Here is a 72,089-nt window from a genome sequence, read left to right as displayed (position 1 = left end):
TATGATTCACGATATTGAAGGGAATGATCATGTATCATTATTCTCATTTTCATTGACTAATATTAAATCTTAAATTATTATAGTGTGATTTTTGCGAGGATCTGTACCAAACAAAGAAAGAAAATATTGCGATTTGGATATTGCACTAGTCCATAATATGATTTCAATAAAATTGCAATTCATTTTGCAGCCCTAATAATTATGATAAATATAATGATATTAAAAAACGTTGAAAACCCATGCTCTTAATATACTTATTTTGAAGCATTTCATTGAACACCAGGCGATGATATCGTGGTTAAAACCGCCGGTCTTATCGGTGGATTAAATCCATCAATCAAGGTGAACCCATCCCTGCTCGCTGCTATTTGCAGGGACACAAATAAAAACGACGGGACACATGCACTGACCCCCCAGCAGATATACAAGGGTATGGTTTCCAGGCAAATATTCCCGAAATCTAAATTTAACCCCTGCGCTTCTATTTTCTCTTTAACAAGGGGAAACAAACTGCCATCAAGGAACATGATCGGCCCGGGCTTTTCAGATGGAAACAACGTGACGAGTCAAAGTAGCAGAAGAGGGGGGGAAAAATACTGGATCTCCAGTCTCTTTTTATCCAGTCAGCAACTCCACCCTTTGAGGTTTTAATTTTACCCCGAGCCACAGCCGATTGCGTTGTGTGGTCTTCAATTACAGAGGAAGAGCGAGTGGAAAGAAAGAAAGAAAGAAGACATACGATACAATGGAACCACAAGGGGAGAAACTGAGTGAGGCTGCCAACAATTCCGCTCCATTTCCCCACTCCTCATTCACTCAAAACATTCCTGCTCTTAAACAGCAGAAGTTAAGTTTAGGTTTCAGTTTGAGCTCTCCTCAGAAGTCCCCTCACCTCATGTTTTTATCTCCCTTTGCTTCTGTCTCTACTTGTTGAGAAGAAGATTTATTTATTCATCTTTTTTAGAAAAGATGCCTTTTTTGCTAGGGATGCACGATATATTGGCAATCACTCGGTATCTGCCGACGTTAGGGTTTATTTTTTATATATCGACCCGATTAGCATAACTGGTCCAATGTCAACAATAAATGGTTTTTTTTGGCCACAGAGTTTTTGAAGGAGCACAGGATTTACATGTTGAAGTGGAGACTTTAATGTCCGCGGTCTGGACGTTTTTCATGTTGGAAAAAAAACAGATGCGAGTGACGTATGCATTACTTGCAAGGTCGAAGTAATGTCGCCGTGTCAAATCCTGCAGCACCTCCAATTTGATCACTCATATGAAGAACCACCATCAAAAAGGTTCACAGACAGTATCAGGAGCAAGCTACTAGCAAGTAGGGCTGCACAATTAATCGCAATTGTATCGAAATCGCAATATGGACTAGTGCAAGATCCAAACCGCAGATTTGGCGCAATATTTGTTAAAAGGCAAAATATGTGTCAAACCATTCTGAATGAAGTATGGTGGTGCTGCTTAGACGTCCCAGCCTACAAATCCTATCCTACGGACTAAAGAAAAAAATCTTTGTTTGGTATAGATTGCAAAAATCACACTATAATCATAAGTAAGAGAATAATGATACCAAAATTATCATTCCCTCCAATATCGTGAATCCTATCGCAATATCAGTCAAAATAAATTGCAATTACATATTTTCACGGAGGGCTTGTATCATGTGGACGCGCCGACAGTTTTGCTGTCATTACTTAGAATTCCTCATGGGGGAGACAGAAACTACACACTATAGCTTCAATTATTTACATAAAATCTTTGAATTTCTGAATACTGTGTTTAATACACTATATCTTTCATTATTCTGACGTTTGATTTCAAAATTGTGCAACCCTTGAAGAAAGGAAGATCCCGCCACTCCCTTCTCTCGCTAAGCATCAAAATGTGTTGAAGAAACTAACATTTTCAGAGTATTTTCAGCGATGATTTTCCTTTTTTCAAGTCTAATGTGCTATTTCATAAGAATTGGTCCTTCTTAAAATAAAACAAAACTCACAGCATAAACGTGTTTGGGTCGGGTGTCCCATGCCGTCATGCTTATATATATATCGAGCAGCAGCCTATGTAGGGTAACCCGTGTGGTATACGTGCAGTTCAGTGTCCCAAATTCCCCCTAACGTAACCCCATTTGTACAGGTCCTCTCCCCTGACCAATCGGCTATCCTAACCTTAACCACTCAAGGTCAAATGCCTAACCCCAACCAATCGAGCTGCTTCGTAGGGCGGGTGTTGGTGTGGCCATAGTGGAATTTGGGACACTAAACTGCACGCATACCAACCTGTGTATGGGAAGTGGGCACGCGACAAGTCTTTAAGTCTGTCGCTCCATATACTGTTTACAGTTTTTAAAGCCTGAGGAGATTTATTGAGACCGTTCACCCTCTTCATGCAATAACAGTGTGGAGCCTCCAGCAGGTCATTCGGTGTGACCCCCTAGTCTGTACTGCTTTAAGCACCGAGATGCCTTGTTGTTACCGGGTGGACTGTCTTGTTTATGACAAGGCCACGGCAGCATTGTGATGAATAGTTCTGCAGAGAAGTTAATCCTCAGTTCCTCCGGCAGCAGCCCTGAGCCTTTAACACCTCGGAGAGCTGAGGATTCTGGACGGCTGCTCTGTAAACCGTCTGCGTGAAGGTCAACACCAATGGACACCAGCGCAATCCCGGTTTAAAAGGAGCATTAACATTTCTGTTATATTCTAATACAGTACAGACAGGAAACTCGTGTGGAACGAGAGTATGTGCAGAGATGATACGGAGGATCTACGCTTGAGGAACTTTCTGTCTGGAGCATTTATTCAGAGACAAACGGAAACCTACACTGTACATTTACTACCACTTAACAAGTAAACTGCTGAGGTTTCACACCTGTAATTTTAGTTCGGATCAAACTGAAAAGTCAGAAAGTCCGGACCAAATGAGATATGTGTGAAAACGCCCTAAGACTTTGGAAAAGCTAGAACAGATAATAAAAGAATCTCAAAAAGTTTAAAGACTAAACTTGCTAAAGAAGTCCACTGGGGTCAAACAAGAAATCAGTTACACTTTACTTGAAGGTATCTACATAAGAGTGACATGACACTGTCATGAACGTGTCATAAACATTAAAAACAAGTTATAAACGTTTATGACATAACATTTTTAGTAAGTGTTATTCAGTTTTTGTCATGACAAGTTATGGTTAGAGTTAGGGTTCATGTCATGACAGTGTCATGTGTTCATGACAGTGTCATGTCACTCTTATGTCGATAACTCTTATGCCTTCAAGTAAAGTGTTACCCAAGAATCATTAGATGTGAGAAAAGTCATTTAGTTAGTTTTGATGCTCGCATTGATTTTACATTCATTCAGCTTAGGTGGTGCCCAAAACGTCTTGGGCGCTACGCCTAAGCCTTATAGTGGTAGAAAAACCCTGGTGCCGCCATTTTCAAAATTTTCATGCTACAATTATTGGGGTCAAAGAAATTATGGTAAATGGTATGATCACAATATTAATCAAACTGTCTGGAATACTACCATTAGAGCTGACGTAGAGCTACAGCTCACACTATTTTTGCCTCAAAACATAGCCTACACAAACTGAAAAGTGAACCATATATTTTTGGACCAAACATCGAATATACAAAACACCATAAACAAAAGCAGGTCGGTTGTTAAAAAGTTTAAACCACTGGGGAGTCAACGCAGAGGACTCGGCCAAAATAACACCAAAAAACTAAGTTTAGACTGGTCCAACTTTTGCTGCAACGCAATGCAATATCAGGGGTTTTCCTGCATAGAGGAATTTTTGGCAACCCCTCCAAAGAGGTTTTAGCCAGCCCCAAAGTAAAAACACCAGCACCAAATGATAAGTATTGAGAATAAAAATTCTATTAAAATCCTCTCTAAATGTGTTTAAGAGCAATTTACCTTTAGCTCACCCAGTAAGAGCGTTCGCCCCATGTTGGCTGAGTCCTGCAGTGGCGCAGGGTTTGGATCCGACCTGCTGCTCTTTGCTGCGTGTCGTCCTCCATCTCTTTCCCCCTTTCATATATATCCACTTTCAAATAAAGGGAAAAAGCCCCAAAAAAATATCTTAACAACAAAAAAAAAAAGAGCAATTTACCAAAACGTTGAATAAGCAGAACATAGACTTGAATATGAGAGCTAATCTCAGTTTTATCTCCAGAGTCGGGCTGTAACAGACTCTCCTGGTGATTTATTTAAATATTAATATTATTTTATTATTTTTTTTGTCAGAAATAACAGGAAAATGCATAGATTCATTGCCTTTACTGGACGCAGACTGATCATGCTTAGGGTCATGCGTAGTCCCACAGCAGCAGTAGTTTGCAGCAGTATCACAGTAGAGTTTGCTGATGAGCAGTGCAACATCAGGCAAAAAAGTGTGCCAATAATTGTCAGCTTTATTAAAAATAATAGTTTTTGCCATCACATACATACTGCACAAAAAAGATACGATAGGCAAAGCACAGCAGAGATTTCCCCACAAAACTACAATCAGAAGCCCACAAATTAAAACCCAGAAACTGATTTGATACGCAGCAGGTAAAAACATGCCAGCTATAACTATATACCTGCAAAAAAAATGAGTAGGCCTAGGGATACATGGATGTGAGTTTGTCAAAATCAGAAGCTCAGCATGAAGAAAAGTAAACCAAGCTGTAATATAATAAGATGGAATATGACAAGTTCACAAAAAAACTAATTATAACAATTAAATCGCAAGGTCATGTTGACATCCATACAGCCAATGAGCAACATGCACTGATGAAAGTTGTAGGTGAATCAACACAAAATCCAAAAAACATTTAAGCCAACAATATACAAAATACTCAAACATGAGCATTTTAATTTCAGCACTAGGAATGCAAAAGCATTCTAATAAAAGCATAAATCCTAATAAATGTGCCAAACAGCAGACACACATTACACCAGCTCAGCCACAGCAATACAATCTGATCATACTGCAAACACCACACCTAGGCAGCAGCATTAAGAGCAGAGCTGTATAGTAACGAAGTAGAACTACTTCACTACTCTACTTAAGTACTAAAAGGCTGTATCTGTACTCTACTGGAGTATTATTTTTTTTCTCCTACTTCCACTTTTACTTGAGTACATATTTTCGATGAGTTTAATACTTTTACTCCGATAGATTTTTTATGTGCTGCATCGTTACTCGTTACTGTTGTGAATTCCTCACGCCACGGAGACTGTGGAGGTTAGTGTGTGTACGTTAGTTACGTACGCTAATTACGTAAGAAATCCCCGAGATCGCGTCGTGTTTCTTTTCATTACGGTTACCCGTTCAGAAGTCAGAGACGATGTAAGTTTGTACTCTTACTATTTAGCTATTGTTGCAGCAGATGAAACTATTCCTGAGTTGTTTGAGTCTGCAGTGAGTCCTGAATGTTAACCGTTTGACCCTGTGAAGTGAAGCTGCTAGCTTATCTGTACTTTGCTAGCTTGCTAACGTTCCTGTTCATCACACACGTTACTAGCTAGTGTGTGATAACTTTTTTGGGGGGCTTTAATCGTTACTGTGCTGGAGAGGATGTTTATTTTACTTGCACAGTGTGATAATTGTACATTTTATTTCAGTATTTGTTAATATTTGTTATTTTTAATATAATTAATATTTGTTAATTCCTTTGGCTACAGCCTTGGCTAAACATTTGACATAATATAAACAATATGATATTCAAACTTTTGACTGCTTTCTTGAATAACTAAATAACACAATACTTGTACTTTTACTTTCAGTACTTGAGTAGTATATTTTAAAATAAACTACTTGCAATACTTAAGTACAAAAAATGTTGAATACTTTAGTACTTCTACTTAAGTGTTGTGCTTAAAGAGCACTTCTACTTCTACTCAAGTCACTTTTTTGATAGAGCACTTGTACTTTTACTCAAGTATGGGTCTCTAGTACTTTATACACCTCTGATTAAGAGCAGAAATAATGAGCCAGTATAGGTGTTAAACACACCTGCAGACACTCAGAACATTAGTCAGTCTCACACACATACTGAAGAGTGTGAAGGGCCAAGACTTCAACACAGACATATCAGGATAAGCAGCAAATCCTTACTTAGCTGAAGTGAAGAGTCGTAGCTAGCATCCACAGCTCCATCAGGTAAACATCCTCATCCTAGGCCGACAGGTGTTGCGACCAAGGGCCGATGAAGAGTATCGGCAGACGGGCTGAGTCGCTGACTGGCGGCGGCAAGGGGCTCTGAACTCGATTAATACCTACATAAAGTCGTCAAACTGATAGCGAGTTTATTAGCTTCTTTATAGAGGGTTTTCACGGCGCGTCATCAGACCCGAAGTCGCCATGTTGGAGGCACTCCGCATCACAACAAAGCACAGGCACTGAAATAGATCCCGAACGGCGTTAAGGAAAATGGTTAATTATTGCCCTGTTTTAGGTTGTACCAATAGGTCAGACCGAGAAAAACATTTGGAATATTATCGACTTCCAAAAGTTATTAAAAACCAGGGAGAGGAATGCCAGACGTTACCAGAGGAAAGGAGGCGCTTGTGGTTGACAAAGGTCAACCAGGATCTACAAGGGAAAACTCTGTCTTGTCCGGTCTTTGAATTGAAAAAAAAAAAACTGAAGGATATGCAACTGAAGGAAGAATCACCGGGTCGCCATGGATCCAAGAAGAGGGAGCCAACTTGTAGGGATCTGCACCGCCAGTAAACTGTAATTTCTCAAAATATCGCGCCTTTTCTTGTGGTCCAAGTCCTTCCATGCCTTTGCATCTTGGACGCGTTTTGATGAGCTTTTCTGCTGTTTAGACATAAAGTATTAAAGTATCCAAAGTGCACAATACTCCATTACTCCATTCAGTTGTTTACACCGAGTGCCTCCAATATGGCCGTGCATCCAGGTTACCACCCAGAACGTCAGTGACGTCGGTGAAAACCCTCTATTAAATGCGCCGCCACCTGGACCAACAACTGCAGCAGCATGACGCTAGCCTTTCACACAGGTGGGCGGGGCACGAGCAGTTTAAATTCCAAAGGGTGCGTTTGATTCAAGTTGCGGGGAGTACAGCAAGATGTCACCATGTGAGATTATAACAGCCAATTTAACATGTCTCCATGAATAAGCCTCCTGGCTTCACTTCATTTGATGATACATTTTTTTTTCTCTATTAATCGATTAGTTTAGTATTCAAGCTATGAAATATGAAGAAACATATCCTATGTAAAATACACAATGTCCGCAGTGAAAGGTGACATCTTCAATTTTTCTTGAAAATGACTGAAACAGTGTTGATCATCAGCATAGTTGCTGATTCATTTTCTCTCAATCAACTCATCAATGAATCTGCTAGTCAAGTGGAGACTAGGCCTACGTTTTCTCTTACGGCGACGAGGTAGAAAATAGCCTGTAATAAAATATTGTTAATATAATATATAAAAACTGCCTCATAAAATCGGTATATGTATCCTTATTCTTCATTGGAGTGACACCCAGCTAACAACAATGATAACAGAGCTTAGTACTGAGATATTTGACATTAAATTCATCCATGTAGTGGCCGGGTTAGCTCAGCTGGTAGAGCAGGCGCACGTATATGGAGGTGTATACCTCGACGCAGAAGGGCCAGGGTTTGAGTCCGACCTGAGACGATTTCCTGCATGTCATCCCCCTCTCTCTCCCCTTTCATATCTATCTGTTCTTTCCATTAAAGGCTGAAATGCCACACACAAAAATCGCTGTGTCAAAAATGTAAACACACATTCTTTAGTCATTGGAAACCAGTACAAGAAAAGTAAAGGGAGTTTATGTGTTGCCCCCACTGCACTTTCAGACAGCTGCAGCATCCTGCTACACACTGAATGCTATTTGCCATGCATGAACAACTGAGACTGACAACGAAGAGAGGGGGGAGGATAACAGAGGGTGAACCTGGTATGTGTGTGTGTGTGTGTGTGTGTGTGTGTGTGTGTGTGTGTGTGTGCGTGCCCTACTCTCTCTATGTGAGGTGGGTTGCGCCAGAGGTAAGATTGCCACGCGATGGTTAATAACAGCTGAACCTGTCAGTGCCAATTGCCCAAACAAAAGCCAGAGGGGTGGATCCGAGGGATGTGGTCTTTTGCAGGGGGGTGGGGGGGCTTTGGCAGCCATGCACATCACGTAGGCATAACAGGGTCACCTATGGCCACTCGGGACCGGACAGACTGGCCTGAACACATCTGAGCAGACCCACAGGAGCTTAGAGGACGAGTTTAGGAATCAGATAGCTGTGGTATCTCAGACCTGGGCGTGTATGTAGAAGATTAAACCACATTTTCTACACCAGAAGAATTGATTGCCTTTTTTTAACAGCTGATAATGAGAGAGAGAGAGAGAGAGAGAGAGGAGAGAGAGAGAGAGAGAGGAGTGACATTAATACATTTTAATAATGTAATCTTGTACTGTCTGTCTGTTCTTGTTTACTGATGCTTTCCAGGAATCCAATTATTTTTAATCAATCTTAATTAATTTCCTTGTTCCACAGAAACAGGTAGCGTTTTCTTGTGAGGTTTGGTTGGATGTTGCATCACTGTCATTTGGAATAAGAGTGAAAACAAAGTCGATTTTTTTTCTGCAATCTGCGTGGTTCTGAATTCCCCTTAGAATCAGTTTTCTCTGTCTTTTTTGTCAACAAAACAGCAGAATATCCAGATTTGTTTCCATTTCAGTCCATTTCCAATATTTCAATGTGGTTCGTGGCTACTTGTAAATGTTTTATCTTCATCCCATTTTATATTATTTAAATTAAAAGTCCTATTAATTGTCTCTGTGGTTTAAAGTTGCTGTATAAACTTGCCTTGCCTTTCAATTGGTCTGAATGTTACGATGTGAGCTGTTGAGTAGCACAGAACTTTTTTGCATTTCATTCTTCAAGTTTAATCCTCAAAACCTTGATAAATACAGCTCCTGTGCCACAAACTGGACCATTGGGCCAAACCGATTCAGTTCACAGCCCCCGAGAGGTGCAGCAGCCCTGTCTTCTAAAAAATGACCCGGGCACCTGGTCAGTTTACTCCTCGACGGCATGTCATTATTCTTCTCTCTCCTCTTGAAGTCTAAGCTGTCCTATCCAAATAAAGGCCTAAAATGCCCCCAAAAGAATCTTAAAAAATAGAAAAATTACGTTCCCATACAACCAAACTGTTCGTGTGAAACTAAACATCAACGTTGACTTGTTTACGTAACCTACTTTACTTACGTATGTGCGCAACTTAAATAAACGCATTCTCATGAAGTGACTCGTTCACTCGGATGATATCGTACGAAAACTTATGCACAACAATTCGTATGATATCCTACGAAACTATGGCAACCACCGACCGGTCACTCGACAGCCTGTCACATGACGACCCGTCACATGACAGTTACATGTAGTGGTCTTTACAGTTATATCAAAGATCCTCTATACTCAATTTCAAGCAGCGCCAATGGTATGGAACCATAGACAGTATCTAATGGACCAACAGATCCCGTTGCTCTGGACGGAGACCAGTGAAGGATATTAGAAGCACTTTTCCGGTGAGCAGTGAGCGTTACTGCGCAGCCTCCAACTGAGAGAGACGACGTAGATATGACGTGAGCAACGTGTCTGAAAGTTGTAAGTCTTCTGGTAGCTGTGCCAAGAGAAATCTCAATCATTCCCAATCTAGCAGAGACGGAGAGCGTAGGTATATGTAAGGAGATAACATAGGCACAGGCTAATTATTGATCACTAAAATGCTAGTTAACATTAGTAATTAAACTTAAACAGCTAATGTAAGTCAAAACTGCCTGCGAGCTTCTCCTGTACTGTAAGACAGAAAGTCGCGTGGTTATGACACAATCGTTAGCCTATTTTTACAAAAGTGTCTACTACGGAGCCATAACGTGAGACACAAGGTAATGGAGCCTTTTATACATTGTCGTGTTTCTTTAGAAATAAACAATGAACAAATAGAGTCTTTAAACGCTTCAGATGTAAAGTTATTCACTGTCAAAGTGACAATAAAATGAATGGCAGTCAATGGAATGCTAACGGGAGGTGATGGCTTGTTAGCATCAAAATGACGCCATAGGAGCTACGCGTTGTGAGGAGAAGCTTACCCCCTTGTATGAAACGGTACACACTTCCTGTCTCCTAAAGGGGCGAGGCCTTGTTTGAACGTGTAGTGAACGTCATGAATGAAAAGTTATATTCAAATAATTTATTAATATGTTCTTTTGCTAACATTAGCTATTTACACAGCTTAAAGACACATTTAGCATCACAGAGATTAGTTGTGGCGTTCACAAACGTTAGCTGACGTTAGCTTCTCTGTGTTGCCAGATCTCGCGAGAGTTCGTTCCTGAGACAGAAACAGGTCTCAAACAAAGTTAATTTTCTCCTGATGTGTCCTGTTAGTGTCAGAATGTTCAGGAGATATGTGGTTTGTGAGGAATGGGTCCAATATATACTTTGGTGACTATGGGGCAAAAGAATTGCTCATAATCTGTGTTCACGTTCACTTCCCCCGTTGGAATCAATACACTCAGGACCTGCCACTCTTCTAAAGAAGCGTGGCCATGGCAGAGCCCACATGACACATACAGGAAACTACTCTGAGTTGGGGCGTCTCGGTTCTAAACCGACTCTGGTTGTATTTAGCTGAGAAAGTGTCACTGTGAGCCGGGTACAGAGAGAACTGTAAATAGTGTTCCCGGGACACGAACAGGTGTTTCCTGGGTGAAAGTCTTGGGCCTCCTGCACACTGCCTGCGTGGCGTGAGCGTGTCAGCTGCGTGGCGTGTCCGTTTTTATTTCGGCTCCCATGTTAACAGCTTAGAGCGTGCACACTGCCTGCGTGACATGCACGTCTCAGGCGCAGCTCGAGCCGTGCCGAAAACGCGTGCATGCTAGAAATAGAACCGACGCCTATTTTTCACGCGACACACAAGCATGTTGGAAACGTTTCCAGGCAAAATAGAATACGAAAAGATTTTCGTTTATATGTCATTTTGACACAAATACATATTAATAAATTACATTTTGATGTTTGAAAGTCTCTAGGTTTTGACATAAATGCAGATATGAATGTAAGTTAAAAAAAAAAAAAATAATATAATTCTTTTCAGGCATTTTAAGCCTTTATTTCTATAGGACAGATGAAGACATGAAAGGAGAGAGAGAGGGGGAATGACATGCAGCAAAGGGCCACAGGTCGGAATTGAACCCGCAGCCGCTGCGTCGAGGAGTAAACCTCTATATAGGTGCGCCTGCTCTACCAGCTGAGCTAACCTGGCCACATAATTATTGATTTTCAAATATTGCACCTGTCAATACAGAACGAAATATTCTGTAGCCTATTTTGCCGTCAATACTGCCGACGTTGTCTTTGCTGTAATAAAAAAAATATTGACAAAATAAAGTTGAAGAACACGTGTTCATTCGTGTCAGACACGTTTCTGGTGTGCAAAGACATAGAAAACACCACGCAACAGAAACGCCACGCAGGCAGTGAGCAGGAGGCCTTATGTTTCCTTTAACTTCTTCCGGGACACGAAAGCCCTGTGTTTGAGGACCCACCCATCCCCCTAACCTCCTTCATACGTGGACCACAACACTCTCACACAGCAGCAGTCAACGTAGTGCATGCAGCAATCAATATGTGAAATACATGCAAATCACAGTACGCAACTTTTCGTGTCTATATGTACGAATGGTTCATGAGAACAGCCTGCTTAAATTACATACAAAGGTACTTATTTTCCAAATCACATACTTTTCTTTTTACTTTTAGTATGTTCTGCAGCTGCCCTTACAAAGTACGTACTGCTGCAAGTAGTATGCATACAATTGGGACATAATACTTCTTCATAACTTCTTAAAATTCTTCAACTTTGACCCACTTGCTACACAAAGGATTGTGGGTCAGAATTACCAGAAAAGCAGGCTAGCTTGTATACTGCAAAATCTAACCGGATGCGATCAGACATCCTGGTATTTTTGGCATAATGCGTTTGACATACGCTTCATTTTGAGAATGTGAGAATGCAGTTTCATTGTATGGGAACGTGATTGTTTTTAGGACACATAGTGTTCACAGAGCAGTACTTGTCCCGATCACAGGAGGGATGAAAACAACCAAACACTGATTAATCCGATTTTGATGAGCCTCATCAGATCACTGTCGAGCTGGGATGTGGAGGCTCAGGCACAGCATGGCGATGAGCCAGGAACAGGCTTTGTCAATGCTGCCGCGGCAGATTTGATTCAATAATTTCATAATGTGCAGTAATCTGATGTTCTCGTGAGTTAAGGGAGCTATCCATGCTGCACGTCAGCAGGGGCCCCATCGTGTGTGTGTGCAGGAATGTGCCTGCCAAAATGAAAAACATGAATTTTCCATTGCGGAGTTGGAGGACGCCTATAGGAGCCCGCTGTATAGATAGAGAGGCAGCCTTCTGGGGGGAGAAACTGTACTTTCCTGAGGGCACCGTATAGTTTCCACCTGTGTTTAGTGGCGGGCAGGTTCACATGTCAGGAGGTTTCTCAGTCTCCCTCCCTCTGTGGTTGTTTTGTGGCGTTGGGTAGCAGGAGCAGGAAGCATTTGTTGTGCACAGGATGCCCTCTTAAATGCACCGCTCCCACTCGGCTAATAACTTTAACACTTCGTCTTCCCTCTTGGCCATGCACACAAACGGGACTTGCTCACTTCCTCTTTGACAGTCACTTCCTCTGTGGTCAGCAGGCACGGCGTTCACTGTGTGTGGTCAGACTAGTCGAGTGAAGCAATGCTATTTTATGCAAGCTGTTTCTCTCCAGGGACAAGAAAGTTATGCATTTTCCAACTGGGTTCTGATTTTTTTTTTTTTCCATTTGATCCAATTGGTCCAAAGCATATTTTAATAACCGTGCGGGGTCTTGATTCCTTCCCCACATCCTGATTACTTTCGTACTACAGCTGCAAAGATTAATCGATTAGTTAACTATTTAAAGGTGCTCTAAGCGATGTCACACGTTTTTTAGTCTATAACATTTTTTGTCACATACAGCAAACATCTCACTATCTGCTAGCTGCCTGTCCCCTGAACACACTGTAAAAAAACATGCGGTCTCTGTAGACAGCCCAGGCTCCACAAATGCCAACAAAAACAAAGTGTGCCAACCTGCACCACCAAACATAACAAACAGTCTTCCAGCCAATAACCGACAAGAAGAATTAGGGGGTGGGGGTTGGGGGGTTAGTGCGCGGAAGGGAGGAGGAGGGGATGGGATGATGAGGAGGGAGGGGCGAGCTAGCCCGATTATTGATTAATTTGAGTCATTCTTTATGAAAAAAAATAAATGTTTCTTCTCTCCTCTGTGACAGTAAACTAAATATCTTTGAGTTGTGGACAAAATAAGACATTTGAGGACGTCGTCTTGGGCTTTTGGGAAGAATGATCGGCATTTCGCACCATTTTACAGACCAAACAACTAATCCATTAATCGAGAAAATAATCGACAATGATGAATGTTAGCTGCAGCACTATCTCGTACGATCCCTAATGAGGGAGATTACCTTCATAGAATCTCTGATTACTAATAATTATCAAAGGGTTTCTTTGGCCTAAAGTCTCTTTTAGTCTCTCTTTTTTTTAAATGTATGTAAAAAAAGAAGCATACTTTATTTTTCTGTGAAATTTTGCTGCATCTTCTTTGGTTTTATGTTGTATTTCATTTGTACTTCATGTTCATTAGTCTGTCTTTATTTTATTAGTATTGTATTTGTTTCTAAGATGTCATTATGTGTAGGAAAAGTTATCAGAATATGACATGCCTTCATGCACGTAATTGTTTTTGAATGAGCTGCAAAACGTTTATCAGCAGTTTCTTTCCACTTCTTTGTGTTCTTACTCTTTTACACTGCGTGGACAAAAATAATTCATAAAGGAAGGAATAACCGAACCAGGAAGCATGTCAGCTACTGCACGTGATTCCAACACAATATTCTGGGAATTCCCTCTCCTTCAAACTTCCCAAAAGACAGCAGTATTGCTACATAAATCTTAGTCCCGGTTATTTTAATTAAGAAAGGAACAAGTCATGTTACCGTTATCCCATTTTTCATTCATCAACACAGGATCTGATATCGTTGATTTGAATAAAAAAAGATGAATGAATGAGAAATCTGTGTGTGTGTGTGTCAGCGGGAGATGACTTGCATGTTGATGAGGAGAGGTCGGTGAGAAGGAAGTACCCCTCACCCCCCTCCCAGGTCCCATCCTCACACAGGCTGATTGATTCATCTCATTCCCACTTTCTACAGAGAGGAGCAGGAACAAACTGCATAAATACTTCTGGGATGGGGGGGAGGTGTGGTGTGTGTGTGTGTGTGTGTGTGTGTGGGGGGGGGGATTCACAGGATGTTGTTTGAGTTTTAGATCCTGTTTTCATCCCTTTTCCCAAGGAGGGATTCGAAACGCAGGTGCACCAGCAGCCCCCCACCCCTTCCCCTCTTCAGCCCACCCGCCCTTCTGCTGCCAAGCCCCGCCCTCTTCAGCTCTCTGAGATAAAGATAAAAAAGATAAGTAATATATAAATTTAAATAAAAAAAGATAAGTAATATGTACAATACAGTAATACATTCTAAATAGTGCAAATGTGAGGCAAAACCAAACAGTACAGAAACTAAAGATAAAGATTTTGAAATGTGCAAAATAAAGGAAGAGTTCTGAGTGTCTTCTTTTTATAAAGTGGCCGGTGCTGATCCTGAGGTTAAGAGTCCAGAGCTCTTCGTAGCAGAGGGGGGGGGTTAGAGGGGAGGGTGTTGAGCTTCCTGACAGCCTGGGGAATGAATCTGCTCTTCTCCTCACAAAGCCTTTTATTGTTGTACGGACCTTTTTGGCAGTGCTGATGTATTAGCAGCCTGAGGAGATGAAGGAGGACAGAGGGATCAGAGAGTTTCACGAGGACTTTTTGTTTTATGTAACACGTTCCTTCTCTTAACCCTTCTGTATCCCTTTAAGACAAGTTGCTGTGGTGACCTTTGTCCAACATCATGACGACCAAGTCCAAACAATGAGAATTTGAACCCTTTAAATACCAGTTTGTTTACATAATGCCAGTGTTTTTTATATGAACCCCCCACCCCCACAAAAATGGAATTATTTTCTGTATACTGAATACTAGAGATGTTCCGATACCGATACCATTATCGGAAAAGCCTCCAATGCTGCTTAAAATGCTGGTATGTATTGCCAGTATTGGAAGGTACTGGAGTTTACGCACCGGTCCGATACTCTACTTTTTTAAAGTCAATTTTCTTCTGGGCTAAATTACGTGGTATCGGATCGTGGTATATTTACGGTGTTTTACGTTGTTTGGTGTTTTAAGCCCCCAATTACGTCTTCCAAGCAGCGCTGCATGGAAGGCACTAGGGTTAGGCAAGGGTTAGGGATAGGGTTAAGGTTAAGGTTAGGGTTAGGTGCCTTGAAGTCGACAGTCGCAGCAATCATATCACATCCATACAGGGATAGCAGTATACAGCTGTTAAAACATTAAATATATGACACACTGGTGTCAGATCAGTACTCTGGTTTCAGATCAGTACTCGGTATCGGCCGATACGCAAGTTTAGGTATCTAAATTGGTATCGGGAAGCAAAAAAATGGTATCGGACCGTTTCTACTCAGGGAGAAACATTTTTATCACAGTCTTGGATATGTCAATGATGAGCAGCAACATTGATTTTGATGCATTGCATCAAACACTGCAGTGCTCCATAATATAACAGCAATCACCCGAGTTGGAAACCAGGAAAATAGCATGTATTTACCCCATAGTAGGGCTGCAACTAACAATTATTCTCACTGTCGATTAATCTGTCAATCATTTTCTCAATTAATGGATTAGTTGTTTGGTCTATAAATGGCGTAAAATGTGGATCAGTGTTTCCCAAAGCCCAAGATGACGTCCTCAAATGTCTTGTTTTGTCCACAACTCAAAGCAACCAATCCAAGGTTCCAAGAAAAAAGAAAATAACTTTGCAGCTCTACCCCAACAGGTAAAGAGAAAATGGCTGAATTTGGTGAAAAATAGTCAAAACTACAATTTTGAAGCCAGGGCTCTGGACTGAAAGCCTCATAGAAGGCATGATTCATTAGCCTGGATGCCAACTGAACTTAGCCCCACCCACATCATGAGGTCGGGAAATTGGGTCTGGACTTGATCCGTTGTGGAGCAACTATGCTCCAACCAGAGCTGTTCGGACCAATCAAATTGTCAGGGCGGGCTTTATACGATGATGGACAGATGATCAACAATAACGTAATCAACCACGTCACCAAAGAGCGCTTGGGTTGACTTTGTTTACAACAAAGATGGCTGCCGTTGGAGAATTGAGATGTGTAGATTCCGCCATCGCGTCTGTTATAGAAGATATCGACAGCACGTTCATTTTAAAAGAGGAACAGAGAACCTTGATCACGTATGTATACACATTGCCACACCCGTCTGCACGACACGGAAACTGCCGTCTCTGCCTTTGCTCTGTTGAAGCCTGCCTTTGACTTGCAGCTTCTGTGACGTCTGTATCCGTTGCTCTGATTGGTTGGAGGTCTATCCAATTGAGTGCATTTTCTTTCCTGGTTGGGTTGAAACACGCCCCATAATCACAGCCCAATGGAGCGGCATCAGACTCATATTCTGACTAGAATCTGAGTATGACAACGTCAGGCTAATGATTCATGCCAGGGGTCTTCAACGTTTTTTTTAGCCAAGGACCCTTTAACTATAAAGAGAGACGGAGCAGGGACTCCCTACTACATATATAAAATTGAGTTGCATATTATACCGAGCCTACAATAAGGTGTGGGGCGGCCTAAAGCCTTTATACATACCTTTCTGGTACATAGAATACTAAGCTATTAAAATAATAATTGTTGGCATTCAGGGTCTGAATGTCTGTATTTTGGATACACAGTGTATTATAAACTGAACTGAACTGAAACTTGAACTTCCAAAATCCGGTAAAAAACTCCCACCCTTGCCAAAATGTATGCCACATGCATTAACACAGCCAAGATGATCACAAAATGTCAAATTGAACCCTCCTGTTGTCCTCAGGTCAAATTTTGACCCATTTTCTAAAAGTTTCTATATCAGAAGTTTGGGTTTCTATCAACCAAAATGTCCAAAAAAATGCCGTGGATGGTTCCATACGACGCTCTTTACAAGTAAAAAATAAATGATCAGTTCACTACTTTCTTTGAATTTGGGTGTTTTATAAAATGTTATAGCATTTGAAAAAAAATTGATAAAAGAACATTGAAAAAAGTGACAAAAATGACAGAAAAAGCTTAAAAAACGTCAAAAAAGCACAGAAGAAAAGTGACAAAAACACTGTGAAAAGGGGGGGGGGAACGTGGAAAAAAGTAACAAAAACGACGAAAAAAGTGACAAAAATGGAGCGAGTTGCATAGTGGGCGGGAGGACAACACGAGGGTTAAAAGCTAAAAAATGTCCCTATTGATGCACAAGGGTTGAAAATATGTCCGTCATGGCATACAGTTTGGGCCTGAATGGCTTGCTGTAGTGCTCCGGAGTCTTTTCTGCTGCTGCGCTCTCTGAGAAGAAAGAGCGGGTCAAGTTAGGATTTGTTGAATGAGATTTAGAAGCTGTGGGGCTCCGGAGGTAAAACGTGCATTAAAGGCCCCACATGTCTGCAGGCGCTCTTTTTTATAAGTATAACAACATAAAAGATATTCTGTTGCTGGACATGACAGGATGTAATGGCTGCTTTTGGTTAAACATAAATGTCAAAGGTTTAATGAACACAAAAAAACTCCCCGCTCGTGCCCCGAGTCCAGCGCCGAAACCCAAATCTCACATCCCCCCCCCCCGAAAACAAAACTCCGGGGCTGCATTTCATTATAAATCCTTCTCCAGTTTTTAAGTGCACTGCTCAGAAGAGTTTCCATGAGATCATCAGCTGTCAGTATGGGAAGCCAGTTGCTTATATTCTGAAATTCAAACCAGGGCACGCAGCAGCAACATGGCAGCCGTGCAGCGAGGTATCTCCCGCTGGGAAAGATGTAGAAACGGTGGCACAAAAATTGCAACATGAATACTGTGTATGAATGTGAAGTCAAAGAGGCTCCCTGGAAAAAAAAAATATAAAGTGTGTTGAGATGGAGTCAAGAGGTTTTTTACCTTGAGGGGGGGAAAAAAAAGCTTAAAAAGGAAGTCACATTAGCAGGAAAACAACACATCCCGCAGTAAATGTTTATCGAATTAACAGGTGTGGCTGCTGTTAGTTTATAAAGGCACAATCTGTAATCCAAACATCAAACGCTGAGTGTGAAGTTAATTTTTTATCGATTTTACAGAGGTATGAAAGCAAAACCTTTTTTAAAGTCTGCTAATTGATATTTATGTTGCACTGAAATGAGTGGAAGATAACAGCTGCCTGGAAAGTCAGAAAAACACATTTAAAAATAAATAACTGTAGTAGACCATGCAGTTAAAAATGGTCAGCAAAAAAGTAAAGTATGTATATGATTTAGGTGAGCTAACACTTGCAAAAATCTGGTATGGTCCTTAAATATTTATTAAATCATCAAAACATTTTTTATAATTTTACAATTTTACATCTGAACCAATACGTTTTCTGAGTATTAAAAGGAACAAAAATTGTATTTAATTTCATAAATACAAAAAATAAATCGATACATGAATAGGTATCTGAAAATATCCTTTTTGCTTTATTTGTGATTTAAAATTTCCACTTCAGGATTTTGACTTTTTACATGATTTGTTAGAAATGTGTTTTCATTAAGAACTAAATTCAGGCTTAAAGGGTAACTACTAGGGCTGTCAAAATAACGTTAATTTTGATTAATTAATCTGAGAAAAAATAACGCGTTAAAAAAAATAACGCAGATTAATCCATTCCATATTGACATTTGACCCGGAGCCGTTCTAGCCACCATTGGACTGTAAAATGAAGGAGGGAGACGAGAATGTTCTGCCTGGATTATTAATTGGAACATTTACTTGTAAAAATCTTCTTCCTGCCAACCCTGGCTACCGAAATCTGGTGCCACTGATATGTCTGCTCTTCTCTCTGATGCTCTGAAACAGACGATACAGGCAACACAAACACCGCTGCACGTGACGCTAGTTAACCCTATACTCGACAGCAGCTAACGTTAGCCTACCGCTAGCTAGTTAACACTCTACTCAACAGCAGCTAACGTTGGCCTACCGCTAGCTAGTTAACACTCTACTCAACAGCAGCTAACGTTAGCCTACCGCTAGCTAGTTAACACTCTACTCAACAGCAGCTAACGTTGGCCTACCGCTAGCTAGTAGCTGGATTAAACACGGTTAAAATGCTGACAGCTAACGCTAAACGGTGTAAAGTTTGACTGTGTTTTACTGTAGAGGATTCAACACGGGATGTAACAATCTGCAGCTGCCGTCGGAGAAACAACACAGACGGTGCGTTCAATGAAACTGGTAAACTACAGCCTCGTGGTGCATTTGAAGTTATTGTAAATGTCCTTTTCCTATCTGGTGGTTGTTTTTGTCGTTCAACAGCAATTTACTAGTGAAATAAGTTATTGTTATTGTTATACATTATTATTAAATCATTTAATTTTGACCATATGGCCTTAGCAATAAACAAGCCGTTCTTTAATGTCACCAACTGTTGTTTAGTACCTTTTTTTTCTTTTCTTTTTTTACTTTCTTAAAAAGTATCGGTTCAGGCACTGTTAATTATGTATGCGATTAATTTCGATTAATTAATCACAGAGTATGTAATTAATTAGATTACATTTTTTAATCGATTGATAGCTCTAGTAACTACCTTTTTTTTTAACCTGGAAAAAATTCAGTATTGCACAATTATCAGCTGTGAATAAAATCATTATGACATACCCAGTTTGTGAGTTATTATGAGTTACTAAAGGCCCATTCACTCCCATCGGATTGATAACACAGCCCCTGTATGCAAACTCTGTCCGATGAAATCGACTCGTCAGACAGACCAACGGCGTTGGTTTATGGAAAAAAAAACATGAAAATGACAAAATTCTGCCTAACAGTGATGATATGCAACTCAAAGTGTTGTAACACAGTGCGTTTACATGCAGTTTAAAAAAAACGATTATATTCGGGTTAAAGGTGCTCTAAGCGATGTTGGGTGACGTCACTTCTTGTTGACGTTCAAAGTATTTTCAAACAAAACGAGGCTAGCTCGCCCCTCCTCCTCGTCCCGTCCCCTACCCCTCCCTTCTGTGCTGCCGTGCACTAACCCCCCCCAACCCCCACCCCCAAATTCTTCTTGTCGGTTATTGGCTGGAAGACTGTTTGTTATGGTTGGTGGTGCAGGTTGGCACACTTTGTTTTTGTTGGCATTTGTGGAGCCTGGGCTGTCTACAGAGACCGCGTTTTTTTTACAGTGTGTTCAGGGGACAGGCAGCTAGCAGATAGTGAGATGTTTGCTGTATGTGACAAAAAAATGTTATAGACTAAAAAAAAGTGTGACATCGCTTAGAGCACCTTAAAGGCAATACCCGATTTCTCAAACGCCATGTAAACACCTTACCCTGGTTAAAATCGGAGTTCTCATAACCCGGTTAACAGAGGTAGAACTCCTTCAGTAAGTAGTAGGATTCCTGCATGTATACACCTTAACTGGGGTATGATCAGGTTAAGCGTCTGCGCATGCTCCAACTGCCCCCTCCCCCACACCGCTGGAGTGGTTTTTGAACTGGACCAAAGCCCGTCTACGGAAAGCCGTTCCACTCCCTATTCAGCCCCATTGTACCTACTTTGGTTGCAGTTCCACCAGAGTTCCACTGGGGGTGATCACGGTCCAATGCTAAATGAATGGGACCCAATGGAGCTAGACGGCTACATTTGTCTCTTTCGCCTGATTGTCGTTGAGAAATCTCAGATTTGATTGTAGTTTTTACAAGATCAACATGGATTATAGGTCAAAAGTTGAATGAACGAGTACTTGTGTCCTTACAGGTTAAGTTGTTGTTGCCCATAACACGCTAGCATTCTGCTAATGAATGCTGATTGGTCAGTGAAGGACTGATTACGATCGGAGATCCCACTTGACGGCATCCGAAGCAGAGCCAGAATGTCAGAGTGAATATTTCGGCGTGGTCTTTAAAACATTAGCAAACCTTTTTCTAGCACGTGTATTAACAGGGAGAGTCTAACCTGTCAGCTGTGTTGTATTAACAGGGAGAGTCTAACCTGTCAGCTGTGTTGTATTAACAGGGAGAGTCTAACCTGTCAGCTGTGTTGTATTAACAGAGAGAGTCTAACCTGTCAGCTGTGTTGTATTAACAGGGAGAGTCTAACCTGTCAGCTGTGTTGTATTAACAGGGAGAGTCTAACCTGTCAGCTGTGTTGTATTAACAGGGAGAGTCTAACCTGTCAGCTGTGTTGTATTAACAGGGAGAGCCTAACCTGTCAGCTGTGTTGTATTAACAGAGAAAGTCTAACCTGTCAGCTGTGTTGTATTAACAGGGAGAGCCTAACCTGTCAGCTGTGTTGTATTAACAGGGAGAGTCTAACCTGTCAGCTGTGTTGTATTAACAGGGAGAGTCTAACCTGTCAGCTGTGTTGTATTAACAGGGAGAGCCTAACCTGTCAGCTGTGTTGTATTAACAGGGAGAGCCTAACCTGTCAGCTGTGTTGTATTAACAGGGAGAGCCTAACCTGTCAGCTGTGTTGTATTAACAGGGAGAGCCTAACCTGTCAGCTGTGTTGTATTAACAGGGAGAGTCTAACCTGTCAGCTGTATTGTATTAACAGGGAGAGTCTAACCTGTCAGCTGTGTTGTCGATGCCTCGAGAGAAAAGAGAGCTTGCCGTAAAGCGGTATCTCTGGCCGTATATGTGTATGACGTCATTGACATTTTAAAAGGCTTTTTATAACAAAAAAGCGACTTTAAAAAAAATCTAACACCCAGCAGTGTGTATTTTCTTAGCCTCCCCTTTGGAATGCAACATTCAAATTACTAGACAAAAAATGATATCCTGAGAAAAGTGGATTTTGAGGGGTATAGCTCCATAGAGTCCCATTCATTCTGCACTGGCCTGTGAACTATATGGAACTCTGGTGGAACTGCAACCAGCTCAGAAGCCGGAAGTAACGAGAGAGTGGAACTTCTTTCCATATTAGAAATTCTTTGACTGGACATAATCCGTCAGCCCTGTGAGTTGTAGTCGTTGCTGTGACACCATCCAACAAAACAGCGTTGCCTGAATCAGCGGCCCATCGGCAGTAAGGCTATGTTCACACTCTGTGTCTTTTTTGACAAGAAAAAGTTGACTAGGGTGCTTTTGTAGTGACAAAAAAAGCTGGCAGCGTTTTTATTCCAAAAAGCAGCCGAGAGCGTCTTTTGTTGCTATAACAACAGCTACTGCTACAAGTATCCTAGCTAGAGCGCTATGTGGAGCGGCGCTAACGTTAAAACTAAGCAGTGGAGCGAGCTAAAGAAAGAACAGAGAGAGAGAGATTGGTGCTACTAACGTTACATAAAACAAAGCAACATCCCTGTACAGAGAGCAGTCGGTCATATCATATAACTCGCTGTGCTCCGACTCCATTTTCTCTTGTTGTTATGAAAACGACAGGTCTGGCAACTCCGCTTGTCATTGGTCGGCTGTCCAAAAAACGCTTGACGTAGGGCGTTTTTTTCAGAAAAGTTGAACTTTGTTGATCTTCAAAAAGACGCTCCGAGCTGCAAAAAAGAAGTCGGCGGTGCCATTTAAAAAAGCGCTCACAACTTTGTTTACAACAACACAGTTTACTCCATGGGATTGTAATGTAAAACAGACGCTGGCAGCTTATAAAAAGACGGCAAGTGTGAACATAGCCTAAAGAGTCTGCAGTCCGTCTGTTTTACTCCCCGCCGAGGTGGAGTAAAAAAAAGTGGAAAAAAGTGGAGGAAACGAACAGCCCCCGCTGTGGTCCCCGCTGGTTAACGTCAGTTAGCTAATGCTAACAAAGTTAGCTTGCTAATTAAACCCGACACTGGTTAGATATAATGAGCCCAACAAGTTGTCAGTCATCTGTCTAGAGCACTGTTCTTTCCTACGCTGTGATGAGAGTGTGTTAATGAAACATTAAGTTTTTGCGTTTTACTTATTTAGTGGCGGTCGGTGTCATTTGGAAGGAAATATACGTTATACGTAGCAGAGCGTCATCTACTGTACCAGAGGGAGAGTTACTGCCGTTATTCTTCCCATTCTTTCCTGCTCACGTGTACAAGGAGAACTGGCATAACCCGGTTATTCACCTGTTTACTGCTGTGCATGTAAAGGCAGTGACACACCAACCCGATAATCGGCCGTCGGACAGTCTGGCGAGGTCAGTGACTCGAGTCTGTTCGGTGTGTTCCGTGCCGTCGTCTGTCCGCGGAGCTGTCAGCCTTCATTTTGGACGTGCGGACTTGTTGCGTCGGAGGGCGGGCAGTCAGACTCCATGACCAATCTGGTTGGTGGAGTGCTAACCTGGAAATGACGAGCGGGATGAGCGTGACTAAGCCGCTCAAAATCTGATGAAAATCTTTTAAACTGACCTTTGTCGATCTGAAATGAAGACAGATTCAGCAACCGCACGGCCTATTTCTCTCTTAAAATGTTTTTTGAAACACGTTTCGGTGAACTATGTTCGTAAAATATGAGATTGTATTCTGAACGAGCCACCATTATGCCCGGTTGAAAAATCCGGGAGCAGCCAGTCTCATGTGACGTGTTCGTCCAATCAGCTGCCGGTTTTCATTTTTTGGGCGACAATACAGATTAGCGCTGCCTGCTGTTATGGAGACATATTACACGCTCAAGTCAGCATTGCTGTTCTGAGGCACGTTTTGGACCTCAGAGAGCCGACTGATCAGTCCGACTGCCTTTTCTGCCAATGGTCGGCCGTCGGTTAGTGTGTCAGGGGCTTAAAAGCACTGAGTGAAACGGTAAACAAAGCTTGCCCCTGCTCACAGTAAGATAAAGGTTTGCCCAGAGCGCTGTGAAGTGAAAGAGGAAGCTCAAATGACGTCGGAGGATGATGGAGTAAACAGATAGCTGGAGCATAAAAAAGCAGCCATGCAGTTGTAGCCTAGAGTTGTTAAAAATAAGCAGAACAGCATTCCAGTGACACCGGATAGTGTTGGGCATTTGGAAAAAAGCTGGCTTCCCCAGACTCTGACCATAGCTTTGAGAGCGAGGGGAGTGTCCGGGTTCAGAGGGTGGGAAGTAGGCTGACGGACAATCCTCCTGTCCTAGTAAACAATAAACAAATATTGTATCAAAAGAGGAAAAAAAAAAAAGGTCCAAGGCTTCTTCTACTATTGTAAGGAGTTGTAATCATGGTGTCTACTAAAGGGGGGACACTGTGTCTTGAGGGCTACACCATGAAGAAGGCCATTGTGTGCCGCTACACGTGGGTTGCTGCCCATCTATTTTTTATGTACTAAGAATCTAGATGAAATAGATATTTAAATAAAGGCTTTTGAAAAAACATTTTCTAGAAGAGTGCCTTGGACCTTTTTTTTAAGACTTTTAAGATTTTTTGGGGGGATTTCAGCCTTCAATGGATAGATCAGCTGGATATGACAGTGGTGAGAGAGGGGGAAGACGTAGAAAATCGTCACAAGTCGGACTCGTATCCTGGACCTTCTGCGTCCAGGCATACACCTCTATATATGTGCGCTTGTTCTACCAACTGATCTAACCCACCACCCCATGTCTGGGTAAAAAAAAAAAAAAAAAGCTGCACACTGGTAGGAAGAGGGATTTCTAAACTGCACTTTCTGTCCTATAAGACCGTGACTTCTTCAAACTGTGGTATACCTTGAAACTGGTAAATGGTCCCATGCCTAGTGTGAAGTAGGCTGACGGACAATCCTCTAGTCCTAGTAAAACAATTCAATTTCAATTCAATTCAATAAAAATAAATGTATCATTTGTCCAGTTTTTTATTCTACTTTCTAAGAAAGCAGGATGGGGGCTTTCCTAACTGTAGGATGAACTTTGTTCCCCGAAGAATGAGAGATGGTCGTAAAAGGAAGGAAGGCGTTTGCGGTGCAGCACGGAGCCAAAAATATTCACCTCCAGACTTAAAAGTCTGAGCCTAAGAATTGACTTCAGGGAAGGAGGGATGTGCGTCAAAACCCACTGTATGTCAGAGCAGGTGGTGTGTGAGAAAAACGAGGAGTAACAGGTAGTTTGCTTTGCCCTGGGGGTCCAATCACCTCCCAGCACACTGTTTAGGCTTTCTTGGCTTTGTTTGGCTTTTCATCTCTCTCTCATCTTGCTTTTTGTTTGTCTGGGTGTGCAGGAGATTCTGTGTTTTTATTTTCTTTTTCTGCACGCAATATCCTCATACTGTACAGTACGTGCACGGAAGTTCAACGGGTCTAGTTCCCAGCCCTGAAGCACACCGCCGCACAGAGCTGCTGCGGCTACGTGACTTTTCTCTGGCTTCCAGAGGAGATTCCCGTCCCAGCCAGGCAACGAGGGCAATAAAAAGACAGGACAGACACAAAGAAAAAGAAAGAACACAGACAACAATTTGGTTAAATGCATATGTCTTGGTGACTTCTGTTCTAGTTCAGAGATCTGTCATCTTTAGACCCCCTACTACATATTGTATAAAATGACGTTGCTTATTATATTGAGCCAACAACAAAGTGTAGGGCAGCCTAAAGCCTTTATACATACAGTACCTTCTTAGTGCATAGAATACTAAGCTATTAAAATAATTGTTGGCATGATTTTATAAATCATGTTTTAATGTTAAACATACATTTAGCACAGTGAATCCTTTGGAATAACTGTATCTGTGGATCTTAATGACTACCTTACCTATGGGCCAATAAGCCTATCATCAATGTCTTTTTTTTTCATAAATAGGCTGATTTATATTTGCTAATAATTTGTTTGATTCATGTTAAGACATTTTAATTTTTGAAAAAAAAACGTTCCAAAGTTGCAAAGCAATTCCCTTCATTTTGCCAGATCATGGTCTAGTACCGAAAAGTCACCTACTAGTAAATACAATTTTAGGCACTGTGCGGGAGTTTCTTTGCAACTTTTGACTTACTTATCCCCCTCCGATGCACCTGCCTCACACTATAGATGTGCGAAGTATTTTTCTGTACTGAAAAAAATTTAATTAACAATAATTTGGTGGCACCCCTGCAGTAACTCTGAGGATGCCCTAGGGGCCCCAGACCCCCTGTTGAAGATCTCTGTTTTAAATGTCCAGTGTGCGGGAATTTCTCCCATCTAGCATTGAGATCATATATCAATCAACTCTCTCACACCACGCAGTTCAAAGTACGTGTTACAGCTACGGTAGCCTTCACGCTTCAAAAAGCCGGTCTCTTGCTCTTTACAACATCCTTTTTCTTTTTCTGGGCGAAGAAGAAGACTCCTGTTCCTGAAATTTGGATTTTGAATACGTGTGGTCCTCCATGTTTCCTTCTTCAAACTTGCAGCGGGCCGGGAAGCTACGATACCCGTTAGCAGCATTAGCAGCAGCTGTGAGTTTATCATGTGACAGAGAAAACGTGAAAGGTGGAGCAGTATGTCCTGTATGTCCCTTACCGACTAACGTATTTCAAGGTGGAGCATGAATATGGAGCGTCTACGCAAATGTAAAATGTCAAGCCAATAGGAATACTTGGAATTGATGGTGGTGGTAAATATTCATGAAAAAGGACAAGTTTGTGAACGGGCAACACAGATTTTGATAATGAACAACTAAACACGTTACACACTGGACCTTTAAAGCATCCTGAAACCTTTAGTCATTTTACCCTTTGGCCTCCCAAAATAAAAGACAAGCTGAAACAACAGAGCAGACACGGATCTTATTGTGTAAAAATACCTCTTTTTTTTTTATTGAATTTCCATCATTACAATTGCACATAATCAGTTTGAGCAATCTAAAATATTTATAGAAATTCATTGAGCTCTAAATGAACAGTCATCAGTCAGAGGCTTTAGAGATGTGTACATATACTGAGAACTTCACTTTCCATTGGGGCAAAGAGCTGTAGCCACGGTAACCCTCCCCGAAACCCACCCAATAGCAACGAAAGACCCTCTTCCACATACAGTAGCATCTCTGAATACGTCTTAATCTGAAAAACCCTCACCCCAAAAAAAAACAACAACACAACACCGCAACATCAGAAGTCACATACAGCTACGTGTGTACCAGCAGTTTACCACCTGCAACAGAGACACAGAAAGCTCCACGGGTCACAAGTCATGTCGTAGTATTCGACCCCGAGAACCCTCAAAGTGTTGTGCAATAGATGAGTAAAACAAAGCGTTCAAGAAACCTCAGCACAGTTCTCACACACACACACACACACACACACACACACACACACACACACGTTTGTGGCACTATTTTTGTGGGGACCCGTCACTGACATAATGCATTCCCTAACCCCTAACCCTAATCCCTAACCCTTCCCTAGCACCTTAACCATCACCACTAAATGCCTAACCTTAACCCTTACCTTCACCCTAACCAGAACCTCATTCTAACCCTAATCCTAAAACCAAGTCTTAACCCTCAGACAGACCTTTAAACTTGTGGGGTCCAGCATTTTGGCCCCACAAAGCTGTCGGGACCCCACAAGTATACTGGACTCCTGGTTTTTGGACCCCACAAATATAGTTAAACCCACACAAAGCGCACACACACACACACACACACACACACAGATAAAACCTGCAGAACACAAATCTGTAAAGGGCTGGAAGCGTTATGCACAGGCTTTTGGATTTTTTTTTATGCATCCGTTGACACGTTTTGAGGATGAGGAAGAAGGTGAGCAAAATTTCCTCCGATTCTCTCCAAGCTTTCAATCTCTATCAGAACTTCAAACACTTGAAAAAAGCGGCATCATGTTCCAGTAAAAGCCGCTCGCCTACTGGATATTCCCAACGCATCATCCAGAAATACATGCCTGTTGTCGGGCACTTAATTTAACTCAGAGGTTAAGAGGGGGGATTCATGATGGGATATGACAATAATCGCCCGAGAAAGACAGTTTCCACTCGGACGTCCTGCCCCTGTTAACCCCCAGCGGCAGAGGTTTACTCAGCAGGTGAACAAGAGCCACTAATAGACTCGCAGATGGGAATTCCCATATGCAAGCAGACATATATGGATGCGCACACAAAGCCTGACATGTTAGAGAAGCTGTGATGAAAATAAAAATCCCCCCAAAAAAAAAAAAAAAAAGACCTTTTCTTGATGCAGGTTTGGAGAAAGCTGATGACTGTTTTATCTGTGACTTGCTTCATTATTTCCCCTGAGAGGAACAGCAGGAAAAGGCCGGCGCTGCCGTCTGGCCAGTATACCGATCATGGGACACGCACGCACGCGCACACACACACACACACACACACAGCGTTTCACTATCTTTGTGGGGACCCGTCATTGACATAATGCATTCCCTAGCCCCTTACCCTAACCTTAACCATCCCAACTAAATGCCTAACCTTAACCCTTACCCTCACCCTAACCAGAACCTCATTCTAACCCTAATCCTAAAACCAAGTCTTAACCCTCAAACAGTCCTTTAACATTGTGGGGTCCAGTATTTTGGCCCCACAAAGCTGTCGGGACCCCACAAGTATACTGTATTCCCGGTTTTTTATTCCCACAAATATAGTTAAACAAGACCTCACACACACACACACACACACACACACACAGGAAAATGCCATGTACAGGGTGATTGGACTCAAATCTTTTCTCATTACATTACACTAAAGATGTAATATAAGTCAACTATGACCAGAAGTATCGGAGCTGTTTTTACTGAGCAGAAGAAATGAACAGCGAGTGTGGAGTCAGAAGGTTCTGAGTGCAGCTTTTGGGAAACTGAGCCTTACATATTTGAGTGACGATCTGACAAAAACAGCTCCGTGAATTATCTTTTCGGAAATGATTTAACAAAAGTAAACACACCCCCCCTTTAAAAAGTACATACCTTTAGACAACCATACATTCACTTCATACAATAATAATAATAATAGGTGGTTACTGTAAATTCTCAAATAATAGCCAGAATGTGGCCTATCAGTTGGTAAAGCCAGAAAAACTAAACTAATCCCTTTACTAAGAGCTCTGTAAAGTGTCCATACTTCATACTAATGTAAAATACATTATATTACCATGTTTTGGAAGTACTTTGTTGCAGTTGGTATAGAAGGCGTTAATGTACTTTATCATTTTGTACTAACAGAAACAAAAATCCAAATTATCAGATGTTAATTCAACATAAATCTCGCATTTGCCATACCTCTCCACAGTGCAGTGCTGTAGTATGGTCTGGCTACGCCACTTATCTATTCAGGGATAGGGGGAAAAAACACTCTGGGTTGTTTGTATTTCTTTAAACCAATCACAAGTGTTCTGGGCGGCACTACCTGGCACATATTCATCCCAGCTTCATGTTAAAGTTACCCAGTAGAGTTGTTGTCCACTAGTGGCGCTACTGAGCAACGGTTTTACAAGCAGGTCCCCATTTTGTTTTTATGTTCTACACGTGCAAGAGTGTGCATGCGCAGAGAAACGTTTCTATCCTACTGATCAACAGTTAGCGGTGAGAACGTGCCAAAAAGCCACGCAAAGTGCCAGCGAAGACAGTGAAGAAGACCAGCTAGTAAATCGTTAGCCGATTCTTTAAAAAAAAAAATCATATCTTAAATAAAAGCCTCTGTAGGTGAGGAAAACACAGCTACTATTTGAAAAATGTCAATATTGCAATTTCATGAAAAACAACATCAGAACCTTTTCATTCCAATCTCTCTCTCAAAAAGCCCAAAACACTTTAGAACCGAATTAATGTCCACCTAGGCCGCAACCTTTAATGTTCAAAACGACAGGTTTCTACAGTAGCTCACGTAAAATGTGACTGTGTGATCCTCAGCACAGCGCAAAACATCACAGCAACATGCAGTGTCAGTGTCCCAGAGAGGAACTGAAGGAAAAAAACTGTGTGTAAGCGTCATTCACAAAGACGGAAGAGGAGAAGCGTTTAAATGTAAATGTTTACCACAGAAAAGCATCGTCAGATCACTGCTGTGAGACCATGCAGGTGATGATGCATGTATGAAAGGGGAACATGCAATAATCAGGAGGGCTGCACACACTGTCCCCCTCCTCAAAGACTCCCCGTCCCCTGAATTCTCAACAAGTCCTTCGAACCATAGGCCGATATACTGTAGATTTTATAGTTTATTTCTACCCTCTAATACGACCCACAGAAATGTTTTCCATCCTCATATCTAAACCAGAGACCGTCGGTCACGATTTTGGATGTAACGGTCGCCGTTTTAAACACGTTAACGTTGTGAAACGGTAGCAGTTTAGTTATGTTCAGGCACAAAAACTCTTCGGTTATGTTTACAAAAAAAAAAAAAACTTGCCGTTTACTTAAATTTTTTTAAACGGGACTCCATGGTCTCCTGGGTGAAAGTCCTGTGTTTGTTTGACCCATCCAACACCCCCGTCCTGCCTCCTTATGAGGAACGTGGCGCTCTTATACTGTGTCACCTTACTTCCTGCTTTGCGCCTGTCGTAACTACTACGGCCGCTAGAGGGCGCCGCCACTATAAACCTAAAGATGAGTCGTAATTGCTGCTCGAACAAACGACCTATGGGAGCGTTTTTCAGCGGAGGATCATCTCAAGCTTGCGTTTCTGCTCTCTCTCCCTTTGGTCATTCTCGCTAAATAACTAAAAAGTGATGCTGATTATCTGACTAACAAAGAGGACTCTGGTAGAGCTCTCATAATGAGATCCTCAGGTGCTTAGGAATTCGAAGTAATGACAACACATGAAACAAGCCTCCCGTGAAAGCGCAACGCCCCCACCCCTCCTCCACGCAGTTGCTAGTAGTCAAGGAGGACACAGAGGATTAAAAAGAGGTCATGTGAGAGTTGTGTTGAGCCGATAGTCTTAATTAGCTTTGTATCAACTCATTTGGCAATGGCTTAAATCTAAACGGAGGTTCATTAATATAAAAAAAATACGCACTAAAGCTTTAACAGCATGCAGGACGGACACGACGAACCTGTGAGGGGCCTTGCCGCACCTAAACAACATTTAACTCGGCTGAATGAAGTGTGACTTGAATTTGTCTAATTTCATCATGCAATAGAGCACTAAGGGCAATTAGAGTTTCTCAAGAGTATATTTCCATCTTTGGCACAAAAACATACTAATGAGGAAGCCCTTGAGGTTCTCATTATGGTGGCTGGCAGTGAAGTTTCTCTGACAGTTTGCCACCTACCCTCTGACTCAGCTTCATTGCAAATGAAAGTGGAAAAATGAGACGCACATAGGGGTGAAAACGCAACCACTTCCACCGCATGAGCCGGCTGCCGTGAAAAGGTTGGAAACCACGAAGAGATGAACTAATGGAGGAGGGTGACACTTTCGTAGGGCAAAGGCAAGCTTTACGAGCCATTTGTTTTGTTGGTGACACTTTCAGGAGTTACCTGGTGGGCAGTGAGCTAAAAGCCCAGCTGGGAGCAGATTATGGTGTGAAGGGTGAAAGGAAAGTTAGTCTGCTATAAACAGGAAACCCCCTGCTGAACGTGTTTAAACCAACTGGACAAAGGACAAAAAGGATTTTTTTGAATGGTGACAAAACCAGAATATTATGTCAAGAAATAAAAAATGCTAATGATGATACTGAACCTCAGACAGTACAACCTGGTGTAGTTCTTTAAAGGCCCGATCTGTAATCCTTTTGTGTTTTACGACTACAGTAGTCTGTATCGACGACGTTACATTTCAAGGATTGTTCAGGTGCTGTCGGAAATTCCGCCGGATGTCCCTCATTTCGGCCGGATGTCCGTCACCTTCCTCCTGGATTTATGAGGTTAACTACTCCTCAGATCTCTGCAGGGTAAATCCAGACAGCTTCTGGATTTACCCGAGATCTGAGGAGCAGTTAACTAGCGAGACTATCTGTCCAATCTGAGTTTTCTGTTGCACGACTAAAACTACTTTTGAATGTACACATGTTCCACCAAAACAAGTTCCTTCCTGAGACTATTTAGCAGAGGCACTGTGGCTCCGTCTGCCACTTAGCGCCACCCAAGATGAATGTGATTGGTTTAAAGAAATGCCAATAAACCAGAGCACGTTTTTCTCCCATCCCGGAATGCTGTGTGGACTAGCCAGACCCTCCTCCGCAGCGCTGTGGAGGAGGGTCTGGCAACGCGAGACTACAACTACATTTACTGCGTTTGACGACTTTGCCGACTAAAAATATTATTGATGATGAACATGATTAAAAATGTTAATTCTCTGTCTATTTTCCTGCTGTTTATATATTTATAAAGTAAACCCATTAACAGTGTGAGAAAACATTACTGAAAGCTGCACTCATCAATATTTTTATATTTAACCCTCTGAGGTCTAAGGACATTTTTATATTCCTTTTTAAATTCACATTTTAAGGATATCTGCATATAACCGGATCCCCATGTGTTTCATATCAAAATGTTCAGAACAAACTCAGCTTTCTGTATAGTGAGGCCCACATTTGTTCCAGAGCAATGTTTAAAGAGATAATTTGGTCCTAAAGCTGAAAAGTTGATGTTTGCTTTAAAGATTTCTCAAATCTAATGTGAGAACAAACCTACACTCAATTATTTTGGTGCTTGAAATGAGTTTACAAAAATCTTGGGTTCACAAACGTAGCGTAATATATGAATGAAATAGTAAAAAAAAATTCCAAAATTAAATTTTGTAATATCGCTTGTTGAGTAGGAGTATTGTCAAACATACTTGGACTCGCCGGTGCGTCTTTTGTCCTCAGAGGGTTAAAGTTCCAGCAGCAGGCAGCTATTTTTAGTTTGAAAAAAACTTTAAAAAAACCGACTGTACGCTACCTGCTCAGCACTGAACGGCAGAGAAACAAAGTTAGAGAGCTAGCTGGTGAACATAGCCGAGGCGAGCATTAAGCAACTGAAGAATCAGATAGTCCCCTAAGGAGTTGGTGGAGACACAGAAAACGGAGCTAAAAGAGAAAGTGAATTCATACCCAAACTATTTTATAAGGTAAAAAATATGCAGAGGGTGGAAAATGGTCCAATGCCCCCAAAAAACAAGAACAATCCCTGTTATTTTACACACTGTTGGACTGTTTTGAAGGTACCTGAAGGTTTTTTTTTAGGGCGTTATTTCTGTAAATGACCACATGACTAAAAGACAAATCTAATCTATTCATACATGTATTTTTCATGTTCAAAATCTGTGGTAGTGTCCTGCAATGTTACAATCCTTTTTGTCTTTTTCAAATGACAGATTGAGCTTCAAAGCAACAATCAAACCCCTTGGACACAGTCAAACAATGCTCAGCGGAAATGGACTGAAGACGGACACAAATGCATCAAAACATCAAGTGATAACCCAGAAACAAAACATTTATAGGCAAGAAGAGGATGCCATTCTTTCCAACTGTGACAATACCCTGCCATCCTGCCACTTACAGTATTTTCAAGATTCCCATTTCGTCGTAAGCGTCAGCTGAGCTCTATGGATTCAGCCTGAAGCTTCCTGCCATCAGAAACCAACGTGCGGAAGAAAAAAAAAAGCCAAGAGCCAAGGCAACAATAGAGATGAGTACAAATGAGTTGAAGAAATAAGAAATACTGTTAATGTCCACAGAGAAACACAAAGTGATGAAAGCAAACAGGAAGTGGAATTCTGATCACGTGAGTGTGAAGCGAGAGGACGCTGATCTGATGGGAGAAGCAGAGATCACTGCAGCATCCTTGTTACAACATATTACTTTTCGTAGTTGTTTTCTATACAGAGGCACATAGAAGGCTACAGTTTAAACGCATTTATGTGTTTGAGCCAAGAAGAACCGAAAAACAAACACACACACACGCACACACACAAGAAGTCTCTGATGGATCGCTCAAGTTTTCAGAGGGAAAACAGCAGTTGTAATAAATAAAAGAAACTGCAGTAAATATGTCTGGGGAGGGGGGTGGGGATAAAAACTGGATCTACATAAGACACAACAATAATTCATATAATATTAATAATATTAATAATAGCAATAATGTCCAGTTCTTTTCATGTTGAACATGGAGTGTAGAGGGTTGAGATTGGCTCAGTACAGACAACAGGGAGAAGACGGGCAATCTTCTCCCACAACTGACCACAATGTCAACACACACACACACACACACACACACACACACACACACACCTCACTTCAAAATGTGTGTGTGTGTCATGTAGGGCTGCATGATTCATCCGACTTCAATCACAATTTGGCCTCGTAGCACCGGTGTAATCTCGCTACACCCAGTGTGTTTGCATGAGCAGGGCGGTCCGCTGTGTCAGACTAAGCTCATTTAAGAACGACACTAAACTAATTTCCCCTAAAATAGCATCCACGAGTGACAGCGTCACATCTGACGATGAACACCAGAGCTGCAAAGATTAAATCGATAAAATCTAGTAGTTGTCAAATATTAATTTCATCGCCAACTATTTTGATAGTCGATTAATCGGTTTTGAGTCTTTTTTTTTTTTTTTTTTTTTAAATGAAAAACATATCTGATTGCAGCTTATTGAAGCAACACTATGTAACCGTTCCGGCTTCGGTCCCCCTAAAGGTTGGAAGCGGAATTGTCCATTACATTACATTGTCCAGTTAATTCGAACTACAGACCTTCCAACCTGTAGGGGGACCGAAGCGGGAAAAGTTATATAGTGTTGCTTTAAATATATATAAATATTTTCTTGTTTCTTCTCTCCTCTGTGACAGTAAACTCTGGGGAAAACTGATCCACATTTTCTGACATTTTATAGACCAAACAATTGGTTACTCGAGAAAATTATCGATGAAAATAATAGTTATGTCACAGCCCTAATGAACACGTGATGGGGTGTTTCCCTCACTTTCTTTTTGGACATCGTGATTGGGAGACTCCCCGGCAATTTCAATTGATTAAAACTTCTCTTTCCAATCTTCAGAAATAACTTCCGTCGCTATTCATGCAAACCACCGAGTGGAACACTATGAAAGCCTTCGAGGACACCCTGTCTGAAGGTGTGCCCCATAAAGCCCTAGTAAGTACAATTCATCACGTCTCTTCCCTGTCTATGGCGGTAAGGTTTTCGTCTTGCCTTGATGTGTGGCCACTTGGAACAGCTTTAAAACACTCGCTGGAACGACACGTCATTCCAACTAGCTTGCTTCAAAGCACACCCCGGATTCAACAGGTCACAACACAGAGTGGCACAGCACAATTCATTTGCACAAAATATGTGGCGACATAGTGACTATTTGCGGGTCATTGGGTTACCGTTATGTAGTCTACATCCTCGACGTTCCACTTCCGGGATTGCTCCGGTGACGCAGGAAATTCCACCGGATGCGTGTCTTTTCGCCAATGTCTGTTTCCGTCCGCTTTCTTTGTGTTGGCGTTCTAACCTCTGGTGGATTTGTGAGGACTATGGTTAACTGCTCCTCAGATCTCTGCAGGGTAAATCCAGACAGCTAGCTAGACTATCTGTCCAATCTGAGTTTTCTCTCGCACGACTATTTTTACAGCGGCTCCATGTGGAGCTTAGCGCCGCCCAAGACGATTCTGATTGGTTTAAAGAAATGCCAATAAACCAGAACATGTTTTTCTCCCATCCACCAGAACCTCCTCTGCTCCGCAGCGTGAGAGACTCCCGTTCTGTAACCCAAAGGCAAATCTACCGATTGCAGAGATTCGACTGAAAATTTCAGACAGAAATGTCACTCTTTAAAAAGGCGGTGTGACCTTTGTCATTGTCAGAATCAAGAATAATAAATGTATCAAACCAAAGTTAGCCATCTGAACCACGACAGAACACAATACGAAGGTACCAAAGCTACAAAAACTACTGAAAAACTCCCTGCCTGTACGCCACAAACCACTGAGAAGCAGGCACCGTTGTGAGTCCATTGAAAAGAAACAATTTTGGTCCAAAATTGTGCCTTGAACCCTGTTTGTTGGGCCCTTAATGCCGTCTCAAAAATCAATGACGAAATGAGTCAGAATCAAGGAAATAAATCCAACCAAAGTTCTGACAAAACTTTTTTGGAACTTTGAAAAAAAAGCCTCACTTTTTTTTGTGAGCAAGGAACCTGTTTCCGATGTTAACACAATGAGCAAATGTATGTGCTGTGCACGCTGTGTTCGGACAAACCACCTACTGCATCCAAACGCTACAACCAAGTACAATATGAAGGTACCACGGCAACCACCCAATAATCCTGCCGCCTGGACACAAAAAACATAAATAATAGAAGCGTGACTACTCTCGCAGGCATGATGAGACTGCAGAGGAAACACTTCATTACCACAGGAATCGCAAGAGAAAATCATCTCCACTCTGTGCACAAAAATCACAATTTTATCCAAAATCAGGCAGCCACACACACACACACACACACACACACACACACACAGGCAGCCAACAACTGTTCCTCATCGGAGCCTGTTTTCACCCAGCGATATATTCTGTACATGCAGTCAATTAATAAACCAATGCAACACTTGCTTTGAGTATACAAACATTTAGATTATACATAGATAGCATTATATCATTCATCTTTTTTTCTTTTTTCTTTTTTTATAATGTGTGCCTCTTTTCGCTTCTGTTATTCAGCACAAAAAAAATAAACGTGAGTTTGACCGTGACGACAGGCTGAACTCCACACGGTAGAACTCGCTGTCTAACGTTTTGCGTAGCAGGTGGTGGGACACATCTTACCAAAGAGGGACTTTTTTTTTTGTTGTTGCATACGGACATCTTAAATAATTCCAGATTATGTGTGAGGCACCCCGTCCCTCCCCAACATCCCTCCCATGTCAGGTAATGTACAGAGGACACAGATGCCAGGTAGGGGGGCGGGGTGGGGGACAAACTCCTGGTTCTGCTTGATCAGCTTCTCCTCTGGGCTCCGTCCGTCTGTTTCTGGAGGGAGGGGGTTGGGGGTGGGCGGAGCCCTGCAGGTAACAGGGGGCTGGATGCTTTTTGTTTGTTGTATTTTCTTTTTTCTTTATTACAGATCTTCCCTCCCTCCTGTGCAAGGGTGGCGACTCAGTCCCCCAAGATGACTTTCACAAAGCTGGCCACGTCGGTTTCTTTGGCCTCATGGGAGGTGAAGAAGGGATGTTGCTGAGGAGAAAAAAGACATTTATTTAGTCAATTAGAAGCAGGGTTTCCCCCAGAAAAGTTGTTTAGCCCGGTGGCGTGTCTTTTTTTCCCCGACGAGGGCCCGGCTGGGGCCACTCACAGACGCGTTATTATGGAACCCACGCAACTTCTAGGCAAGACCCGCCTTTCAATAGCATTCACACACTACTATTGGCCAGGCGTCCATGCTTACGCGAGGAAACGTAACCCGATTTATTCATGTCCTATCCCCTGACCAATCGGCTATCCTAACCTTAAATCACTTGAGGTCAATGCCTAACCCCAACCAATCGAGCTGTTTCTTGGGGCGGGACTTGCCTATGGGATCCATAACAATTCATCACAGATGTAGAGTCCAGTAGTTTCTGTGATAACAGCATCATAGGTAGAATCGCAAAATTGAGAATTTAAAAAAGCTATGACAGACTCCATAGGGTTCTACATTAAGTCAGTTCTAAAAGCTAACTGGAGATTTGAAAATATGACTAATGTTATGTCTAAGTGTCAAACCGAGCCGCCCCAGCTTAACTGTAGTTTTAAAAAACGTCTTAAAAATACATAAAAAAATGATTCCCAGTGGCTTAGCCCCGGTGGTCCACCAGGCATGCAATACCTGGGGGGGAACCCTGAGAAGTCCTTAAAACAAATCAGATCTGTGTAATATTAGGGCTTCTTGATTATGGAAAAAATCATAATCACAATTATTTTGGTCAGTATTGGAATCGCGGTTATTTAACACAATGACTCGTTCGAAATCGCGATTAAAATTGGATTAGTTGCGCAGCCCTATGTAAAATGACAACTGATTTACTGTATGTAATGAGGCCTCTACAGCAGATAATCTAAAGGAGAGGACTTTCAGCCACATGGAAATAATGGTGTTAGTGCGCCCTCCAGTGTCTGGTTAACAGTATTACAACATGCATGCAGGTTATGCATCTGATCTGTTGAAACAGCCAGGGGTGGAATGTAACTAAGTACATTACTCAAGTACTGTACTTAAGTACAAATTTCAAGTACTTGTACTTTACTTGAGTTATTTCTTTTCAGGCCACTTTCTACTTCTACTCCGCTACATTTCAGAGAGAAATATTGTACTTTTTACTCCACTACATTCATCTGTTACAGCTTTAGTTACTAGTTACTTTACACATTAAGATTTCTGCAGACAAATCACACGTAGCTTATAAAATAAGATGTTTTATTATATACTACCCAACACTAATTGGCCTACAGTCCAGGTGAAATGATTAGACCATAAAACACAACTGGTTGGATCCTTTAAACCATTCTACACAAATGGGAGGATTTTTCTGCATTGAGTACTTTTACCTTTAAGACTTTAAGTACATTTTCCTGATGATACTTACATACTTTTACTTAAGTAACATTTTCAATGCAGGACTTTTACTTGTAACAAAGTATTTTTACAGTGTGGTATTAGTACTTTTACTTAAATAAAGGATCTGAATACTTCTTCCACCACTGGTAACAAGTACATTGACTAGTTGAAGTACTGTACTAAAGTAAACATTTGAGATACTTGTACTTTACTCAAGTCTTTTCTTTTCATGCCACTTTCTACTTCTACTCGGCTACATTTCAGAGAGAAATTTGTACTTTTTACTCCACTACATTCATCTGTTACAGCTTTAGTTACTAGTTACTTTACACGTTAAGACTTCTGAACATAGCCATACTGAGAAATACAGAGAGAGTTGTGTGGAGCTGATAGTCATTGATATCAAAAAGTTACACACTAAAGCTTTAAGTAAAGGATCTGAATACTTCTTCCACCGCTGGAAACAGCAGAATGACGACAACATGACAACATATTTTTGAACACTCACCATGAGTTCTGTGTAAGTCGGCCGCTCTTTGGAGACTTTCTTTAAGCTGCGGAAGCAGAAAGCATCATCAACATGAATTCATAACATTCATCACCGACACCGCAGAACATGCACTGGACTCCTTCTCCAGCCTTCAGTCTCAGAGCACAGCTTTTTATTCCAAGTCTGAATTCCACAGCAGTATGGAGTTCCTTTTTTTACTTTCATTTTTTTTCCATCATTTCCTCAAATTCAACAGAATGTGTGGAGAGAGAAAGGATGTGAGGAATGTCGGGGTGCCTTTAAATGTGCCGACAGGACAAAAAGACTTCAGTGGTGTTGGAAACCGTTCCCTATCACTGAAATACTGCACTCTGTAGTGTGTTTGCCATTTTGTAGTGGTGTTCGAAGTCTCCACGGTTAATTTTATTCATTATATAGTCCACTATAAAATACCCACAATGCACAGCTAATTTGAGTGAACATACGACATCCCGTACACCACTGTTGTGAAATGTTTGTTTAAAGCACTTGAATAAGAAATTCATGTTGTTTAGTTTAAAACTAAAGGAAATGGTAAATTATGTGTGATTCAAACTCACTATTTACATTATTTACAGCTGATATGTGAAAAGGTACACAACCTTATTTGTTTAACACTAATTTAGTTTTACAAGAAGTGCTTTTATTTTGAAGTAGCCTACACGGAAGTTGTCTGTTGTGTACTCTTGCTAGCTTGTACTGAGATGAACGTGAGACGCTACATGCAAAACATGTCCGTCAAGCTTAAGTTATTCTCTTTCTTGTTTGTAAAAGTAACAGTAAATGTTTACAATGCAACGCAGTCGCATTTTCCCCGAGGAGGAGAAGAAGAAGCAGGAGGACCCGTGGAAACTAAAAGGAAAAATGGAGCGGGCCTTTGGAAATGGAACATGCACGAGCCTAGGAGCATTTTACTAATGCTCTGTTAAAATAACAATGAAATGCTGCGTTACTGACTTTAGACCAAGTTTTTGTTGGTTAATGGCGCGATCACTTCCCATTGCCTCAAGATAGCAATACGCCCAGAAGGCACCTGAACACATGTCCCTGTAAGACCAGCACGCCCAGAATGCACCTGAACACACCTCCCTGTAAGACCAGCACGCCCAGAATGAACCTGAACACACCTCCCTGTAAGACCAGCACGCCCATGGGAGCACAGATGGGCGCAGGTGCATTTGTTATTTAAACGTGCTGGGCCGGAAATTGCAAGATAGGGCCCACCGAGTTTACGTTGCTATGGACGCAGGATTCAAACCGTAGAGACAGAACAGACTATTTTCAGTAACACTTTACTTGAAGGTATCTGTGTGACATGACACTTTCATGAACACATGAACCCTAACCCTAAGAAGAGGGGTTAGGGTGCCCATCCCGGGCGTTGTGTTTTAACTAGAGATGGTCCGATACCATTTTTTGCTTCCTGATACCGATTCTGATACCTGAACTTGCGTATCGGCCGATAGCGAGTACCGATCTGATACCAGTGTGTCATATATTTTATTATGTTTTAACAACTGTATACTACTATCCCTGTATGGATGTGATATGATTTCTATCTTTGTTGTCGGTCTGGCTCAGGTTAAACTCTTTGTGAAACATGAACGCCACAGAACTTTCTTTTATTCTCCAGTTTGACAGTCAGTTATAACGGAAAAAGAACATAAACTACTTTAATGTAGATTTCCTTTAGGGCTTTATTACGTGGTATCGGATCGGTGCATAAACTCCAGTACTTCCCGATACCAACATTTTAGGCAGTATCGGAGCTGATACCGATACTGGTATCGGTATCGGAACATCTCTAGTTTTAACCCTAAGTCTAACTTGTCATGACAAAAACCGAATGACACTTACTGACAGAAGCGTTATGTCTTAAACGTTTATGACTTTTTTTATAATGTTTATGACACGTTCATGACAGTGTCACGTCACTCTTATGTAGATACCTCACAACAACAACAACAACAAGAGCGTCACAATGAACTCAATCTGATAAAAGGGGAAATTAACTGAAGCCCACTCAGCTGTAATCAACACACATTTCTATCTGATTTATTGTGGCTTTGTTAAAGGGCACATTGACTGGCGTCTCAGCCTTGAGTGGGTTAAAAATAAAGAAGAACACAATCAAAAATGTTGGAACTAGAGCCCGACCGATACAATTTTTTTAAGGCCGATATCGATACAGATATTTGGTGATTTAAAAATCTGATATTCCGAGATATCGGCCAATATATATTAAAAAAAAAATAATCCAGAAACGCGTTACAAAACATAACATAACATTAGTTATTTGTAGTTATTTATGAGTCCTCACTAAAATAATATAATAATGCACTTTAAAAATAAACTTGCTTGTTTTATTGTCACAACAGAACTGAGAAACATCAAAATTATTAAAGTTCTGATAAATAAAATGTATAACAATACAAACTTAAGATTTAATTTAAACCCGAGTGTTGCCAACAGGGACGTCATAGAGCGCCCTCTGGGGGACAGACTATGCAACGCCAACACTCAGAACATGGTTGAAGGGGGTTTCGTCCGTTTTCATTTTATGTTTTAAATATTAATTTATCGGCCGTTATAAATGCCAATACCGATAGTTTGGAAAATGCCTAATATCGGCCCGCTGACATATCGGTCGGGCTCTAGTTGGAACCTGGATGTTTTCTGGCTGATAAAAAAAATGAAATGGGACTGAACAACAGAAAAGGACGCACCACAGAGAGCTGAAGTCCACAAAGTTGGGGGAGAAGTGGTCGGCAGGAAGCTGGGGCGAAGGTTCTTCCACCACCTGCTTCAGCTGCTGGAAGGGCGTGCCCCACGAGTCGTACGGGAAGCGCAGGATGGCCAGCTCGATCTGAAAGAGAGGCCACAGGAACACTGAGAACATGAACCGCACCGGAACATTAGGATCCAATCTCCAGCTAGATTCTCAATCGATTCGCTGGTTAAAAATCCATCTTTGTTTGAGTGATCTGATATCGATTAATAAATCCAGAAATCGATCTTTTAACATATGCCTTTTTCACCATGTTATAGTTGTATAGTTGGACGTGTCCTTATTTGCACCGTGGGTCGGAGAGAAACATATTTTCAATTGCACTGTATGTCTGGCACATATTGCAGAATTGACAAATAAAGTTGACTTGACTTAACATTATGGCATATCCCATAATTTCCTTGTATCGTGCAGCCCTAGGCAATATCCAGCCCTACTTCAGACAAAAACTCTGCTTCACGTTGTAGTTCTTTCAGTATACAGCACACAGGTGGCTCTTACGTTCTCAAGGAGCACCAGATGCTCTGAAATCACCCGAAAACACACTGATTGCTCATCCAGTTCTGATGACATCTTGGAGTTAAGCTATAAACTCCCATCCTGCAGAATTCATAATGAAATTGTTTCTCCAAAAGCTGAACAGTTTTTTTTTCTTCTTCTTCCCTTTTCACTTCTCTCACCAAACACTTAGCGCTCCTATTGCCACTTAAATTAGACTTGTGCTGGAACACTCGATGGGAAATTGTCACATATTGCAGCTGAATCCTTGACGCCGAAATATTCTCTGGTCTGAGTTGGAAATGTGCTAATGAGAAAGCTATGAATATTTAACAACTCATAATGAAACGTCTAGACACTCGTTCGTCTCGAGCCAGGCCTCACAGAACCAGATTTCTTTTTTGTTTTAAAGTAAGAATCATTTTTTTTACCCTGCACATACTCTTATTATTTTCTGCAATAATTAAAGACTTTTAGAAAAACTGAGATGAACAAATTCAGGACAACTAAACATGTCAGTGAGATTAAGGGGTTTCAAATATAAATTCACACTGAAATAAAGAACAAAAAAGGTGATGTACCATCGTGATTCCTAAACTCCAGATGTCAGATTTGACGCTGTAGCCTTTCTGGTTCGTCTCGGGGTTGATCCTCTCCGGCTGCGGGAAAACAAGTAAGAAAGATGTCACGTATGGTAGTGGTTGTCAGGGACGACCTGCACGCTTCCCTGTCATCCTAAACATCTTGCGCGCATACGCACGCAACGCACGGAATCTTTTGAAGTGTGGTTGTATGAGCTACCAGCTATAGTAGATGGCGGGACTAACGAAACTAAATATGGAATAATAGTGGAATATTGGTGTGCATGTATACCCATTGTCACTTTCTTTAAAATTAAGCTTCAGGTTTGTCGGTTGTAAAACAAGTTCAATGACAGCACACTGAGGGCCCTATATTTAACGATCTAAGTGCACGGCGTGAAGCGCCTGGCGCAGGTATGTTTAGGGCGTGTCCAAATCCACTTTTGCTAGCTTGACGGCGGAAAAAAGGGTCCGTGCGCCGGGCGCATGGTTCAAAAGGGTTGTTCTTAGTGTCTTCATTAATCAGAGGTGTGTTTTGGGCGTAACATGCAATAAACCAATCAGAGATCATCTCCCATTCCCTTTAAAAGCCAGGCGCGTTTGGACCTTGGTACATTGCTATTATGATGGAGGATTTACACCGTAATATTTGTATTTGTGTGTGCTGCTGTGCGTCCCTGTGTGTGTAACAAGCATAGTGTGCGCGCACTGTGCACGAGCCTAGGAGCATTTTACTAATGCTCTGTTAAAATAACAATGAAATGCTGTGTTATTGACTTTAGACCAGGTTTTTGTTGGTCAATGGCGCGATCACTTCCTGCTGCCTCAAGATAGCAATACGCCCAGAATGCACCTGAACACACCTCCCTATTTAAACGACGCGGGCGCTGGACGGGAAATTGACAACTGCGTCGGTCTTAAACTAGCAAAGACACTTGCGTCGGGCTTCATGCTGCGCTGTGCCGGGTGCAAGATAGGGCCCTGAATGTGTTTGTTTGGTCTCTTCCTGCTTACCGCCATGTAGGGTTTGCAGCCAGCGTCCATGGTTTTAGCCACCGAGTCGACCAGGTAGCCGCTGATGCCAAAGTCGCACATCTTCACCTGGCCCTGGGTGTTGATCAGCACGTTGGAGGGCTTCACATCTGCAACCAGAGAGACAAAGACAACGGTTTTATGGTTATTTGAATAACATTTTGACACTGATCCAGGGTACAAGCGGCCAAAATGGGTTTCCTCAGGAGGGTGGCTGGCGTCTCCCTTAGAGATAGGGTGAGAAGCTCAGTTATCCGTGAGGAGCACGGAGTAGAGCCGCTGCTCCTTCGCGTCGAAAGGAGCCAGTTCAGGTGGTTCGGGCATCTGGTAAGGATGCCCCCTGGGTGCCTCCCTAGGGAGGTGTTCCAGGCACGTCCAGCTGGGAGGAGGTCTTGGGGAAGACCCAGGACTAGGTGGAGTGATTATATCTCCAACCTGGCCTAGGAACGCCTCGGGATCCCCGACTCGGAGCTGGTTAATGTGGCTCGGGAAAGGGAAGTTTGGGGTCCCCTGCTGGAGCTGCTACCCCCGCGACCCGATACCGGATAAGCGGACGAAGATGGATGGATGGATGGACTGACACTGCGGTTGCTGCTCAACACCGACTGTGTGACTTTATTTCTGTCGCTTTCTGAACGATTACATGAAGCTGTGATGCAACCTGAGCCACACAGTGGTCGCCACCGGGGCCACATGATGACACATCATGCTCATTTTCAGGTTCATACTTGTATTTGGGGTTTCTACTAGAACATGTTTACATGCTTTAATGTTCAAAACACATACTCATACTGTCTGTTACCTGTATTCACCCTCTGTCTGAAATGCTCTGTTTTAGCGCCTGTGTCTGCCCCCCCTACTGAATAAGCCCGGTCTGCTCTGATTGGGCAGCGTTTCAAGGTCTCTTCACCGTCATTGCAGCCAGGGCATGACTGTAACGACACTGTAGCAGCACTTTCTACCTATATATAGTATAGTACTGAAGTCCTAAAGATTTGTTTAAAGGCACAGATTCTGAATATGGGCTGTGTGCATTTCTCTGTAAATTGAGCGTTTTGATACTTTCGCAGTATTTATATAGCACCTCGACCTTTCTTTATGATAAAAAAGACATGGAAATCGGACTTCTTCGATTATGGGACCTTTAAGAGCTTTTTAATGCGGCCGCTTGGAGGCAGCAGAACAAAATGAAAACTGATCATGTAGTGTACAGCTGCCTGCTGGATATGACACTGATAAAAGCACGGTAAGGGCGCAATTAGAACAGGAACCAGCGATCCGACGATTTTCCACAGGGTTGTGCGGCGGTGGGAGTGTCAATGAAACGGCCCATTTGTGTGACGTCCTGTTGTGTTCTTTAACACCCCCAATGTAGCACAAGTAGACTTTATATTTCACAGTTCCTGTTTTACGTCCGATTGTTTATAGATCATTTGTAGATCTTTGTAGACGTTTGCGACCGCACCTGAAGGCAGCTTCATTTCACGGATGAAGTGAGAAAGAAAACAGACAAGGCGAATGTGCTTTGTTGTCGCAGGAAACAGTCAGCTGTTCCACTCCCGGACAGTTCAGTGCTTTTTTTTACCCTCATAGTGTTTTAAACTTTCTTGTAGCAGCAATAGAGGCAGTGATGTTTCCTGTATACTGTACGGGACTCTCACAGACGCAGGCAGTGTAAATACGAGATGTTCCGATACCAGTATCGGAAAAGCCTCCGATACTGCTACACACAAAATGCTGGTATCAGTATCGGAAAGTACCAGAGTTTATGCACCGATCCGATACCACGTAATTTAGCCCCAAAGAAAAAATCTACCTCAAAGTAGTTTATTTATGTTGTTTTTTCCTGTATGTATGACTGACAAAACTAGATAATAAAAGTAAGTTCTGTAGTGTTCATTGTTTGGGTTTGTTCATGTTCCACAAAAGGTTTAACCCGAGCCAGGCCGAACAACAAATATAGAAATCATATCACATCCATACAGGGATCGCAGTATACAGCTGTTAAAACATAATAAGATATATGACACGCTGGTATCAGATCAGTACTCGGTGTCGGCCGATTCGCAAGTTCAGGTATCAGAATCGGTATCAGTATCAGGAAGGAAAGAATGGTATCGGACCAACTCCAGTGGGAATGCAGGCTAAAGCTGCGGGTCCGAAAACTAAAAGAGTGAGCTGATAGATAGTGAGCTGATAGATACTTATCCGTGAGTCCCTGTGAGGCATTTAAACGTTTGTCCTTACGAATGAATTGATAAATGCAGCTTTTAATGGAGATGAATTTGAAGTCCGTAGTGCTTGACGTCAAAAATGATAATGTAACCTTGACAAAAGTAAAAGCAGACTGGATGTTCACTGTAATGGATTTAATGACTCATGCTCGTTTCAAGAGTCTGCTGATAGATTTTGATATCATACGGAAATTAATGGAAACCAATGGCTGCCTGGAAGGTCAGAAAAAAAGACATTAAATTTATATATATATATATATATATATATATATATATATATATATATATATATATATATATATATATATATATATATATATAACACAGCAGCATACAAGACTTTTAGCTAATGGGCTAAAACTTGCCAAACACAGCGAAAGCCCTTTAAAAAGAGCTGGGTGGAGTAAAGAGAAAAAGAAAACAAAGAAAGCAGCTCAGTGCAGTGAGGATGCATCACACAGAAATGGATATTGACACTGTTTCTGAGAGGTTTAATGGGTTTCCACTCGGGCTCTTACCTCTGTGTATGACTTGCAGATTGCTGTGCAGATGCTCCAAAGCTTTTACTATCTGTAATAACAAAGCCCGTTAATAAGCAAATTGGAGTTACATAACAAATATCTGTCTTCCTACCTACCTTCCTATCATCCATCCATCCATCCATTGATCTATCTATCAATCATTCATCCATCAATCTACCATCTATCTCTCTATCCATCTATCTACCATTCATCCATCCATCCTTCCATTGTGTTCAAAGTGTTTTAAGTGAACCCACCGAGACAGCGATCTTTCCCAGGATGTCCTCGGGGATGGTCATGCCTTTCTCGATCACCTGCTTGTAGAACTTGTCGAGCGATGTGTCCATCAGCTCCATGCAGATCCAAACGTCACCCTGGCAACGCACAAGTCAAATTTTAGACAGAGATCCCGAAAAATGGCAACAAAGCACCAGGTTGCATTCCAGATGCACGGTAAGCGACAGATTTTCCAGTGTTTATTGTCACGGCGAGTTTCAGTACATTACCAAAACAATACTGTTACTTTGAGAAATATGAACATTTCTTCCTACAAAACTCATTTTTTCTGTTAACAAACATCAAAACTTCTCATCTAAATCAGACCTGCCAACCTTGAAGAAATGTTATGAGTAAAAAATAGCCTAACTGTTACCTTTATCTTAGGTTAATCAGCACCTGGCCTGTCTAAAACCTTCTAGTTTTCTAGCCATTCCACAATTTTTCTAAGGATGGCGGATGTGATAGGCTAGCCTATTGACACTATGAACATGTTTTTCTTATCATCCTTTTATTTTTAATATCATTATGTTTGGGGGGGGGTGGGTATTTGCAAGAGTGCATGGCTTGTAGCCTGGAGACCTCCTGTCTCATGCTCCTCCCGTCTCATGCCTGGGCATGTCCAACGGTAAATTTAGATGTTCAGAATACAACGGTAAATTTAGATGTTCAGAATAGCCTACGGAATCGTGAATTATTTTCTAAATTAAGTCACAGATAAGTTAGTGAGCATGGGAGGCATGAGACAAGAGGTCTGCAGGCTGCAGCCATACCCGACTCAGTATTTGCGTGTGGGACTGTGTTCGTTACCTGTTGTCCCTTCGTGAATGATATCGATGTCTGTCTTGCACACGGTGCAGATTGCGTGATGAGGTAGCCTGGACATGTGGAGGCAAGGCCATCTCTCCCGATAGCTGTCAAGAAATCGCTGTGGTTTCCGAACCTTTCTTTGAGGCGGTTCAGCCATGGCATGCAAGCCCACAGTTATCCGGACAGTCTAGCCTGCTTGAGGCACTGAATTGAATTAAACGCGCGAAGCATTTGGCTAGGAGGGGCAGGTGGGCAGAGGGTTAAAATACAGCGCTCTGATTGGCCGAAAGCTTGTCACTCCACTTACACGCTGTGGCTCAGCGTCAGAATCAACGTCATAGATGTAGATTGCATAGAAACTTAAACCGGCGAAATGAAAGATGCAACAAAATGCGTACCTAAAGAGCAGCGAACCATACAAGCGTACTTAAGGGTCAAAATGCGTGCCGAGTACGAAAAATGCGTACATGTTGGCAGGTCTGCTAAATACATATTCTAAAATTCATTATTAACTATTTAAATCAGAACCTTTCTGCCCCAAAACGTTACCACCATCATGAATGAGAGCAGACATTCAAAGCTAATAGTGCTTTCCATTTACCTCGGAAGCCGGAGCTGGGAAAGACGTCACACCCGAGTTGAATCTGTTCAATTTACCGATTTTTCATTGTGGGGTTAGCGCTAGCCAGGTTAGCCGTTGTAAGCAATACCAGTTAATAACAATGCATTAAAATGTTTTTTTGTGTGCATACAAACAGCATAAAAACATGTCCACAGATAGAAGTTGGACAGGACTGTGTGTACAATGGATTTTTAGTGAGACACAAATAAGACAGAAGTGCAAAAAACTGTACGTTACTACAGCTTTCACAACTGTTGATACACGGTGCAGCCAGGTTGGATTTTGAGCTGAGTTTGTACGACTTCCCAACTCAGGGGGCTTGTTTCCGATTTGGAAATTTCGACCTCTGAGAACAAATGGAACACACTAGAACTTTTGGTTGTGCAGCAATTCTAAAAAGGTACTGTGGTTTGTTGGTTAAGGTTCTAATTAGACTAGATGCTACTGATTCCATTTTTATTTATAGTGTCAAATCATAACAGGAGTTATCTCAGGACACTTTACAGATAGAGTAGGTCTAGACCACTCTCTATAATTTACAGAGACCCAACAATTCCCCCCAAGAGCAAGCATTTGGTGCTAGTGTGCTGCATCTGTACAACGTGTCACCTCTCTGAACAGGGCTCCGTAGAAGGTGACGGTGTAGAAACAGTCTACCGTCCTCATGGAGATGTCCAGGTCCATGAGCAGCCTCTTCTGCTCCTGAGTGTTCACGGTGGCGCGGATCCGCTGAGGGAGGACAGGAAGTTTAACGGTCAAAACAACAGAGAGGGAGATGATAGGCAATCCCCATTCATGTATACAGTATGTGTACTTAAGTATGTTTATATATATATATATATGTGTGAATTGTACATATAATACATCAATATAGCAAATTGTATATAGTTAGTTGGCATCGTATGACAGTAAACAGGGTCAGGAAGGGAACTGATGAACATTAATTACTGAGCTGTGGAGAAGGAGTAGGATAAATTAAGTTTATACTCTTTCCTACTCCTCAGGCATGTCTATGCTGGTTACTATATTACATGTTATGTAACATGCGTTTAATTATATTTAGCTCATTTGCGAACTAATGAATAATCCTTTTTTGTTTTTGTTTTGTTTATTTCATTTTGATAGGTCTGAAATACATTTCTTTATTCTTTCATTCATGTTGGCATATTCATGTTTTTCTTCTTGATTGCTTATTTGCAGAAAAACAGAATATGTGCAGTGGTAAAAAAGAAAAGAAAAAGATCTCTCTTTCTTCGTGCATACGTCACTTGAACAGATCGAGGACACTGTATTCTGATGCAAGTTAGTCTCGCTTTGCCAGACCTTCCTCCACAGCGCTGAGGAAGAAGGTCTGGCTAGTCCACACAGCATTCCTGGATTTAAACCAATTACAATTGTCTTGGGCGGTGCTAAACGCAGAGTGGAGCCATAGTGCCTCTGCAAAATAGCCTCGGGAAGGAACTTGTTTTGGTGGAACGTGTGTACGTTCAAAAGTAGTTTTAGTCGTGCAACAGAAAACTCCGATTGGACAGATAGTCTAGCTAGCTGTCTGGATTTACCCTGCAGAGATCTGAGGAGCAGTTAACCATAGTCCTCACAAATCCACCGGAGGTTAGAACGCCAACACAGAGAAAGAGGAAGGTAACGGACATTCGTCTGAAAAGAGGGACATCCAGCGGAATTTCCAGCGGCAACGGAGCAATTCTGGAAGTGGAACATCGGGGATATAGACTAGATGCAAGTTAATATGAATGCGGCCTTTAGAGATACTTGGTCATATAACTAACACCTTTAGTCGGCCGTCCTGTGGTCACTCACCTTCACAGCCATGATCAGGCCACTGGGCACGTGCCTCATCTTGTCCACGACACCGTACGCTCCGCGGCCGAGCTCGCAGATCTGCTCCAGGTCATCTGCCTTCACCTCGAAGTTCTGCTCCGGACAAAAGAAGAGAACACGGTCAGATCATGAGAGGTGGATGCAAAGGTTTGTCAAAAATGAATGGAGTAACGATAGGGCTGCAACTAACGATTATTTTCATTGTCGATTAATCTGTGGAATATCTTCTGGGTGTATCGATAAATTCTTTGGTCTATAAAATGTCAGAAAATTTGCTGTCACAGAGGAGGGAAGAAACTAGAAAATATTCACATTTAAGAAGCTTTACTTTTTTCATAAAAAAACTAAAACTAAAAAATGTTGGTGAATAGTTGACAACTCATCGATTAATCTTTGCAGCTCTAAATGACAGAGACTTAAAAAAGAAAGAGAGGATTAAAACAGTAATCTCTATGGGTGTCACAATTCTCCAAATCCACAATTCCATTTGACTTTTGATTTAAAAAAAAAAAAAATGTCAACAGTGAGGGCAATGTTACAATAAGAGCCACTAGATGGCAGAAGGGTTCTTTACAACAACATTTTGAGTTTCTCAGAGTTCAAGAGATGCAATTGAATGCCCCATGAGTTTTACGAGGTGCACAAGAAGGCACCATGGAGTCCCGTCGGAGCCCACATGCTTTACCTTTGTCGTTAGTTTCCATAACTCACTCACGGGGGAAGACAACTAATGCCACGCGGTGGCTTCAGGGATGCGGGAGGATTTTCTGTTGTTTCTCCTCATCTCCGACTCTGGCAGTGGTCATAGTGTCTGAAAAAGTGCAGCTGCAGGCTACCGGTAAGCTAACGTTACCCTGTGTCTTTAGCTGCATGCTACCAGCTGGAAAGCTAACGTTACACTGTGTCTTTAGCTGCATGCTACCAGCCGGTAAGCTAATGTTACCCTGTGTCTTTAGCGGCATGCTACCAGCCGGTAAGCTAACGTTACCCTGTGTCTTTAGCGGCATGCTACCAGCCAATAAGCTAACGTTACCCTGTGTCTTTAGCGGCATGCTACCAGCCGATAAGCTAACGTTACCCTGTGTCTTTGGCTGCATGCTACCAGCCATTAAGCTAACGTTACCCTGTGTCTTTAGCTGCATGCTACCAGCCGGTAAGGTAACGTTACACGTGTGTCTTAAGCTGCACGCTACCAGCCGGTAAGCTAATGTTAACATGTGTCTTTAGATGCACACTACCAGCTGGTAAGCTAAAGTTTTCTTTGGACGTGCGCAAGCAGGCGAGGGTGGAGAGAGAAAAAAATACTGGGGGAATTGTCAATCCTGCTTTTGATTTCGATTCATCATTTTGATCAATTTTCGATTTAAAATCGTGACACCCCTATTAATCTCTCATCTCTGTTTTAAAGAACATGTACAACTACCTGCACAACATAGAGCTTTGAAGTCTGGATCACTAAACACAGTCTCCTCCACTCTGCACCAAAATGCAAAACTTCATTTCTTATACATTATTCAAGCAAACACAAAATCATTCACTTTGACTTCTGGCCAACTCAAACACAGAAAAAGCAGGCAACTCTGCCAATGGAAAATTCCACTTATTTGATGAGTTTAAAATAAATATTTTTACTGCCTGTCGGGCAATAAAAGGCATTCCAGTCTCCCCACAATCAGAAGTGTTCAATGTGGCTGTAATGTTCACCGGGGCGTTCTTTACAGCCAACAGAGCCTTTACTGAGTGAGCCAACCTCTGTGGACCTTACTCAACCAAAAATACACTGGGAGAAGGGAAAAAGTAAACAGTGAGGAGTTATGCAAGAGTCAAAGGTAAGAGAAAAAATATAAACCTGAATGGGATCAGGGAAAGGTGCAAATATGAAAGTAAAATTCCAAGAAATGAGTCGAAGAAATAGAATTACCTTCTCTCCGATTGTTACACAAGCTTTGGAATCCAAATCTCTGGGGGGTCTGGAACACACAGACAGACATTTTATTACTTAAAAACGGGTTCCTTTGGGACTTCTGAGGAGTCAGAAAAGTCTCAGGATTATGTTAAAGATCTGTTTTAAAATGAAAACGTAAATGTCCACATCTCTGTTCTCTGCCAGTCTGAGGACCCCAAAAAAAATAAAGAAATGAATACTTGAATTATATTCATTTGCACTTTTCAACAAACCGAGATTTCACCTTGGATAAAGACGCATTTTCCTTCTGGTCTTTATCAGCAGTTAGCATTTGCTCAGTATGAGTGAATGGAGTCACAAACAGATAAAATAATAAAACATTAAAAACAATATATAAAAAGATTAAGAATATTATTTTTGATAAATAAAATAGATTAAAAATGACATGAATAAAATGGTTATAAAACAAAAGTTTGATTCAATTTAAAGAATAGCTCAAATTAAATTGTAATTGTAACAAATAAAATAAAAAAAGTTAATGCAATAAAAGCACAGATTTACACGGCTAAAAGCCTGACTCTTACATCTCGTCTGAAGTTGGCCTGGAACCAAAACGCCTCCGCTGCAGCAGGTTTCTCAATGAAGATGATTCACTTTAAAACCTCCTGAACATTTTGATTTTCTGCAGCTCAGAATCATTTTGGGTTCTGAGCTTCTAAGGATGTTCACGGAGGAGAAATGACATGTACACATACTTATTGTGTTGAAATTGACTGTGCAAATGTCAGGGGTGTGATGTGAAGAAATGAATATTTGAGTAACAATACCCAGGACGAGCTGATGTACTTCAGTCTACCAGGTCTACAAAGGGTATGTGCCAAACACGGGGAGACGATGAATTAAGGCTGGGCAATATATTGATATTATATCGACATCAATATATGAGGCTAGATATCGTCTTCAATTTTGGATATCGTAATTAGGGATGGACCGACTATCGGCCCTGGCCGATTATCGGGGCTGTTTTTTGGCAGTTTGCAGATTATCTGTATCGGCGTTTTATCTGCCTGATAACCAATAAAGTTTATGAATTAAAAAGTGTTCTACTTTGGCTCGGCTACAGCTCTGTGTCTGTCCCTCTGCTTCGGTTTCACTCACCACGGAGTCTGACTTGATGTCTGGGGGATTGTTTCTCATTTATTAAATAATTGCTTAAAGCATCTAAACAAAGTTTTGGAGTTTGTAACATCCATTACCTGCATGGTAAATCCAGACAGCTAGCCCAAGACGATTGTGATTGGTTAAAAGAAATGCCAATAAACCAGAGCTTAGACAGAGATAGATAAATAGGTAGATAGTTGGGCTGTGTATTGGCAAGAATCTGGCGATACGATACGTATCACGATACATGGGTCACGATTCAATATATTTCGATACTGTGCGTAAGGCAATATATTGTGAGTTTTTTAAAGTATAATTTTAGAAAAACTAATATTTAAAAAAAGACATGAAAAGTTAGTAGTAGTAGTAGTTAGTAAACAATTCAGTACACAGAAAATCAAACTGCCAGTTTGGGATTGTGGTTTCCAGGTTCTTAGTGAGCTAATTTTGATATGCTAAAGTAGGCCAAAGTTCAGCTATAGCTACATTGTTAGCTTTTAGCAAAAAGTCAGATACAGTGATTGTAAGCATAATGTAGTAAAGAGTCTTACACTGCGGCGGGGGGAGGCTGATCAAACGCCTCCCTGGGGAGCTTGAGCACCGGCTTCCTCTTACCTGAAACACAAAAAAACACACAACATCGTAGATTACTGTTACCAATAAGAGCCATTTGTTTCCAAGAAATGTCCTTTTAATATTTCTGGTTGTGAGCACTGCTGCAAATCAATATCGGATTGTTTTTTTATATTTGTATGAATGTGATGAATTGATTGGTCGTGGTTTGCTAATTTGCCCCAAAAAAATAAAACAGATTTTCAGCAAATAAGTTCAGTTTAGTATCACCAAAGCAGTTAGAACTGCGACTAACGATTATATTCATTATGGATGAATCTGTAGGTTTTTTTGTCAATGATTCATCAATTCACGATCCAGTCTATAAAGACTTTTAGTCAAGCATTAAACGATACATAAAAATATATATATCTATATTTATATATCGTGCAGCCCTACTTCCAACGCTCCTGCGTTGAATTTGAATTTTTGGATGTGCGAGTTGTTTCTTCAAAAAAACTCTTAAATGAACATTCACACACAATTGACAAAACCGTGACGCCCCTTGGCACCTTAGCTCATGTTGGCAATTCATTTTGGTTAAACTAAGAAACAGCGATTACTATTAGCGATTAAATATTGCGATTAGAAAATTATGTAATAACTGTTACAGGCCGTAGCTGGAACTACGGTATGAAAAGTTTGATCCAAATTCTTGCAAATGGATTTTCTGTCAATGGATGAATTGCCTGGGCTCTAGTTGAATCCCCTGATGTAAGTCATCGACACAAACGTCCGTGAGACTTGAGTCTGAGGGAAGTAAAAGCAGAAGCGAGCAGCCTGATGAGACTCCAGAGAGGAGGGTCCGTCTCACTGGCGGCCGAGCATACCGCAAGATGAAAGCATACTTAACTTCTTAACATAGCTTCGGTATGAGAGACCAGTTGATCAGAGTTCGTCCTGGCAACCTTTTACTCTCGTTTACCTCCAGCAACAGCTGAAATCTCATCATGTCAACTTCCAATCTGTTTCCAGACAGGCTGCTACATCTGAGATGACTCAATCAAATCCATTTCGAGATGCAAGAAAAGGGAAACTTCCAGAGCTGTAGCCAGCAACTAACGATTATTTTCATCGTCGATTAATCTGTGGATCATTTTCTCAATGAAGCGATTAGTTGTTTGGGCTCTAAAATGTCAGAAAATGTGGATCAGTGTGTTCCCAAAGCCCAAGATGTCGTCCTCAAATGTCTTGTTTTGTCCACAACTCAAAGATATTAGATATAGAAACTAGAACATATTCACATTTAAGAAGCTGACATCAGCTTTAACTTTTTTTCATGAAAAATGACTCAAAGCCATGAATCGATAACTAAAATATCTTTGCAGCTTTAGAAACCTCTATCAAACCCTGAAAACATTTAGAGTCGATGCCAATTTTCCTATATGGCAAATTTGTGCTGAATAACTGGCAACGTGTATGCGGATACATGCTGATTCGCTGCTTCTGTCCAGAGCTTATACAGCAGCCATCCGGCACTTCAAAACTCCCACTGATGCAAAATGACTCAAACTTCCTGAAGCCATTGCTCTAACAAAGACCAACACTCAGAAACGCTCCTGATGCATTACATCCAGCCTCTGATTTCTAAATTTCCTGTTGATATAGCAACTGCAGGCAGCGACCGAAAGCTCCGTCTCATCGTTGACACTTACGGTTGGATGCAGCAAGTGACTCCAGATCCTAACTGAATGTAACGTGCACTGAGAGCAAAAAGAAGAAGAAGAAAAAGAAGAAGAAGATGTCTGGCAGCTCAGGTGTGCTTGCTCCATCTGGAGGGTCTGGACTGACAGATTAATGGCCGGGCACCTTGGTAACGGGGCGTCACAGGGTGTGGCTCTGTGTGTGTGTGTGTGTGTGTGTGTGTGTTTTTGCCTCGTCTTTAGAGAGCATCTGGTTTAAACCTCCTCAGACTGGGTTGAACTGCTACGAGCCAGTCAGAGCGTGTGTTGCAGTAAACATTCAGATGTGTTCTGACACCAGGAAGAGGAGGGGCAAGCGTGACGCACCAAAGCTCTAAGGTAACATTTAAGACCAGCGCACTGTGCGCTGCCCACTGATGATCATAACATGTCATTAAGAGTAAAACTGAAGATGTGTCTTTGGTTAAAAAAAAATAAAAATAAAAAGACGTGGAACAGTTCCAGAAGAAGAAGAGAAGAATACCTGGAATGTTTCACGCTGCCTTCCTGCGCGTGAGAAAATACAAACACACGTAGCTATGGACAGAAGCGTCAGTCAAACAACGGTCCTGAAGGCATATCAGACAGACACACACACTTATGGCACTATCTTTGTGGGGACCCGTCATTGACATAATGCATTCCCTAGCCCCTTACCCTAACCTTAACCATCACAACTAAATGCCTAACCTTAACCCTTACCCTCACCCTAACCAGAACCTCATTCTAACCCTAATCCTAAAACCAAGTCTTAACCCTCAAACAGCCCTTTAAACTTGTGGGGTCCAGTATTTTGGCCCCACAAAGCTGTCGGGACCCCATAACTATACTGGACTCCCGGTCTTTGGACCCCACGAATATAGTTAAACAAGCCCACACACACACACACACACACACACAGTGTGTCCAGTGCGTCCTAGCTTGTTCAAACAGTGCAGGGTGTGACGCTGCTGTGCTATGCAGCCTTGCACCGGTGGCCTCTTGCTGTCTGCCTCCTGCTCTCAACTTTCCAAAGCAGCTTTGTTGCACTAAAATGCCAGTTTGAGCCCCTCCTACATGCATTTACACAGACAACAATAGTAACTGGAAACCAACTCTTGGCTAACACACACACATAAAAACCAGAACACACTCAGAGAGAGCGAGAGAGAGAGAGAGAGAGAGAGAGAGAGAGAGACAGAGAGAGAGAGAGAGAGAGAGAGCACCTGCACAATCCTCTCAGTGTGTTATTTTAATACCAGAAGGGTATGTTTCATCTGCATCAATAAACTGATTCCTGTTGATCACACGTTTTATTACGATACCATATTATAATGATTCTTTGGACCACAATACAATATTTACTGATATAACAGTCTACTACAATGTCAATTTGATTCAGTTCAGGGGCCTGCGACCGATACATCTCTCTATATATCTACAAAAAGCAACTCAAATATGATTTGACAGTTTCATTACTACACTCTACCAGACATTTCAACTAAAACCACGCTACTCTTTTTAATAAAAAAGAATATAAAGTGGGAATTTCAAAATAAAGGGTGCATCTTAAAGCTACAGAGCGTAGTTTCTGTCTCACCCATGAGGAATTCAAAGTAATAACAAAACGTACGCAGCATTTACATGATACAAGCCTTTCGCGATAGCTGATACAGATAATCTGCAAACTGCCAAATATCGGCCAGGCCGATAATTGGTCGATCCCTGGACATACTTTACAGACCTTAAACAGATCTTGAAATGTCAACATTGTTGTTATATGTTCTGTTAATCGGTGTGCACAAATGATACATTTAAAAGCACCAATTAGGCTTTTTCTTTGACACTTTCTCGACTCTGCACTAATGGATCCAAATCCACACCCAAAACTAATCCCTTCCTCTTGGCTCATGGTCAAACATTCCTCCAAATTCCACTGGAATCTGATTTATGACACAACCTGTTGACTAACAAAGCCAGCTTCTTTAGAAGAAGGAATGACAGGTTCCACACAAAGACAATGGATGAATAAATACTTTGCATTGCATCAACCAGGCGTGGGACTTTGTCAGATGATTGACCTCAAACACTGTCAGAACATAAGCGCCACTGTGTGATTACAATGAAGTGACAGCATCCCTTTTCTTTCTCCTCACTCACTGAAAACTCTTGTGCCTTACAGGCGCTCCGCTCCGATCATGAGACAAGAGGCAGCATGCTCCTCTGAGGAAGAAGACAGATTTATTCTGCAAACCTCAGGATGCATATTAACATGTACAATGCATTTTAGTCAACATTAATGTACACATAGGCGAGACACACCGTGAGTAATGTGGTGCTGCAGGCACAGATTTGTACGTGAAGTGCAGTAAGTCATACGGCTGCATGTTGTGGTGGTGTGGTGCAGGCGATCCAGCAGACGCGCATGCAAATCAAAGTGACATACAGCTCATGTGCAGTGACTTGTCTCTAGGGTTGGGCATCGTTTTGATTTTAACAATTTTTGATTCGACTCCCGATTCTTCCTTTCGATTCCGGGTCTTATTGATTCATACTCTGAAAGCCACAGCCACCGGGGGGGGGGGGGGGGCGGGGGGTAATTCTCCGCTTTCCATGGACCTTTTTCCACAGCAGACATGTTGACTTGTCATAGTAGGAAAAGCACAGCTGAAACTGATAACCTTAACAATGGCTCAGTTCCATCAAGTGTCCCAGTAAGCTAGTTCAGTGAGTCAGCATGAACAATACCAGGGCCTCTCCTAAGTGGAATGCAGCCATCATTAATGGTTCTGAATACACCTGTGCTTTTCCTGCTATGACATGTCTACATGTCTGCCGTGATAAAGGTCTATTGACTTGTATTGCTGGAAGGTTTCCTTCTCGTCAATTCCGTCCGCTAGCAAACAACAGGAAAACGCCTAAAAGCTGCTGTGTGGTGATCTTCAGTACCAACAGGGTAAACAACCCAGAACTTAAGTTTTTATAAGCTGCCGACCCAAAAAACTGAGCTCTTATGAAGACAAAAGTGGATACAGACGCGTTGAATCAGCAGGAAGAATGGGAAGACACTAAGCTAACGTTATCTCCGACATTACGTTTGCAGCAAGCATTTTGTTACAAAGTCAAATAATCAAATGTCTAGTCTTTAGCCTAACTATATGTCTGTAAGTTAAGCTAACACACAATACGTCGGATAACGTTAGCTTAGTGTCAGGATCCCACAGTCTCTCCAGTCTCTCTGCTGATTCCTCACTTCTGTATCCACTTTTGTCGTCATAAAAGCTGTTTTTCGGGTCGGCAGCTTATAAAAACTAAAGGCATGGGTTATTTACCCAGTTGGTAGTGAATATCACCACACAGCAGCTTTTAGGCATTTTTCTGTTGTTTGCTAGCGGACAGAATAGACAAGGAGGAACCTTCACGTAATACAAGTCAATGAGAGCAGAGAGTTGTTTTCCTCTCCGGTGGGGGCGGGACTTAAACGTGCTCTGTCTCTATGCTTATTACACAGATAAGAGGAACATTTTATTCTGATTGAATGGTGATTTACATTACGTTTAACCGGGCTTTTTCAACGTAAAATAAAGCCACACTTTAGAGCGCCGCTTACTGCGCTCCGTGGCTGCAACACAACAAGGGTCTGGAAGTACGACGGCCGCTACGGAAACCAAAACCTGCGCGTGTAATGGCCCTGACACACCAACCTGATAATCGGCAGTCGGACAGTCTGACGAGGTCAGTGACTCGAATCTGTTCGGTGTGTTCCGCGCCGTTGTCCGTTGGAGGAGCCGTCGGCCTTCATTTTGGCCGAACTGACTTGCTGGGTCGGAGGGCGGGCAGTCGGACTCACTCCACCAATCTGATTGGGATGAGTGACGAACGCCTCTCAAAATCTGACGAAAATCTTTTAAACTGACCTTTGTTGATCTGAAATGAAGACAGTTTCAGCAACTGCATGGCCTATTTCTCGCTTAAAATGTTTTCAGAAACGTTTCAGTGAACTATTTTCGTAAAATACGAGATCGTATTTCGAACAAGCTGTCATTACTATCGGCTGGAGAAGCCAGACCCACGTGACGTGTTGTCATTTCCGGTTTTCATTTCTTGTATTAAGTCTCGCGCAAGCGCAGAACGTACGCTCAAGTCGGCGTCGCTTCGGTGTATTCCAAGGCACTTTTTGGACCTCGGGGAGCCGACTGATCAGTCCGACTGCCTTTTCTGCCGACGGTCAGCCGTCGGGTTGGTGCGTCAGTTCAGACCAGAGATTCACGACGAGCTGAGTTGAAAATTGCAACTTCTTGCAACGAGCCGGTTTGCAGCGTTCTGAAACCTGCCAGTTAACACCAATAAGACGAGACGGTGTCTCATCTCCATAACAACGCCTCTCTGTACTTTTGCCTAACTGCCAGGCTTTTTGTAGCTAAATATATTATTATTTGTGTTGTCTAAATATGAATGTGGATAACGTTAGTGATAGTGAGATGCTTGCTACAGTTACACTTCTAGTGATGAAATGGCGAAAACACGTTTTATTTCTCAGATTCTTTGCTTTGTTCTAACGCCGCTGGGCGCTCTCTCTCTCTCTTCAGTCACTCTCTATCTCGCTTGACCATAGATAGGTCATTTTATTTAGTCAGCTATAGTTTATAGTTGACTTTAAAAGCTGACTTCTCTATTGGCTGTTGAAACAGGAGACGTCTCTTACGTTCTTAAAGCAGCTTCAACCAGACTTGAGCAGCTGAGTCGCAGCGAAACCATCAGCTGGTTTGAGTCGAGCTGAGGCGGGCCAGTTCAGACCGCTGAAACTGCGACGTTCTAAAACGGCTTTGTCTCGTCGCGAATCTTTGGTCTGAACTGGGCTTTAAATTTGGAACAGACGATCGGATTTAAAACCGATTCCAATAAAAAAATAACGATTCCATTGGAATCCAAAATTTTCAACGGTTCCAAGTTGGAACCGGTTCTCTATGCCAAATCCTACTTGTTTCAAATGACAGGAAGGCTGGATTCAGAGCTGGTAAACCTGCTGCTACTGACTGAGGAGAAACAGCAGAAAGAGAAGAGCGAGCAGAGGTGTAGGAAAGAGAGAGGAGGTGGCGGGGGGGGTCGGAGGGGCAGCATATTATGTAATCGATGTGGCTGGCAGGAAGAAGCATGTGTTCCTCTGCTTTGTATCACACAATGATGGAAAGAGTGTTCAGATTCTTGACTTAAAAGTAAAAGAAATTAAAGCTGAAACAGTAAGTCAATCAATCGATCCGTGGGTTGACAGAAAATTCATCAGCTGCAATTTCAGTTTAGTCATTTAATTAAAAAAATGTCCATAATGAAACACTGGTTTGCAGCTTCTCAAATGGAAATATTTGCTGGTTTGCCTAATAATTTGTGATAGTAAATTAATTATATTTGGAAATTGGGAGTGTTGGTCCCAATTTTTCACAATTTTCGGTCTATTTATAGACCAAATTATTTATCTATTAATCAAGAAAAATGTTGGAAGATTCATCGATAACTAGAATAATTGTTAATTGTTGCAGCGGGTACATTTTAACTACAAGTCTACTGCTGGTATACATAGTACAATATTACCCTCTGAAAAGCAGTGAAGTCAAAGTATTCAACGAATCCTCATACAGCGGTTCGTAATGTCGCTGTTCTACGCATGTGCAAAGATGGTTGAGATAAGCACTGACCTTGATTGGCTAGGGTCCAGATAAGCCCATTGTTCAGGGGGTAAGTTCAAAACAAATTGGGTTTCCGGTACAGATCAGGGAGTGACATGTATAATATCTTACGAAAAGTTAAGCACACATCTTCATGCGCAATCCTACGAATGTCCAGCAACACGAGCAATCAGTGTGCATGCGAAAGCCCTTGCTGTGCAGAACCTATAGACAACAACACTACTAAAAGACTAAAAGATTGCGGTTCAGGTGGTTTGTTACAGGTCAACATTGACCCGTTCATCCACCCCGACCTCCTCCCTATGCAGATTTTGTCACCCTTTATACCTCCTTGCCTGACTTCCTCCTTGACGCAGTCCTGCATGTACTGGCTCACGATTCTATGGGTCACATATTAATTATAGCGCTTTACTTTTCAAAGTACCAACAGTGAACGAGAACAGCCTGCCAGTCTGTAATCGTGCATGTATACTTAACCGTGTTAAGCTCCGGTTATGCGCCTGTGCATGCTCTGTAAATTATCACTGCCCCTCCCCACTCTGCTGCAGTGGTTTTTAACCCTGAAATAGAAGAGAGCAGTTGGAAGCAAAAGTGCCAAAAACATCAGCAAGCTTTAAACCTTAAAAAAGCAAAACATGCAATAATTAAATCCCCCTTTCAATACCATGGATACAGAGCCACTCCGCTAGCCATGCCAAAACACACGCAGCGAAAACAAAATGTTTTCCCCCAGGAAACGCTGGTTGGTTCCTCGGGAGTGTTTTAATCCAAACCACGATCTTTTTTCTATACTTAACTACTCGTTTTGGTGCCTAAACTTAACTGTCATCGCCGCATGACGCTCACTTTTTCTGGCTAAACTACACTTGCATGGCCCCTGAAAGGCCCGTCATCTGCGGGTGCCTGTAGCCGGCTCAAAGTCACCTATTGGCGGCTGAATCAGAATCAGAAAAGCTTTATTGCCAAGTACGTTTTTTTACACATACAAGGAATTTGTTTTGGTGTTGTAGGTGCATGTCACATATTCTCTAAAATAAGTTAAACAGAACAAACATGTATGTATGTATGTATGTATATATATATACACACATACACACACATACACATATATACACATACACACACACACAGAATGTATTAAAAATAAGAGAGTAAGAATTAAGATAAAAAGAGCCGATTAAGTACAGTGGCATGTAGAGCCAGATGGGGGGTGTGGAGAGAGTCAGGGTGGTTTCCGGGCCTTGTTAATAAGGCTAGTGGCAGAGGGGAAAAAACTGTCCTTGTGACGTGAGGTTTTGGTCCTGATGGACCTCAGTCTCCTGCCAGAGGGGAGTGTCTCAAAGAGTTTGTTGCCAGGGTGGGAGGGGTCAGCCACAATCTTTCCAGCACGCTTCAGAGTCCTGGTGGCGTAAAGGTCCTGGAGCGGCGGCAGATTGCAGCCAATCACCTTCTCAGCTGACCGAATGACACGCTGCAGTCTGCCCTTGTCCTTGGCAGTGGCAGCAGCGTACCAGATGGTGATGGAGGATGTGAGGATGGACTCAATGATGGCTGTGTAGAAGTGCACCATCATTGTCTTTGGCAGGTTGAATTTCTTCAGCTGCCGCAGGAAGTACATCCTCTGTTGTGCTTTCTTGACGAGGGAACTTATGTTCAGCTCCCACTTGAGGTCCTGGGAGATGATAGTTCCCAGGAAGCGGAAAGGGTGAGAGGGTGATGGGGGCAGGTGGGGCTGAATTCTTCCTGAAGTCCACAACCATCTCCACTGTCTTTAGAGCATTGAGCTCTAAGGTGGGGGAGGTGGAGGTGATGCACTGTAGCTGTTGGGAGGTGTCGCGGGGGATGGTATCAGGGAAGACCCTTTGTTGGGAGGTGTTGAGGGGGATGGTTACAGGACTGACCCATTGTCCATCAAAGCAACAGCAGAACTCGTTAAGGTCGTTGGCTAGGTGTCGGTCGTTGGTGGAGTGGGAGACTTTGGGCTTGAAGCTGGTGATCTGTTTGAGCCCTCTCCAGACAGAAGCAGTCGTTCGCTGAGAACTGGTTTTGGAGTTTCTCAGAGTACCGTTGTTTAGCCTCTTTCTCCGCCTTGCTAAACTTGTACTTTGCTTCTTTAAGTCTGTCTTTGTCCCCACTCCTGCACGCCTCTGCCTTATCCAACCTTAACCTTCTGAGTTTGGCTGTGAACCAGGGTTTGTCATTGTTGAAACTCACCCTGGTGCATGATGGAACACAGCAGTCCTCATGTATGACGTCACAGCCTCTGTGTACTCATCCAGACTGTTGGTAGCCGTCCTGAACACATCCCAGTCAATAGAGTCCAAACACGTCTGGAGATGCTCCACAGCTACACTGGTCCACTTCCTTGATGTCCTCACTACAGGTTTGCAGAGCTTAAGTTTCTGCCAGTAGGGTCAGGTGGACTATGACGTGGTCAGATAGTCCCAGTGCAGCACGGGGGACGTCGTGATAAGCATCCCTGACTGTGGTGTAACAGTGATCCAGAATGTTCTCCTCTCTGGTCGGGCATTTAATATGCTGTCTATATTTAGGTAGAATATGAGTGAGGTTTCCTTTGTTAAAGTCTCCAAGGACAATAACTAGGGAGTCCGGGTTGGTCCGCTCCACACACAGTATCTGGTCGGCGAGCATGCGCTGTGCGACCTGCACGTTGGCCTGCGGCGAGATGTAAACACCGACCAGAATGAATGAATGGAACTCACGGGGTGAATAAAAAGGCTTATGATGAAAGATTCCAGGTCAGGAGAACAATGCTGCCGTCTCATCGTTGCACCAACCGCTGTTGATGATTCCTCCACCTTTAGTTTTGCCGGACAGATCCGTGTCTCTGTCCGCTCTGTAGAGTTGGAAGCCTGCCAGCTGCAGCGCAGAGTCCGGTATTAATCCACAGAGCCACATCTCCGTGAAGCACAAAACAGTAGATGAAGAAAAGTCCCTGTTTCCCCCCCAACAGCAGTTGCAATTCTTCCAACTGCCGCTGGTAGCCGGCGTCCCGGAGCTCTGTAGCAGCTAAATACAACCAGCAACTGCTGCTCAGATTTTATCATTCTATGACACTACAGACAGCGCTACATTACAGCGCTTTACTTAGTTGAAAATACTTCTACTTTAGGTATATAATATATGGTCTATTGGTGAAGTAGCATTGATCTCTTTTGGGGGGGGGGGGAAAATCGCTCCCTGCCACTTTCCGACTTATGTTTTTGACAAAGGTCAACGGAAAGAAAAAGCCTTAGTCCGACCAGTTGTACGTTGGCAGAGCGCCACCTACTGTACCGGAGGTAGAGTTACTCCCGTCATTCTTCCCTGCTCATGTGTACTGGGAGGCCTGGCTTAATCTGGTTATTCACTTAACCGCGGTGAAACCATACCCCGGTTACTGCTGTGCATGTAAACGCATAGTGAGATAGTGAGCAATCTAAAAATATCCCATTTCAGACAGTCTCCAGATTATGTTGCATAACTCAAATACACAATTCCTCCCTTAATTCTTGCTGAGCTCAGCGTCAAACTTGCACACTGTGGTAGTCAGTGTGGGTTCATTAAAAGCAGCAGTACACATCGGTTCCAGTGATTCGCAGCACATGAGCTCAAGCATGCAGGGAAATGCCAGAGCGAGGCCACAGGAGATGGGGGTCTGCGCGCTACTCACACTTTCTGAAAAGGAACAAATATAATGCTGACAGGAAGGTTTGCAGGGGGCGGTCAGAGTGTGCAGAAACAGAGACAAGCACGCAGAAACACTGTGTGTGTGTGTGTGTATGCATGTGTGTGTATGCATGTGTGTGTGTGTGTGTGTGTGTGTGTGTGTGTGAGGGCGGATGATGCGTGATAATGAGCTCTGGATCATGGGTGTTACACGGCGCCCGCTGCTAACCTACACATGCACTCAGGCTGGAATTCCAACAATCCCAAGAGTTCTTCAATGGGATTCCACAGAGCCGGAGGAAGACAGCTCAATGTAGCAGCGACACAAGGAAGGACAGGAAAAGACAACAACACACAAGAGAGCAACCCAGGACAGAAGGGAGGGAAGGGGGGGGGGGGGGGATTTGAAAATAACTCTAGTCTGAGCCCTCGGCTGCTTGGCCCTCCTCCGACCGCTCTGGCAGTTTGTGAGACACTGTATACTTCCAAAGATGGCAGCTCCTTTAGGTTACAGCTGTTGAAATGTCCTTTGGGAATCATGTCGTCACCGGCTCACGCTACACTTCCTGTGAACTTGGCTCAATTTGAATGATACTCGCGAAGAGCGGAGAGGGTCGAGGTATCAGCTTCAGGTCGCCTCGGAGCAAGAAAGCTGCATCCAGGGTTTTCCCATGGCAAGACGACGTCCTCAAATGTCTTGTTTTGTTCACAACACAAAGATATTCAGTTTACTGTCACAGAGGAGAGAGGAAACTAGAAAACGTTCACATTTCAGAAGATGCGATCAGAGAAAAATGACTCGAGCCGCTTTAAACAATTATCAAAAGGATTGGAGATTAATTTTTAAAAACAGTTGACAACTTAAGCCCCTGACGCACCAACCCGACGGCCGACCATTGGCAGAAAAGGCAGTCGGACTGATCAGTCGGCTCCCCGAGGTCCAAAAAGTGCCTCAGAACACACCGAAGCGACGCCGACTTGAGCGTGTAATACGTCTGTATTGTCGCCCAAAAAATGAAAACCGGCAGCTGATTGGACGAATGAGTCACGTGGGTCTGGTTTCTCCGGAAATTCAAAGCCAGACTTTTCATGGCAGCTCGTTCGAATACGATCTCATATTGTACTAAAATAGTTCAGCAAAACGTGTTTCTGAAAACATTTTAAGAGAGAAATAGGCCGTGCAGTTGCTGAATCTGTCTTCATTTCAGATCCACAAAAGGTCAGTTTAAAAGATTTTCGTCAGATTTTGAGAGGCTTAGTCACGCTCATCCCGCTCGTCATTCCGGGGTTAGCACTCCACCAATCAGATTGGTCATGGAGTCCGACTGCCCGCCCTCCAACGCAACAAGTCAGGTCAGCCAAAATGAAGGCCGACAGCTCGTCGGACGGACGACGGCACGGAACACACCGAACAGACTCGAGTCACTGACCTCGCCAGACTGTCCAACGGCCGATTATTGGGTTGGTGTTTGCAGCTCCACAAAAATGTATCAAGGGATTTCGGTTATGCAAATAATCTTTAGTTGCAGCCCTACACATTTAAAATATTCCACAGACTCTTTTCTTTCTAGACACATATAAAGACACATGAGCCAAGTTACCGGAGTTCTTTTTCTGTCCAATCGCAGCTGAGGTGCTAATTGGAGCTGGTGATGACTCGTTTTATTCAACACACAGGTGTAAAAGCTGCTGACTGTAATGGCAGCATGGAGAGCAGTCCTCATGTTGCTCTGTTACAATTACAACGGTTTAAAAAAAAATTCCGCCCAGAGAAAACAGCTGCCGATGGCGGTGCAGCCACTTTGCTTAAGCACCATCCACATGTGAAATGTTTGGCAATAACTGAATTCCTATTGGGAAGACACAATGCATGCAACTTCAGTGTAGCGCAAATATATTTGGAAGGAATTTGGAATTTGAGCTTTGATCTTTATATTTTTTTCTCAGACAATTCAGAACTGTGATTTAAACAGAAGAGTTGCAGGTTGAAGAGTACACATGCATTAGAGCTGCAAAGATTCATCAACTATTAAATGAAATCCCCAACTATTTTTGATAATCGATTTATCGGTTTGAGTCATTTTTTACGATCGCAGCTTCTTAAATGTGAATATTTTCTAGTTTCTTCACTCCTCTGTGCAGGGGCGTAGCACAAAATTCTGGGCCCTGTAGAAAGGCATTTTCTATGGGACCCTCCCCGCATCCACAGCTATTCAGTCTAGCATCTTTTTGGGCCCTCCTCACATGAGGGCCCTGGGTACTCAGTATTAATCAACACTGAAACTAATTGTTAGTTGCAGCCCTAGCATGCATTATGCAATTAAGTGGAGCATGCAGCCTGCAATTAATGATATTATTTGCATCCACTATCTTGCAGTGCAAAGCTGTGCTACGGTGCGACACCGCTCCCTCCCCTCATGTCAACAGTGAAATCTGGAAACCTGCTGCCATTACGACCATGAGGGTTACTCCAGGTCAGGTTGAACGGAGACCTGGATTTATGGGTCTCTCGTTTTCAGCACACACTTATCTTAGCTTTACTGCAAAAAAAACAGTCACAGTAACATCTCACGGTTGCATCATACCTCTGCTTGCATGCCTGATACAAAGCTAAAACAGAAACAGGATTTGTTGTAAAATGTCCTTAATATTGCTGCTATAGCTCTTGTAATCAGAGAAGTTGCTGCAGTCTGAATACATGCATGCTTACTCGGTCAACCCCCCCCCCATGCTCTGAACAATTCTACTGTTATTGCAGCAACAAAACAAAAAAAGCCACTGTAGGCCTGGAATTGGACCAACAATTGGCCCGTCGAAACAGCAATTTTAGTATCCGTGCAGCTGAAAACGCAGCCTCACATTTGCATGACAAACGGGACATTTGTGCAGGGGAGCGACGGCCGGCCGAGGCTGCAGGGGGGGGGGGGACACGAGCTGGGAGGGCCACTGTCATTCTGTCACATCGGCCAGCCGAGCACACACCAGCACTCAGCACAGCACAGCGCACAATGGTTAGGGCTTTAAAAAAAAGTGTCCGGGCCACACAGGGCAGCGCTTGAGAAAGAGACGCAAGACTTAACATGCATCTGAGCCAAATGAAATGAGAATAGAAGGAAACCAGCAGCAGAGTGAAGGGACGCACTCCGACATGATTTCCATAAAACACAAGGACATGATGCTTATTTTTAGCTTTGCAGATTTGTACTCATTTCTTTGAGTGGTTGTAAGTTATACAACGCTTTAATGTTGTACAGTCTGTGTCTAAACAGTCTGTGTGATCAGACAGTTCCCTGTTTGATCGGGTTTTTGCCAATTTTTGGCTATTTTATTCATGCAAAGTTATTGTCCAGCTGCTTGTGTTCAGACATCATTTAAACATTAAAACATCCAAGAAGATACAAGATTGTGCGAACTGTGTGAAAAAGGAGAAGTTGAGAATAAATCCCATTTTCTTTTGTATTGTCCTTATTATGATGAGTTAAGAAGATCCATCTTAAATGAAACTTCTCTCAAAAATTTGAAAATCTAAATCTATTATCACAAAAGCAGCAAAACAGCAGCAACTCTCACAAAAGACGAGCTGGAACTTAACGACGAATTGATTATCAAAAATGTTGATTAGTCGAGGACTAAGCCTCTTTATGTGGGCGCGCGCTCTACCAGGTGAGCTACCCAGGCGCCCTCAATAACTATTTCTATAACATTACTAAGGATTCATGCTTTCACACCGCCCCAGCAAAACTATTTATCGGGCCTCGAGGTGACTGACAGAAAGTAATTTTGTCCTTTTTTTGTCGTACTACAAAAAGTCAAGTCAACAACGTATTGTAGTGAATGATGGACCTATCGATTAATCAACTAACTGATTATTCTTTTAGCCTCTAGATCTGTGTGTGCGTTAAGGCTGCACAATATGTCAGGTTTTTTTTAAATCATCATTGCAATATCAACTGGCGCAATAAAGACATCGCGAAAGACACCGAGGTTATTGACGTTAGTTGAATGAAAATATCAGCAGAAAACTGCACTTTAAACGTAGCTGTCATTCTTTCCAGTCATGTCTTTTATATTCAATTCAGTGTTCAATTTGTTCAATAAAATAATCTTGGAAATGATTTCCTTTTGACTGGTTGTAAACTCAACAAGCAGTTTGTTGTATTTAAGCAGAATACCTGAAAGTAGAAGAAATGCACATCTGAGTACACATTAATACCTCTTCATTTAACGCAAGTAATATCATCATGGCGATCTTCAACACACTTCCTCGTATTGTGCAGCCCTAGTGTCGTTTTCTGCAGCATAAAACATCAATGAATAACAGAAACCTACTTCTGCTCTCAGGAAAGTCCCAAACCGACTCATTCATCTAGAGTAACAAAAAAAATGTCTGTGCATTATTCATCATCATGAACTGGCTGCAACAAGACAGTTCCTCTGTGTAGCTGGGCGGACAATGGACTGTTCCAGATAAACACTGTGAGGCTCTGACCATCGGGGGCTCTCGCTCTGTTTATCTCTGTGTGTGTGTGTGTGTGTGTGTGTGTGTGTGTGTGTGTGTGTGCGTGTGTACAGAGCTGCAAAGATTCATCGATTACTTTATCAACGATTTTGATAATCGATTCATCCGTTTGAGTCATTTCTTTATGAAAAAAAGTAAGTTCTCTGATTCCAGCTTCCTAAATGTGAATATTTTTCTAGTTCCTTCACTCCTCTGTGACAGTAAACTAAATATCTTTGAGTTGTCGACCAAACGAGACATTTGAACACTGATCGACGTTTACGTCCATTTTCTAAAAATTTTTATAGACCAAACAACTAATCGATCTATCGAGAAAATAAACACATTAATCCACAATGAACCTAAGCGGAAGGAGTGTTGCAGCCCTGTGTGTGTGTGTGTGCGTTTGTGTGTGTGTGTGTGTGTGTTCTGCATGTTGTGCAATGAACCAGCCTCAATTTGGACTTCTTGGAAAACACAAGGGGAGGAAAAACGCCTGAGCTGCTTTCACTGCAGCTGCTTGTTTTTTCTCTGCAAGCGAGCAAGCTGCATTCACGGCTGATCTTTTAAAATGCTCTCAGGCTGCTCGTGCTAGTTGCCGAACAGCGATAGAGTTGGGGTCAAAGTGAGACATGCGTGCCATCGTTTGCATGCTGAGAGGGAAAAAAAGCTGAACATCCGTGGACACGCAGCCACCCAGGGGTTTGACACATGTCCAGTAGCCTGCATGGACAGACGCATGCAGCTGACAGAATGGGACTTTCTTGCTTGGCGACTTGTGTTTTAACAGCCGAAAGAAGCCCTCGCGTTCTTAACACTCAACGCCACTTCAATGCTCACAACCAGTGGTGGAATGTGACTAAGTACATTTACTCCAGTACTGTACTTAAGTACACATTTAAGGTACTTGTAGTATTATCTTTTCCTGCCACTTTCTAATTCTACTCCGCTACATCTCAGAGAGAAATATTGTATTTTTTACTCCACTACATTCATCTGACAGCTTTAGTCACTTTACACGTTAAGATGTTTGCACACAAAACATATATAGTTGGTCAAATATGATGTTTCTATTATTATTATAAATTAATACCCCACAATATATTGGGCCTACAAGTACAGCTGAAATGATTAGCCCATTAGACACTTTTACATTTCCAGTTTCTAAAATGAGGATTTCACTGCATTGGAGTACTTTTACTTTTAATACATTAAGTGCATCGATGATAGGCTACTTACACACTATTACTTAAGTAATATTGTCAACGCAGTATTTTTACAGCATGGAATTAGTAGTACTGCTACTTTTGCTTAAGTCAAGGATCTGAATACTTCTTCCACCACTGCTCACAACACATTCTATTATTAGATTTCCATTTTTCTGTCCCAGAAACAGAAACAAATCAACACCCCCCCCCCCCACCCCACCCAATGAACACTCCAACTTGACCCGCTGACAGCTGCAGGGCGGCTGTCATGTCAAGTTGCCCTCCTGCACCAAAACCCCTGCACGCGATACTATTTACCTTGAGCAATGTGCACGAGCCATGCATCAACTCGTGCAAGAGGTTGTTTTTTTTTTAATTATTATTCTTCTTCTAAAGAGTTGCAGTGTCCTTCGTGGCTATATCTCGTGACTATTTAAAGGCGCCCTGTGCCTGTTAACGCTGCTAATATAGCGCCAATATGAGTGAGTACACACGGCACCGTCCTACCAGGAACTGTGTAAAGGGGAAGATCTTAAAACAGGAAATGCAATTGACCCCTTCTAAAACCATGTAACTTTCACATGCACCCCGGCCGTGTCCGAGCCGCAGCGGGTGCATGTTGCAAACCGTGCAGCAGTGATTGCATATCGCTTGTTTGGTTTTTTTTGCACAGATCGCTTTCATATTCTTACCTCCCTTTGGCTGAGACATTTCCCCTTTGCTTTGATGAGGGGGAGGGGAAGCACAAAAGACTTTGCCTTCTTTCTCACTCCCTCCCTCCATCGCCCTCGCACTGGAGCTTCGGCGGCTTGCCTTTTTGCAACCAAGATGCAAAAATACAAGCCTCGATCTTCATGCACTTTGAGCCTTTTTGCGTCCGAAGCGTGCGTGTCCGTGCAAAGAGCGACGGTACAATTGCACAGCCGCCGCAGACGACGGGAAAAGAGGTAATTTTTTTGCAAATGCACTGCAAAGAATTCTCCGCAGCACTTACATGATGGGCCAAGGCTGGCAGCTGAAAGCTCCTAACTTGGATCAGTGTGAGCCCCTGCGAGAGAACGTTCTTCCTGCTTGGAACGCAAGGGATCCTGGGAAATGTAGTCTGCAGCGTCTAGGCAGCTTATTTATTTCCATATCCGAGCTGTGTTTGTTGAACTACTGGCGCTTTAAATACAGTGTGTTGTGCAGTGTCGATATGTGACATTTACTCATATAATACGCTTTAGTACAAATAGCATCGGCTACATTTACTTTGAATGTCAAAAGTTAAAGTTATTATTACAAAAATGGTGAATATTGCTACTGATGTACTCATGTGTAAGCAGCATTTATATAGCTTATTTGTTGCTGGTAAAGGTG

The 72,089-nt window shown here is 42.3% G+C and overlaps 1 protein-coding gene across 1 annotated transcript; it reads right to left on the bottom strand.

The window, feature by feature from the left end:
- Window positions 1–30,455: 30,455 nt before the first annotated feature.
- map2k6 (mitogen-activated protein kinase kinase 6) lies at window positions 30,456–71,807 on the bottom strand. The gene is made up of 12 exons (XM_078279997.1): window positions 71,423–71,807; window positions 53,950–54,013; window positions 52,253–52,301; window positions 50,311–50,424; window positions 49,102–49,221; window positions 47,042–47,158; window positions 46,782–46,833; window positions 44,012–44,139; window positions 42,998–43,075; window positions 41,857–41,996; window positions 39,110–39,155; window positions 30,456–37,241 (listed from the first exon to the last, which is right to left on the bottom strand). Exons 1-12 carry the CDS (start codon window positions 71,511–71,513, stop codon window positions 37,164–37,166), a joined length of 1,077 nt encoding a protein of 358 aa, XP_078136123.1. The 5' UTR covers window positions 71,514–71,807; the 3' UTR covers window positions 30,456–37,163.
- Between the last annotated feature and the right edge of the window lie 282 nt (window positions 71,808–72,089).

This window comes from Sander vitreus, chromosome 21, assembly GCF_031162955.1.
Source record: "Sander vitreus isolate 19-12246 chromosome 21, sanVit1, whole genome shotgun sequence".
Taxonomy (NCBI): domain Eukaryota; kingdom Metazoa; phylum Chordata; class Actinopteri; order Perciformes; family Percidae; genus Sander; species Sander vitreus.
This window is presented reverse-complemented; position numbering and strand designations above follow the sequence as displayed.

Bases quoted from the DNA above. Each gene is read 5' to 3' on its own strand.
- map2k6 (XM_078279997.1), bottom strand. From the start codon at position 71,513: ATGGAGGGAGGGAGTGAGAAAGAAGGCAAAGTCTTTTGTGCTTCCCCT. The intron at 54,014-71,422 runs GTAAGAATATGA...TTTGTGTTTCAG, and splicing joins AATGTCTCAGCCAAAGGGAG to GTAAGAGGAAGCCGGTGCTC. The intron at 49,222-50,310 runs GTGAGTGACCAC...GTCCTCCCTCAG, and splicing joins GCCTGATCATGGCTGTGAAG to CGGATCCGCGCCACCGTGAA.